At 43.1% G+C, this 71,579-nt stretch overlaps 5 protein-coding genes across 13 annotated transcripts in view; 4 read left to right on the forward strand and 1 right to left on the reverse strand.

The window, feature by feature from the left end:
• Window positions 1-9,106: 9,106 nt before the first annotated feature.
• LOC129180518 (gastrula zinc finger protein XlCGF57.1-like) lies at window positions 9,107-17,392 on the forward strand. Of its 3 annotated transcripts, none has more exons than XM_054775083.1 (2): window positions 9,107-9,357; window positions 15,249-17,392. In XM_054775083.1, the coding sequence occupies exons 1-2, from the start codon at window positions 9,204-9,206 to the stop codon at window positions 16,571-16,573; spliced, it is 1,479 nt and encodes a 492-aa protein (XP_054631058.1). In that variant the 5' UTR covers window positions 9,107-9,203; the 3' UTR covers window positions 16,574-17,392. The 3 variants fall into 3 exon arrangements, with proteins under 3 accessions (XP_054631058.1, XP_054631059.1, XP_054631057.1); XM_054775084.1 differs by lacking the exon at window positions 15,249-17,392 and adding an exon at window positions 11,324-13,568; XM_054775082.1 differs by lacking the exon at window positions 9,107-9,357 and adding an exon at window positions 13,672-14,069.
• A 489-nt stretch (window positions 17,393-17,881) lies between these two features.
• On the forward strand, window positions 17,882-29,719 carry LOC129180517 (uncharacterized). 3 transcript variants are annotated; one of them, XM_054775078.1, is made up of 6 exons: window positions 17,882-18,167; window positions 22,278-22,385; window positions 22,460-22,485; window positions 22,754-22,858; window positions 22,964-23,104; window positions 23,215-29,719. In XM_054775078.1, exon 6 carries the CDS (start codon window positions 25,135-25,137, stop codon window positions 26,938-26,940), a length of 1,806 nt encoding a protein of 601 aa, XP_054631053.1. In that variant the 5' UTR covers window positions 17,882-18,167; window positions 22,278-22,385; window positions 22,460-22,485; window positions 22,754-22,858; window positions 22,964-23,104; window positions 23,215-25,134; the 3' UTR covers window positions 26,941-29,719. The 3 variants fall into 3 exon arrangements, with proteins under 3 accessions (XP_054631053.1, XP_054631054.1, XP_054631055.1); XM_054775079.1 differs by lacking the exon at window positions 22,278-22,385; XM_054775080.1 differs by lacking the exon at window positions 17,882-18,167 and having other exon boundaries at window positions 21,809-22,389.
• A 2,573-nt stretch (window positions 29,720-32,292) lies between these two features.
• Window positions 32,293-36,467, forward strand: LOC129180522 (gastrula zinc finger protein XlCGF8.2DB-like). Of its 5 annotated transcripts, none has more exons than XM_054775100.1 (3): window positions 32,293-32,569; window positions 33,989-34,145; window positions 35,118-36,467. In XM_054775100.1, exon 3 carries the CDS (start codon window positions 35,129-35,131, stop codon window positions 36,260-36,262), a length of 1,134 nt encoding a protein of 377 aa, XP_054631075.1. In that variant the 5' UTR covers window positions 32,293-32,569; window positions 33,989-34,145; window positions 35,118-35,128; the 3' UTR covers window positions 36,263-36,467. The 5 variants fall into 5 exon arrangements, with proteins under 5 accessions (XP_054631075.1, XP_054631072.1, XP_054631076.1 ...); XM_054775098.1 differs by lacking the exon at window positions 32,293-32,569 and adding an exon at window positions 34,427-34,607 and having other exon boundaries at window positions 34,141-34,145; XM_054775097.1 differs by lacking the exon at window positions 33,989-34,145.
• A 2,493-nt stretch (window positions 36,468-38,960) lies between these two features.
• LOC129180519 (zinc finger protein OZF-like) lies at window positions 38,961-44,221 on the forward strand. The gene is made up of 2 exons (XM_054775085.1): window positions 38,961-39,237; window positions 40,041-44,221. The coding sequence occupies exons 1-2, from the start codon at window positions 39,060-39,062 to the stop codon at window positions 41,369-41,371; spliced, it is 1,509 nt and encodes a 502-aa protein (XP_054631060.1). The 5' UTR covers window positions 38,961-39,059; the 3' UTR covers window positions 41,372-44,221.
• A 27,051-nt stretch (window positions 44,222-71,272) lies between these two features.
• Window positions 71,273-71,579, reverse strand: part of LOC129180527 (C-type lectin lectoxin-Enh4-like) — an 11,391-nt gene continuing 11,084 nt past the window's right edge. Inside the window, exon 6 of the mRNA XM_054775107.1 lies at window positions 71,273-71,579. This exon is cut by the window's right edge and continues 1,692 nt beyond it. The gene's annotated coding sequence lies outside the window, so the exon portion shown is untranslated.

Below are 71,579 nucleotides of genomic sequence, written 5' to 3' on the forward strand. Positions count from 1 at the left end.
GGTAAACACAGAGGTGGCGGCGTCTATGTTTACGTAAACAAACGGTGGTGCACAGACGTACAGACGATGGAAAAGCACTGCTCGCAGGACATTGAGCTGCTGATGGTGAAATGCAGACCTTTTTATTTACCTCGTGAGTTTAGCGCTGTGTATTTAACTGCTGTTTACATCCCACCACGAGCTAACACCGCTAACGCACTAGGCCTCCTGCATGACATCATTGATAAACACGAGACCAAACACCCAGACGCTGTATTTATTATATCTGGCGATTTCAACCACTGTAACCTCAGGACTGTCCTCCCCAAATATTACCAGCATGTGAGCTTTCCCACAAGGGAAAATAACATCCTGGACCAAGTCTACAGCAACATGAAAGGTGCTTTGAAGGCTGTCCCAAGACCCCACTTTGGAAAGGCCGACCACATCTCTATATTCCTTTATCCAACATACAGACAACTTCTTAAAAAAGCTCCCCCTGTAAGTACAGCAGTTAAAGTGTGGAATGAAGAAACTGATCAAGTACTTCAGGACTGCTTTGGCTGCACAAACTGGGATGTGTTTAAAACTGCAGCGGGGAGGGAAGATTGTACTGTTGATTTGGATGAATATGCTTCTGCTGTTACTGGCTACATTAGCACATGCATAGAGACTGTTACCACCACCAAGTATTACAGAAAATACCCTAACCAAAAACAGTGGATGAACTGTGATGTAAGGGCTAAGCTACGTGCTCGTTCCACTGCATTTGTCATTGGCACCGCTGAGGACTACAAAAAGGCCAGATATGACCTGAGGAGGTCCATACGAGAGGCCAAAAGACAGTACAGACAGAAGCTGGAGGGCTACTATTCCACCTCAGACCCTTGGCGCATGTGGGCGGGGCTCCAGCACATCACAGGCTATCGACATACCGTCAGGCAGACGCTACAGGAGTTTGAAGTCCAGGACCACAAGGCTGGCAAACAGCTTTTACCCACAGGCCATCAGGCTTCTCATCGAAGCACTCACACACGCCGCATGCAACACACACTCATAGCACTTTATTTATTTATTTATTTATTTATATTATTTATTTGTATTAATGTCTCTTCTGTTGTTGTTGCTTAATTTATTGGTATTTATGTTTCTTATGTTCTTATTCTTTCTTGTGTTTTCTTTCTTTTCTTGGGAGAATGAACAGAATAAGATTTTCATTGCATAGTAGAACTGCTGTTTTACTGTGCATATGACAATAAAACTCTCTTGAATCTCTTGGATCTTGAAGTGTTTAAAAGCACTTCTTTCTCAGAACAAAAAAAATGCTTGCAATATTTTGTTGCATGAACAGATGATATTACAAGTTCAGTTTTAGTTGGAAAAAGGTTAAGTGCATGATCGACACACATTATCCCCAAGCTTCTGTGGGCCACATTAACTCATGTGGCGGGCCACATGCGGCCCTCGGTCCTTCAGTTTGACACGGGTGCGCTACGTGATAGGCGTGCTCAGAAGTGCCACTCAAAGATTCTCAACTGGTGGCTCGTGGGTCTGACTATTTCGTTGATACAGTGGTACCTCGGTTAGAGCCCGCCCCGGTTAGCACATTTTTTTGGCTTACATCCACAAATGGTTGCTAAATTTTTCCCTGGCTTGCATTCGCTCGCATCCAGCGTTTGTTTATGCCGCCATCTTAGGTTATGTTTTTTGCTGGCGTTTATCTGTTTGTTTATTTAATTGTGTTCAAAATAACTTGTTGGCTAATTTTACTAATTTACTCATTTTTGGGAATAGTCGGAAATGGCATATGGAAGAGCTGATTAAGTTTATACATATTAATGTTAGCATGTTAGAATTTTCAGCATGTTAATACGGTAGACACATATATAAACACTTAACCACCATCATGCTAGGGGTTAGCATGCTAACATAATTATACTAGCATTTTTTGCATTTTCAGAGGTAGGCACTCATACAAACACACTGTTATGCTTCATGGAAATGGATTAAGAAAGTCACCACACAGGAGTACAGTGATATGGTCTCCTTAATGGGAACACAACATTTGAATCACACCTTCATGGTTTCATGGTTGCTCTTATGAGCATTGAGTGGTTGCGTTCAAAGACATCACGTCATTTTGGTTGGTTTCACATGTTTTGAGTGCACTTTCTGGGATTTCCAAGCACACTTGAATGCTGATAAGGACATCCACTTACTCTTCTTCTTCTCTTCTTCTCTTCTGAGCCAGCAAAGAGGATCGGGTCAAACTGGAAGCATGAGTGGAGCTCCTGGAGGCGGAAGGTCACAATGTTCTAGAATGTTCTCTGCAAAGGCCACGTGCCCGCAACACCGCAGCGCCTTCCCCATCTTGACCTTCCACTTCTTTGTAATGGAAAGGTAATCTGGGCGTGCCGCACATGAGAGAAACAAGCAAGTGGTGAAAGAGGAAAGTAATGAAGTCATTCATCATGTTTGTCCCATTGTGCTCTTGTTCGCTGTTAGTTGGCTGCCTGCTGCTTTGCTGTGTGTGTGTGTGTGTGTGTGTGTGTGTGTGCGTGCGTGCGTGTGTGTGTGCATGTGTGCGTGCGTGGACAAACAAACACCACAGCAGGGTTATTCGGCTAAATTGTTCCCGGGGGGCCACATTTTCACAATGCTAGGGTCATGAATGCAGCAAAGAAGTCGTAAATTAAAAGAGAAGCACTACTGTATCTTAACTCCAGTCAAAGATCCTCTATTTGACAGTAATGCTCTGCTGGGTTTTTTTGGGGGTTTTTTTTGCAATAACATCCGCTATTAACTTAAAAAATGCCAGTCAAAGATCCTCTATGTGACCAGAGCTCTCTGTTGTTTACATACTGTACATTCCAGTCAAAGATCCTATATATAAGAGGAGCACTGTTTTTCACAAATGCTTATCAAAGATCCTGTATATGACAAGATAACAGCTGTTTTTAGGAATCTGCTTCAGATATTCCATCTACAGATCTTCCAAAAAACAGGAGCGCAACTCTGTTTTTAACGAACGTCTGCAAAAAATGCTAGTCAAAGATCCTCTATACAACAGTGATGCTCTGCTGTTTTTAAGGATCTGCTGCAAAAACGCTAGCCAAAAGACCTACAGGAGCTCTCTGCTGTTTTTAAGGATGTACTGAAAAAATCCCAAGTCAAAGGCCTTCTACGTGACAGGGGCTCTCTGCTGTTTTTAGGAATTCGCTGTATACATTCCAGTCAAAGATCCTGTATATAAGAGGAGCACTGTTTTTCAAATATGCTGGTCAAAGATCCAGTATATGAAAGGAACTCAGCTGTTTTTAGGAAACTGCTTCAGAAATATCAGTCAAAGATTAAAAATTCTTTATAACACGCGCACAACACTGTTTTTCGGAAACAAAAACGCTAGTCAAAGATCACAAGACAGAAGCGCTCTGCTGTTGTTAAAAAATGACTGCAAAAATGCTCATCAAAATCCTCTATACAAAAGCAATGCTCTGCTGTTTTTAAGGATGTAATGAAAAAAACGCTTGTCAAAAAGACCTTCTGTGTGACAGGAGCTCTTTGCTGTTTTTAGGAATCTGCTGCATAAATTCTCGTCAAAGGTCTTCTATTTAACAGGAGGGCTCTGTTGTTTTTTCAAACCTACTGCAAAAATGCTGGTCAAAGATCCTGTATTTGACAACAACACAGCTGTTTTTAGGAATCTGCTTCAGAAATTACTAAAAAAAACTCTTGTCAAAAATCTTCCACAAGACATAAGCGCTCTGCTGTTTTTATAGACCTACTGCAAAAAGGCTTGTCAAAGATCCTCTATACCACTGCAACGATCTGCTGTTTTTAATATATGATATTATATATAATATATATATATATACAGTATATATTTTTTTATATATTTGAGGATCTAATGCAATAATAGTTGAAAATCCTCTATATTTCTTGAGTGTGCTGCTGTTTTTCAGGATCTACTGCAAAAACTTAATCGTCAAAGACCTTCTATATGACAGTAGCTGTCTGCTGTTTTTAGGAATGCGCTGCAGAAATTCCAGCCAGACCTTCTATATATCAGGAGTATATATAAGAAAACAAAAACAGTCATATTCACTAAGTACATGAGTTTGAGGACCTACCGCAAAAACAGTCAAAGACTTTCACGAGCGCTCTGCTGTTTTTGAGGATCTACTGCAAAAATAGTCAAAGATCCAGTATTTTACGTGACCACTGTGCTGTTTTTGAAGATCTATTGCAAAAACAGTCAAATTCACTAATTACATGAGTGCTCTGCTGTTTTTGAGGACCTACTGCAAAAACAGTCAAAGATCCTGTATATTACATGAGCACTGTGCTGTTTTTGAGGATCTACTGCAAAAGCAGTCAAATTCACTAAATACATGAGTGCTCTGCTGTTTTTTAGGCTCCTTTATACAACTGGAATACTATGCTGTTTTTAAGGGTCCACTGCAAAAACACTAGTCAAAGACCGTCTACGTGACAGTGGCTGTCTGCTATTTTTAGGAATCCGTGACAGAAATTCCAGCCAAAGATTTTCTATATTACAGGAGCGCTACACCGTCTGGAAGAAACTTGTGCAAAAAGGGTATGGTCAAAGAGAAGGTGGGAGCTCTGCTGTTTTTAAAGCCATACCACAAAAATGTGCGCGTGCGTGTGTGCGTGTCGGTGGATCTCCCGGGTGTCCATAAAACGGCGTGAAGCGTGAAAGCGTCCAGATGATGGATGACGCGTCCTGACTGCAGGTGATGTGCTAACCTTTACGTTACGTTCCCACTAAAGCACCTGCGCTATTTACCCGCAGGGTGCAGTGCAGTGGCTACTTTCAGCCACTAGAGGGTGCAGTGAACGCTCCATCACTTCACTTTAGCCACACCCCAGGGTCCAGAACTATAAAACAACATTAATACGTTACATTTGCTATTCAATCATATTACATTCATTTATTCAATGATATTGTTGATTACATTCATATATATTACATTCAATAATACATTTTAAAAGATTATAATGTGTATATATTGCATTTTTAACACAAAGTGTATATTAATTCTTTTTATATTAAAAAAAAATGTACGTGGCTACTAATTGCTAATTATCATTTCTATTTGTATCATATTGTATTTATATGTATTACCATTTTTTGTTTTTGAAAAATAGCTACATGACTACTACAAATTGTAATTCATATTTTTATCATGTTGTCTTTATATGTATGAGATCATTTTCCAGCAGCGGCTGATGAACGGATGAATAAGGAGATATCTGCAGGCCATGAAGACAATATGAAATGCAACATCCAAAAAGTCCACAGGGGCGTCAGGGAGGAGATTGCATTCCTCCATCACGTCAGCCACCTCCCGGCACGCCGACGCCAGACGCTCCTCAAAGAAACTCTTCTTCATGTTGGTGCTTTCTTTTTTTTACTGCTAAGATGACATTTCTTACCTCGGCCTTGTCGAATGTCAGCTGACTTTTCTTTTCATCCCCAGAGATGTGACCACTGTGTCATCTAGCATGTGACTTGTACCGCACACTGCCACAACATTCTACTCTACACTAAGTCCCCAACTAACGAACACAATTGGTTCCAGACAACCATTCGCTAGTCGAATTGTTCTTAAGAAGGGGAAAAGGTAATATTAGCAATGATATAGGTACTACATGTACGTGTATACATATACAGTATATGTGTATGTATGTTATCACCAATGATATAGGTACTACATGTACGTGTATACATATACAGTATATGTGTATGTATGTAAATATGAGTTTGGATGCAGTAGTAATATTAAACCAGGATAATGAATGAAAAAAACAATAATAAAAGTGATATAATAATACGTAATGATAAATGTTATTTACCTTTGAAGAGGAGTGGTCGAGCATACGTCGTTGTGGAGGAGGAGGAGGAATTATTGAAGAAAGGACAAATCTTCGTCGTGGTTAGACTCCTCTTTGTAATGATAGTGGATGCCATTGGTACAGAAGTCTTCACATGTTGCATAATTCCAACCTTGCCTTTGTAAATTGTTCCTATGGTTGAGCGATTCACTCCATAAGCACGCGCTAAATTAGCCACTTTCTCGCCGCCGTCCAACTTCCTGATGATGGCCACCTTTGTTTCCATAGAAATTGCTTGGCGTTTCCTGCCACTACTACAAGCACTTGCACTCCATTCATCAGCCATGATAACGGATAACAAACGTCTCTGTAAAGTATCAAATGGGGTACAAACGGCGTGCTCCGAGATGTTATCAGCAGCGACCATTCATAGCGGCGGAATGGCACGCAATACAAAAATAGCGCCTTTGTATTTCAAAAAAAATTAAATGACAAAATATGGCAATTTTCGAAAAAAATAATGAAAAAAATAGACCAGTCGGCTTGTGTTTGTATCTACGAGTGTTCGCACGTCGGATGTTCGTTAGTAGGGAACTGTAGGGGTGTTACTTCATGTCTAGAGGGCTCTAATCATGTTAAAAACCTTTATTTGGAAGGTCTTCTTTGTCTTATATGTAGGGCTGTGAAAAATAACCCGTTACCGGTGGCAACTAATTGATTTCATCAATTAGGTTAAATTTGTTAGCGTAATTAAGCAGAGCTAGCACGCTCTCTTTTGACGGCAGACGGTTCCTTCGTCCTGAGCACAGCGGAGCGTCCTTGCACAGCCACACCGAGCCTGACACTCTTTTAGAACTTCACTGTGACATGCACACACACAGCAGCAGTGCAGTTCCAACACCACACCCACGCGTGGAGACAGGGATCTTTCTCTTCTTCCAATGGGAATGTTCCACACGTGGTTGCTAACGGTGATTAATTATGATGAATGGAGTAAAAAACGGTGATTAATCTGCATAAATGTTGTAATCATTTGACAGCCCTACTTACATGTCTTATTATGTCTCCTATATTGGGTAAGGCAAAGCTGCATCCTTTCATTTTTCACTCCGTGACCCTGGCTGGACCTTTGGGCCCCCTGCTGTGCATCCAGTACTTATACTGCGTCCTGTATATGCTGTAAATATAGTGTACTGAGTACACAGAGTACGGTGCTGAAAATGAAAAGTAAAGACGAGAAGGCAGACATCATCGAGCGGTCGCCTCCAGGGCCTCCGCTCAGCTTCAAATCCAATTTGGTGCAAAGTCTAAAGCTTTATGGTCCGACGGAGGCGAAGACAAGGAGACGATGAAATGAAACATCATCTCGAGGTTAGCGTGCAGGATCCATCCATCTCAAACCGCCGTGTGCTTTTTATGATAAGATGATTTATGGGCGGGGTAATGGCCGCTCCTGCCAGCTTCGGCCCTCAGTGACCAACGCCTGGCAATTATTTTTGCTTTTGCAGCATAAAGGAATGGGAGGTTACGCCTTACGTACTCCGCCGCCTGTTTTCCTGGTTTGTGTGCCACTTCCTGCTAACACTTTTTCATGCATTCTCCTGGCATTTTTACCTCCGACTGGGCATCAAAGCTGAGGATACCTTCATTTTTTCTCATTTCAGTCAAGAACGGGTGTCCAAAGTCCGGCTCGGGAGTCGTGGCTCGTTTTTTTATCAGCCCTCGGCGTGTTCTAGAGCGGGGGTGGCCAGACTATTTCCAGCGAAATAATGAAAAAGGTGAAAAAGCCCATTATTCACGTGAACTTCATGAGTGTGAAATAATATTCATGAATTGTGTTTTAGTTATATTAGGACTTTATTCCCATAGTATTTATAGCTTAATATCCCCAAAATGACAACTTTATTTCATTTTCTTTGTTTCTGGTAATCTTACCACATTTTTTCTTTCATATTTCAGCAGCTTCATTCATTGTTTTGTTACAATATTACAATTTAAAAAATAATGTATTTACATAACCATATGAAAATTAATATTTTTATTTGATTAAATATTTATCATTGAATTTATTATATTATTATTACACTTTTTCTTATTATACGACACTCTTAAATAATCATCTATTTTCTTCTCACGATATTTTGGCTTTTCCACCTCAACTTAATTTTCCAAATATTTCAAATTTCTATTTAAAAAGTCTTCGTAATTGTTTTTTGTAATATGATGACTTTCTTCCCATAATATTTTGATTTTATATCCACAATATTATTACTTTTTCCGCAAACCCAGTTTTTTAAAAATGGCAACTTTATTTTGGTTCATTTGTTTTTCATAATATTATGACAAAAAGAGATTGTTCTTTAATGTTTTAATAAAGACATTATTTGACTTCATGAGTTTAGTGGAACCCCCCCTGCTTGGCACTGCCCGCACCGGGCTCGAGCACAACTTCAATGTTGTCAAACGGAATATTTTCGTAGTTAGAGCACGTAAAACCTGTTTTGACATTATAAATAAGATTTTTTTACATTATCAGAGCCCTCTAAATACGAAATAACACCTCTTTAGTCACCATTACGCTCCTTTTGGATAGATACAATCATGCTAGTGCTGGTGTGTGTTTCAATCAAAGTCTTCCGGACGCGAAAAGGAAGTAGCGTCGGGGATTGACGTTGAGTTGGAGTACTGCCACAACAGTAGCCCGTGTTAATCGGCTGGCGATTATGACTATTATTATAATTAGTAGTAGTACAGGTATTATTATTATTATTATTATTATTATTATTATTATTATTATTATTATTATTATTATGCTAGCTATGAGATAAATGTCTATAAAATAATAAAAGCCTGTCGTTAGTGCTAGAGTCCCTCTATGGAGAGGGACGATATATGGAGGGACTCAGGTTAGTGCGTATTGCTAGTGACACCTCGTGGCCAGTGTAGTACACTTCACCAACGTCTTCATTTAGAAGATTTTTATGCTTGAAAATGCTTAATTTCGGCCAGGAATATGTAACAAACCGCGATCATGTATGAATGAATTATATTTTGAGCTGCGATGGAGCGAGGGAACACTGTGTAGAGCATTATTTTAATTAATTAATAACACTCATTTTATAGCAGTCCTCAATACCACCGTACGATGGTATAAAGCTACAAAATGATGGTGAGCCAAAAAAGGGGTAGAAAGGTTAACAAAGTGATACATTTGAGTTGCTATGTGTAAAACGGACAAAAGAGGGCAGTGACGCGTCGCAGTCGACTCAATTCAGAAGCGGAAAAAGAAGAAGAAGACGAAGAGGGAACGAAAAGATGACAAACAAAAATGTAGGATACTCGCTGAAGGGCATAAAAAAGACAGGGAAATGTTCAAAGAGCTGCTGAAGGAACGAATGGCGGCGGCCGCCGACGACATATCGGACATGTTGGACGGAAACATGGCGGCAATCGAGGCGGAACTTTGTCGCGCGAGACACGAGAAGAAACGACGACGACTGGAAGCCGACGACGTGCGACCAGGTATGCTACATATTGAGGGCACTTTTATTTTGGTTATTGTTTTTTTATTTTACATATATACACACACTTAAATCATGATAGCAATGCGTGTAGAGAAGGAAGCGAGAGGAGAGCGGTGCATCATGGGAGGTGTCCAAGCGGCTAACAGATGTACGGTGGAGGTCTGCTATCAACAAGGTGATGGAGTGAGGACTCATGAGGACACATGGCTCACGATGTTGGCGATGTTTTGGAAACGTTATTAGATAAACATTGCCACAGGTGATGTTGTAGTGCAGCAAAGTCGCATCTCCGAATGCTTTATTATTCATGTAACCTGGGGGGTGGGGGCGTGGGGGGGGGTCACAAGACGAGATTTCCACACGACTTGTAAGAAAAGTACAATTAAAAAAAGACAATATATTGCAGTCTACGTTAAACCCTTCCACACTCTGTCCACCCACCCAGACAAAGAGGCTGTTTGACTGAAAAAGGGCTCACTCCGTTCATGCCGTTGTTCTATGGAACAAACGTGACATGTTATTTTCTTTTATTGTTTGTTTTTCATATTACACATTTTTTAATCATATTTTCTTGAATATTTCAACTCTATGCTACTAAAATGAGATTGTTTTTCCTAAAATTAATCATTTTCTCCTAAAATTGCGTCTTTTTTCTCGTTACAATTAGACTTTTTTCTCTTAATATTTTGCCTTTATTCTCATAAAAGCGTTTTTTCTGATGTTTTTTGCAATTATTTCTTCTTTTTTCTTGTAAATGTTTTTCTCATAATGATGACTTTTTTCAAATAAAATTAGGACTTTAACCTCGTAACATTATAACTTCTTCCGCAAGCTAATTTTCCAAAAATGACAACATTATTATGTTTTTGTTTCGAATATTTAATATTACAACTTTTGAAAATAACATTTTTTCTTGAATATTTCAACTCCATGCTGCGAAAATGAGATTATTTTTCCTAATATGACATTTTTTCTCGTTAGAATTAGACTTTGTTTCTCTTGATATTTTGATGTATTTATTTTTTTTTATGTATTCTCGTAAAATGAAATGATTTTCTTCTTGCCTGTTTGGAGGCGGGAAACGTGGAAACTTTTCTTCTCTTCATATTTTGACTTTATTCTCTTAAAATCACAGGATCAAGGCCAGCAAAATGATCATTTTCAGTTATTAAAATTAAAATCTCTTAAAATGAAAGCTGTGTTTTTCCCCCATTCCTGCTGTTTTTTACATTTTGCAACCTTCTTCTCATAAATCCTCTCGTGATTCTGACTTTATTCCCATCATACTGTGACTCTACCCTGTAACGTTATTACTTTTTCCACAGCCTAATTTTCTAAAAATTACAACTTTATTTAGATTTTTTTGTTTGTTGCTCATTTTCCAATAAACAAATTCATATTTCAACTCACTGCTAAAAAATGGCATTAATTTTAGATCATTCTCGTAAAATTGCATCTTTTTTCTTGTTGGAGTACAACTTTTTTTTCCTTAATATTCTGACTTCATTCTCTTTAAAATTACACCCGTTTTTTCCATTTCTGCTGTTTTTTTTGTTGTTGTAATTTTCCAATTATTTCAACTTCCATCATGTAAATTTGACTCTATTCTTGTAAAAATGTCTTTTTTTCCTTTCATATTTCAACTCTTTGCCACTAAAACGATGTTGTTTTCCTCATCATCTTACGAGTTTAGTGCGGCTGTTTTCTCTGTTTTTCTTCCTGCCTGTTTGGAGGCGGCAGACGAGGAAATCACGCACATGGCAATATGGAGACCGGCAAAATGATCGCTTTCATTTATTGTCTAATTGATTAATTGATTGATTGATTATCGTCCCAGGCCTGCAGGTTTTTTTTTTCTGAACGACGTATCTCGTGACACTGCTGGTGATCGGTGTATCTGTGGTCGACACAGATACAAATCGTCAATTCAAATCCCACAATAATTCCTGCTTGCGTCCCAGCAGACCGGGGGAGTTCCGCTTTGGAGCCGGAGGATGCCCGGCCCCCCCACGTTAAAGAGGAAGAGGAGGAACTCTGGATCTCCCAGGAAGGGCCGGATGAGTCTGATTTGACTCTCGTCTCTGTGAAGACTGAAGACGAAGCGCAAACGGGCGACCTCTCAGCCCCGCCGTCGGATGGCGACGACACCTCCCCAGAAGGGGAAGTCGGGGAGGACGCCCGAGAGCCTGTGAATAAAAAGGAGACGGGGAAAGAATGTTTCACCTGCTCGGTTTGCGCCAAAGTCTTTTCCTATCAAAGCGCTTTGACCCGACACACGAGAACGCACACGGGGGAAAAACCCTTCAGTTGCTCCGTTTGCGGCGATAAATTCTCCCTGAAGGGCAACATGATCAAGCACAAGAGAACGCACACTGAAGAAAAGCCCTTCAGTTGCTCGTTCTGCGGCAAAGGATTCTTTCACAAGGCCAACATGCTGTCGCACACGAGAACGCACACCGGGGAGAAGCCGTTTATTTGCACGGCGTGCGGCGACACCTTCGCTCACAAGGCCTCGCTGACCGCGCACACCGTCACGCACACGGGGGAGAAGCCTTTCGCGTGCGCCGTCTGTGGCGAGCGCTTCTCCTACCACAGCAACCTGAAGTCGCACACACGCAAACACACGGGGGAAAGACCCTACGCTTGCTCCGCGTGCGGCAAGAGGTTCTCCCACAAGGTGAACATGGTGTCGCACATGAGGACGCACACCGGGGAGAAACCTTTCGTTTGCTCGGTTTGTGGTGAAAGCTATTCGTACAAGCGCAGTCTGAACAATCACATGCGGACGCACGTGTGAGGCGGGCACAGAGCGGGCTCCTCGTGACGACCAGCTTTTAGGATTGCTCCTACGAGACTGGACATAACGGTATCTTCTCACGATGTCAAAGATGTGCTTACAGCTGCAACAGCACGTTCTGCTGTTTTTCGGCACATTTGTATTCTACGTCTGCCGTCACATTTTAGGTTTGTGCTTCAAACGTTCGTTAATTGCAATAAAAGGTTTTGACCTCTTTTTACTTTTGCCTTTCTTGCAGGCGCCCACTTTGACATTTTTGTTTTGTAGAAAGGCTAAAAAAAGAGAGGTATCCAGGTCTGTTGCGATAGCAACTTTTGCTGGTTGATAATTGTGCTACAAATTATCCTCGATATTATCGGCAACATTTTTGGAGACCGTTTTTCCACAAATTATTGTCACGAGTGGTGTAATTCACATTTGAACCACTAGATAGTACTCAAGTATAGTGTACTTGTGGGAGACATGAGCTTGTTTTTGCAACGTAGCCAGCTACACTGCCTGTGAGCACACACCATTTTGCACTCTTTTCTTTATATTTACTTCACCAGCCAAGTTTATTCTTGTAAAGTTGTGGCTTTTTTTCTCCCATTACGATACGACTTTTTCTCATATTTTGACTTTATTCTTGTAAAATTACAGCCTGTTTTTTTTCACATTTTCTTTTTGCAATTGTGAATTTATTCCGATTAATATTTTGACTCTATTCTCATAACATTTTAACTTTTTCCACAACATAATTTTCCAAAAATTACAACTTTTTTTTTGTTTTTGTTGTTCATAACACTACAATTTTTTAAAATATTTTTTTCTTTAATATTTCATTTTTATGCTACTAAAATGACATTATTTTTCATAATAAGTATGACTTTATTCTCATAATATTATGACTTTATTCTTGTAAAATTACTGCTGATTTTTTCCATTTTTGCTGTTTTTTTTAAATGACTATTATTACTTATTAATGTTCTCGTTAAATTACATTTTTAGAATGTGCCTCGGGCCAATAAGTAAAAAAGCTGCCAGCTTTGGAAACCGCAGAAGTAGAGACGATACACATTGGTGCTGTTTTGTCTTTTACTTTTGTACATTAATAATTGTAAGTTTACAAATAATAAACACAATCGGTATTTTGTCTAATGGAGATGGGGCTTTGTTTTTTTTTTTTTATAGCTATTGGTTCCATGTTGAGCTTATAAATAAAGCCATGTAAATAACAAACATCTGATATAATTGGATTGGTGCATTATTTTTTTTAAAATAAATCAATTTGAGCAACAAAAACAGAAGAGACATTTGTGAGCGAGTTCTCTTTCAAGAGCCGAAATTCCCATCAGTACGACCGCAGCAAGCCGTCTTGCTGCGGTCGTACTGCAGAATGGCGGCAGTTATTCACATCACTACGGATGGAGAAAACCGTCTTCAATACCGCTGCAACATGGCGGCAGTTATTCACATCACTACGGGCGGAGAAAACCGTCTTCAATACCGCTGCAAGATGGCGGCAGTTATTCGCATCACGACGGATGGAGAAAACCGTCTTCAATACCGCTGCAAGATGGCGGCAGTTATTCACATCACTACGGGCGGAGAAAACCGTCTTCAATACCGCTGCAACATGGCGGCAGTTGTGACGCCTCGGCTGCCGTAAAAACCACCACCGAAAAAGAAAAAGGCGGAAGTTAGCGAGAGGACCAGAAAGAAAAGCCCCAGCGCAAAACGCAACACCAAAATGTCTTTTAGCAAAGAGTTTGTAAGGCAGCGATTGATGGCGGCTGCCGAGGAAATACTGACGCTGTTTGAAAGAACGATGGCGTCCTACGAGGAGGAACTTTGTCGAACAAGAGAGGAGAACGAGCGACTTCGACAACAACTGGAGGCTGTTAGCAACACTGAAACCGTGCAACACAGCAAAGGTGTTTATGTTTTTTTTAAATTTATGACAACATCACTACGATCGCACAGTGGCCTGCAAAATAGGGAAAAGTTAAAAAGCTCTATATCTGACTGATGTAGTAAATTATTATATAGTAAATGTAGCACACAAAATACGTTTTAAAAAAACATGGCCCAAAATGTAGAGGACGTCAGCCATTTTGGTTCGATGTTTGCGCTGTCGGGGCGCCTCTAAAAACAAACTAGCGGGTTTTCATCCAAACATAAACGTATATACAACATGAGTATTTCCCACAAGACTGCAGGATATCTGTGGCTTTTGGATGGAGGGGGCGGTTGCAAGCTGACGTCATCGTCTAATTTGCATAATTTGCATTGACGCAGAACTTAAGTGTTTGCACGTGGACAGGTAAAAGGGAGCTTTTTGGTTTGTCATACGAAATAAGTGATCGTGATCTTATGTTTTTAAACCTTATTTAACAACGGAATGGGAAGTTATTGACCAAAGATGAAAAAAACATATTTTGACTTCATTTTTGTAAAATTACAGCAGTTTTTTCCATTAAAAAAAATAAATGACATTTTCTTCTTGTAATTATGACTTTCTTCCCATAATATTATGACTTGATTCATGTAACAGTATAACTTTTTCGGCAACCTAATTTTCCAATAAATTAAATAATTTTACGAGTTTGAAAAAAATGTAAACTCTATGCTGCTAATATGACTTCATTTATATCACGAGGTTATTCTCGTAATTGCGACTTTTTTATTGTTAGAATGAAACTGTTGTCTCAATATTTTTGGTTTTATTCTTGTAAAATTACAGTTGTTTTTTTTTTCAATTTCTTCTTTTTTTATTTTCCAATTATTTCTGCTTTCTTCTTGTAAATTTTTATACTTGTAATTATGACTTTAGTCCCATAATATTTTGACTTTATTCTTGCAACATTATACATTTTTCCTATTTTTAGCCTATTTTTTTGTTTTGTTTTCTTTGTTTCTCATAATATTACCACTTTAAAAAGGGTCTTTTTGAAAAACATATTTTACATGTAATTTGGCTTTTTTGACAATAATTTGCCCGGAGAAAAAAAACAAAGCTGTGTGTTGGCCGGACACACAGCTGCAGACATCTGCTGGAGAAGAGATTTGCCACATCTAAGCTAAAGTGTGTTTGTGTTGTTTGTGTCCTGCAGACGTCCAGCAGCTGATTGGGCATCAAGAAGAACATCCACCTCAGCCGGAGAGGGGGAGTTCCACTTGGAAACAGGAGGATCCCCAGCCCCCCCACTTTAAAGAGGAAGAGGAGGAACTCTGGGTCACTCAGGAGGGAGGGTGTCTTTTACAGCCAGAGGCCTCAGCGAAGACTGAAGACCGCACGGACAGCCTCTTAGCTCCGCTACCAGATAGCGAGGCCGAAGACGCTTTGAGCAGCGATACAGACCGTGAAGGAGACACGAGGCCTCCCGCTGACAACAAAGAGTCCGAGTGCTGTAATAAGGAGACAGGTAAAAAGCGTTTCACCTGCTCAGTGTGCAGTGAAAGCTATTCTTACAAGTGCAATTTGACTCTGCACATGCGGACGCACACGGGAGAAAAACCTTTCAAGTGCTCCGTGTGCGGCGAAGGCTTCATCCAGAAGGTGGCTTTGATTGCGCACACAGCAGCGCACACGGGAGAAAAACCTTTCATCTGCTCCGTTTGTGGCAAAACTTTTTCTTACAAGAGCAATTTGAACGCGCACATGCGGACGCACAGCGAGAAACCCTTTGGCTGCTCAGTTTGTGATAAAAGATTCGCCCAAAAGGTCAACATGGAATCACACATGAGGACGCACACGGGGGAAAAACCTTTCGGTTGTTCGGTTTGTGGTAAAAAATTCTCCCACAAGGCGAACATGGTGACACACCTGAGAATACACACAGGAGAAAAACCTTTCACTTGCTCAGTGTGTGGCGAAGGTTTCGCTCAAAAGGTCGCTTTGGTGGCGCATGCAAACTCGCACACGGGGGAAACACCCTTCAGTTGCTCGGTTTGTGGTAAAACATTCTTTCAAAAAGCCAACATGGCGTCACACATGAAGACGCACACTGGAGAAAAACCTTTCACGTGCTCGGTTTGCGGCGAGAGTTTTGCGCAAAAGGTCACCTTGATTACGCACACCAGAACGCACACGGGAGAAAAACCTTTCAGTTGTTCCTTTTGCGGCAAGGAATTCTCCCAAAAGTCCAACATGGTGTCGCACACGAGAATCCACACGGGGGAGAAACCCTTTGCTTGCTTGGTCTGCGGCGAAAGCTTTGCTCAGAAGGTGTCTCTGGTCGTGCACGAAAGAACGCACACAGGAGAAAAACCCTACTGTTGTTTGCTCTGCGGTAAAAGGTTCTTTCAAAAGGCGAACATGGTCACGCACATGAGAACACACACGGGAGAAACAACCTTTAGTTGCTCCGTCTGCGGCAAAAGGTATTCTCACAAGTCCACGTTGATGACACACATGCAGACGCACAGCAGAGAATAAGTATTTTGCTGCCGTGTTTATTGCTGACATGAAACACAAGTGGACCCTGACGTCGCCGGTTCAATTCCAGTGTCGAGCTCAGCTTCCCAACTACGCTTACTTTCATTCTTGTGACTTCCTCTTGGAGATCAGTAAAGTATCTATCCATCTAGGTATTGTTCAAAGGGTATTTTAGTCTTCTGAATCACTTGTTTGGCCAATCTTCATTTTGTAACGCTCCATTCTGCGGCTGATAATCCAAAATCCTGCTTGCTGTAATCAAAGTTGAATTATGTAAAAGGAATGACAACTTTTGTAACGATACATACTCTGCAGTACATACTTTTGTTTTAAAGAGTGGGAAACAAAATCTCTGGGGGAAAAAATAGGAAGATAACTTTTGTATAGTCGTGGTGTGTTGTGACCTGTTGCGTTTTATAACGTTACTTCATTTTTCACTCAGTTATTCCCCGATTCTTGTCTTATTGTGTCGCCACAACTAACCACGCTGAGGTTAGCTTCCCGCTCGCCAGCCTTATGAAACCAACATGCAGTGCGACCGTCTGTCCTCTGATTGTCTGTCTGTTTTTTGTCACACTTCTCCGTGTGAAAAACATTTTAGCTAAGACACCCACTCTTGTTTTTTGTGTTACATTTGTGAAACTGCAATAAAGGTACATTTCGCTACCTTTTCAGCCTCTGGTCCATATTAGACCCGGTCCACCTGGAAAACCACTTGGCTTAGACTTCACAAAGGTGGATTGGATTCATCTGCAGACCCCAGAGATTCATAAAAACATGGTTTCCGATTTATGACACCTCCATTTTATTTGTAAAAATAAAGGTACATTTCTCAATGTTTTCAGGCTCTGTGATGTGTTGTGTTTTCTTTTTGTTGGAGCGTGAGCAAGTGTGTGCTTGTGCTTGTGTTTGATGACCACCCATCACAAAGGGTGCTGATCGTCGGCGGGTGAGGGAAGAAAGGGACTGAAGATGGCCAACACCGTTCTTACGGAGGCACAATAATCCCCTGGGCGGTGATCATGTGTTCTGTCGCTTTCTCATTTGTGAAACCTTTATTTTATTTGTGAAAGTGCAATGAAGGTACATGAAATGTTTTTTGTTTATGGCTCCGTGACTTCCAAGTTAGCAAATAAGACGTGCTGTGGTTGGTTGGGAACATAGCCGTCACATTTCTACTTGTACCGCGAGTCACTTTTAGTGTTGTTGGCTGTTTATTTTTTATTTTTGCGTGCACATTGTTTGTAGTAAAAAACTGTTTTCACAGTGACTCCCATCTTGAGCAGTCTGCAATACCGCCGCAACATGGCAGCAGTGTGGCCTCATTCATGGTTGCAGCCAAAGAAGAAGAAAAGGGCAGAAGTTAGCAACGTTTCAGGACACAAAGGACGACAGCGACCAAGTTGAATCCACTGAAAAGCATTAAACATGTTGAAGGAGAGACTAATGGCGGCGGCCGATGAAACATTGGCGCCGTTTGAAGGAACGATAGCGTCGAGCGAGGAGGAACTTTCTCGAACAAGAGAGGAGAAGGAGCGACATCGACAGCAGCAGGAAGCTGTTAGCAAGACTCGCATTGTGCCACACGTTCAAGGTATGTTTACCGACTAGGAAAATGTGGCCTATTATAGATTTTCTTTCAAATTCTGTCGCCGCATAGCGATGGCGGACGTTGATGACGCAATCAGACCACGTCCCGCAAAATTGGGAACGACACGCTTTTTGTCAATAACAAGAAAGAATAAATAACTTGAAATCGTTTTCATTGAGCAGATTAAAGTGTACGTTCATTTTAATAGTCAATTTGTGCAATCATGGATGTAATATTTCGCACGGGTATTAAATAAATGAAGAATCGATTTCATACTGTAATCGCTTTCTTTACCATATCCAAACAAAATGTAGTTTTTTTTTTACTGTGTTTGCTTGAAATATCCTATTGGGAAGTGATTCAATTTCAAAGCGTACAAAACGGCGAGTGTTTGCTTGAAAAAGACGGAGACAAGACAAGGTTTTAACATTGCTGTCCTCTGTCATTTATCACTGTTAATTGGTTCCAGACCCCACCGGGATAAGTGAAGTTCAAAGTATTTATATGTATTTAGAAATTGAATATTTTGGCATAGAAAACCTAATTACAACTTTCTGAATACGCTTTTTAACATTGTTAGAGCCCTCTAGACATGCAATAACACCCCTATAGTCACCTTTATACTCCTATTAGCCAATATAGTAGACATAATAGTGGTTATTATACATGTAATAACACCCCTATAGTCACCTTTATACTCCTATTAGCCAATATAGTAGACATAATAGTGGTTATTATACATGTAATAACACCCTATAGTCACCTTTATACTCCTATTAGCCAATATAGTAGACATAATAGTGGTTATTATACATGTAATAACACCCTATAGTCACCTTTATACTCCTATTAGCCAATATAGTAGACATAATAGTGGTTATTATACATGTAATAACACCCTATAGTCACCTTTATACTCCTATTAGCCAATATAGTAGACATAATAGTGGTTATTATACATGTAATAACACCCTATAGTCACCTTTATACTCCTATTAGCCAATATAGTAGACATAATAGTGGTTATTATACATGTAATAACACCCTATAGTCACCTTTATACTCCTATTAGCCAATATAGTAGACATAATAGTGGTTATTATACATGTAATAACACCCTATAGTCACCTTTACACTCCTATTAGCCAATATAGTAGACATAATAGTGGTTATTATACATGTAATAACACCCTATAGTCACCTTTACACTCCTATTAGCCAATATAGTAGACATAATAGTGGTTATTATACATGTAATAACACCCTATAGTCACCTTTACACTCCTATTAGCCAATATAGTAGACATAATAGTGGTTATTATACATGTAATAACACCCTATAGTCACCTTTACACTCCTATTAGCCAATATAGTAGACATAATAGTGGTTATTATACATGTAATAACACCCTATAGTCACCTTTACACTCCTATTAGCCAATATAGTAGACATAATAGTGGTTATTATACATGTAATAACACCCTATAGTCACCTTTATACTCCTATTAGCCAATATAGTAGACATAATAGTGGTTATTATACATGTAATAACACCCTATAGTCACCTTTACACTCCTATTAGCCAATATAGTAGACATAATAGTGGTTATTATACATGTAATAACACCCTATAGTCACCTTTACACTCCTATTAGCCAATATAGTAGACATAATAGTGGTTATTATACATGTAATAACACCCTATAGTCACCTTTACACTCCTATTAGCCAATATAGTAGACATAATAGTGGTTATTATACATGTAATAACACCCTATAGTCACCTTTATACTCCTATTAGCCAATATAGTAGACATAATAGTGGTTATTATACATGTAATAACACCCCTATAGTCACCTTTATACTCCTATTAGCCAATATAGTAGACATAATAGTGGTTATTATACATGTAATAACACCCTATAGTCACCTTTATACTCCTATTAGCCAATATAGTAGACATAATAGTGGTTATTATACATGTAATAACACCCTATAGTCACCTTTATACTCCTATTAGCCAATATAGTAGACATAATAGTGGTTATTATACATGTAATAACACCCTATAGTCACCTTTACACTCCTATTAGCCAATATAGTAGACATAATAGTGGTTATTATACATGTAATAACACCCTATAGTCACCTTTATACTCCTATTAGCCAATATAGTAGACATAATAGTGGTTATTATACATGTAATAACACCCTATAGTCACCTTTATACTCCTATTAGCCAATATAGTAGACATAATAGTGGTTATTATACATGTAATAACACCCTATAGTCACCTTTACACTCCTATTAGCCAATATAGTAGACATAATAGTGGTTATTATACATGTAATAACACCCTATAGTCACCTTTACACTCCTATTAGCCAATATAGTAGACATAATAGTGGTTATTATACATGTAATAACACCCTATAGTCACCTTTACACTCCTATTAGCCAATATAGTAGACATAATAGTGGTTATTATACATGTAATAACACCCTATAGTCACCTTTATACTCCTATTAGCCAATATAGTAGACATAATAGTGGTTATTATACATGTAATAACACCCTATAGTCACCTTTACACTCCTATTAGCCAATATAGTAGACATAATAGTGGTTATTATACATGTAATAACACCCTATAGTCACCTTTACACTCCTATTAGCCAATATAGTAGACATAATAGTGGTTATTATACATGTAATAACACCCTATAGTCACCTTTACACTCCTATTAGCCAATATAGTAGACATAATAGTGGTTATTATACATGTAATAACACCCTATAGTCACCTTTATACTCCTATTAGCCAATATAGTAGACATAATAGTGGTTATTATACATGTAATAACACCCTATAGTCACCTTTACACTCCTATTAGCCAATATAGTAGACATAATAGTGGTTATTATACTGTACATGCAATAACACCTAATATAGTAGACATAATAGTGGTTATTATACTGTACATGCAATAACACCCAATATAGTAGACATAATAGTGGTTATTATACATGTAATAACACCCTATAGTCACCTTTATACTCCTATTAGCCAATATAGTAGACATAATAGTGGTTATTATACATGTAATAACACCCTATAGTCACCTTTATACTCCTATTAGCCAATATAGTAGACATAATAGTGGTTATTATACATGTAATAACACCCTATAGTCACCTTTACACTCCTATTAGCCAATATAGTAGACATAATAGTGGTTATTATACATGTAATAACACCCTATAGTCACCTTTACACTCCTATTAGCCAATATAGTAGACATAATAGTGGTTATTATACATGTAATAACACCCTATAGTCACCTTTACACTCCTATTAGCCAATATAGTAGACATAATAGTGGTTATTATACATGTAATAACACCCTATAGTCACCTTTATACTCCTATTAGCCAATATAGTAGACATAATAGTGGTTATTATACATGTAATAACACCCTATAGTCACCTTTATACTCCTATTAGAGAAATTTAGAGAAACAAAATGTCAAAATGTGATGACGTCATATAAATTTAATCATTAAAAGAAACTAACTGTCAAAATATGATTGATGACTTGACACATCAGATGACATCATTTTTTTAAACTGTGAGTAGAGAGGTCTTAGAGGGCTGCGGAAGGGGAGGGGGTGTGGGCGAGATTCTTGGGGGCTGATGTGTGTGTGTGTGTGACTCTTGAGTGTGTGGGTGTGTGCTGTATATATTATTAATAAGGTGGGCCTCGACTTCCCACGGGAGAAGACAATGTGCTTGTGGTTTTAAAAAACATATCTGATGGGGGTGTTTTTTAGGTAACTATAATCAATAGCGGGGGCCTCTTGGCTCCCGTGTCAATAGCAGGGGCCCTGTGGTTCACATGAGATCATTTTAATACCATTTTTATAGTAGATGGGGGGTTTCTTTGGACTGATCCGTGGGGGTCTTTTTTAGCTAACTAATCAATACTAGGGGCCTCATGGTTTGTATAAAAAAAAAGACAATGTGATTGAGGCTTTAAAAAACATATCTGGCACTTAAACATTCCTCCCCTATTGTATAAAATGGAATAAAAGGCAAGTGTCGACGGTAGGTTTCCAGATCACTCGCAAAAATCAGCGAACAACGTCAAGACAGAGAGTTTGAACACAGAGCCTGGAGACGACTACAAGACATCGGACATTGACATGGGCTGTTGCATGTACGTAACTTTCATATTGTATATAATTTATCTAGGGTGTTTAGCCTGAAAGGTAATTTTTTTTCTACTTACAGGAGAGCTGCATCTTCACCAATTGAAGGTACGTTTTCAAATCATGTAGCTGAAAGAAATTTCTTTAAAGTTTATGTTTCTCTGGATGCGTGTGTGTGCGTGCGTGTGTGAGTGTGTGTGTGTGTGTGTGTGTGAGTGTGTGTGTGTGTGTGAGTGTGAGTGTGAGTGTGTGCGCATGTCTCTCTACCTCTGAGAGAGAGAGAGAGAGAGAGAGAGAGAGAGAGAGCGAGCAAGGATGTTGATTATATAATATATATTGGGGAAAATAAAATAAATTGATTATGTTTGATTTCCAGTGATCGATCTGACTTCACCGCCACCAGTGGCCCTAGTGTTACCGGTCCAAAACCCAATGCAGGGATTTAATGTGGACTTTATAACGCCTCAAAACCAGGCACAAGGTAAACAATCGTGTGTAGGTTTAGTTTAATACAGGATGATGTCAGGAATTAGCTCTTTATGTTTTGTGTAAATGCTGATGACTAACAAGATCCTCTCTGACACAGGATTTGTAGAGGGCGATCGCTCTACGATAGACGGGGCAGTTTGGGGACAGACTTCGGGATTCGTGGAAAACACTTTAACACCGCCGGTCCAAAACCCAGTGCATTTTATTGTGGGGTTTACAAGTCCAAACTCAAGTCACGGTAAGTTAAACAAATGTGTGTCGGTTTTGATGAATTCATATTTATGTCAACAATTATCTCTGTATGTACTGTGTAAATGTTGATGAATAACAGAGTCTGCTCTGTTATAGGGATTGCGCCACTGACGCCCTCAACGCTGGATGTGACAGAGGGAGAAAACGACACAGAATTCGAGGAAAACACAGCAGAGTCCGATGTGGGACAAGAAACGGGACAGGAGGAGACATCTGACGCTGGAGTCTACAACCAGGAAAGATTTCATTATTTTCCAGATAGTGAAAGTGAATATGTTGACATGCAAGCTCTCAATCAGAGGGATATAGTCTCAGACAGTGATGGAATTGAAACAGTGGATTTCAACACCTCTGTGCTAATTGTCAAACAAGTGTTCAGAAGATACATGTATGATATAGCATGTTTAAATCGCCGCATGATTGAGAATATATATAATCAACTTAGACAGAACGTTAGACGCAGGCATTCCGTCAATTCATATTCAGCTAACGCTAGACGTGCCACTCGTGAACAAAGAACACTGCCACAAAGAGTCCATCGCAGGTTGCAATTTGAAGACTAATTTTTGATCGGGTGATAAAGACAAATGGCTGAACCAGATCACAACAATTCCCCTGAAATTAGAGAGCATCTCCTCCACTTGATCTCTGAGATAAACCGAGAAAGATCTGAAGGCGGGGCTAATCAGGGTTCTCCCCGAAACATTCCAATTCTGCCTCAGCATGATTCACCTGAAAGAGGGGGAGAAGTTTTTCTTCCATCCCCTGATGAGCTAATTTCCTTACTCCAAATGTACAGATACCCCTCCCCCGTTCCTTCGCCCGTATCGCAAAGCAATGTTGAATCAGGACCTTGGTCTCCATCAGACAGTCAGTGTTGTGATGCACTCAACATTCTGGAAAGAGGTCATCAGGTGGGGGGTGGGGGCGAGGGTGAACAGACAGAGAGCGTCATCAATCAGAGTAATGAGGGTCAATCTACATCTACGGGGATAAACAACACAAATAGTGCGGCTGTTAATGTTCCAGCACCTTGCACTAGTGATGACATGCATGTCACAAACCGTGAAAGATTTAATAATGTTGAGATTCGCTCTTTCCTTCGCTTTCCACCACCATCTGCAATTCCCAATTTTCGTGAATTTTATTTGAATGTCACAAATGGTTTTCGCGATAGGATTTCAAGCATGATTCACAGAGCTGATGTCCAACCAAATGACGTTATCCAAGTTAATCTGCGTGCTGATCGTTTGCAAGACGATGTCTCAATGAGCGTGCGTTATGGAGAGGGGACAGTGTCACAATTACAGGAACTTTTAGACAGATTAGTCCAGAGTAATATGTCTGTTTTCACCGATGGATCGCTTGAGCTAATTGTCAATTTTGTGAAGGCTCCGCGGGGAGGGGGTAAGAGATGAATTGAATCATGTCTTGCGAGCGAAATTGTGAAGAAAAAAGCACGACATTTATTTGTACTCCCCAATCCTGATCAAACATGTTTTGCTGTAAAGTTAGCATTACTGACAAATCCCAAGTTGACGATTATGGAAGCCATAAAGGCAGGCTGTGACATCCACACCAGAGCAGGTCTGACTGCTGATACAATGGTCACATTCAATGATGTTGTCAAATTTGAGGAGCTGTTAGCGTGTAAAATTGTTATCTTTTACCAAACGTCTGACAGAGAAAAAAACAAAAAACAACAACCTGGTTACATTTCAAACAGGAACACCCGAACGAGACACAATACGGTATCTGCTTTTACACAATAATCATTTTTACGGGATAAATAATATTAAGGGATTTCTAGGTGTGAAGTTTTTCTGTAAACATTGTCACACAGGGTATCAGTGTCAATATAAACATTTCTGTGAAAAAAGCTGCAACATCTGTTGCACAGATTGTAAACAGGGTCCAATTCAAAAAACCTACTGTGCTGATTGCAATCGATTCTGTACAAATAGACAATGCTACGAACGACATCGCGAGAAAAAATGGCATCCGAAAATCAAAAAGATGGCCAGCAAGTGTCAGACCAATAAAACATGTCCTAGATGTAAATCATTGTACTACATATCTATCAGAGATCCTAAAGAGCATACTTGTGCTATCAAGATGTGCACAATTTGTAAACAACCTAAAACAACATTGTCGTCTCGTAACAATGAGTTAGAGCAGACATCAGCTAATAACTCTATGATTGAAAGCGGCGAAGATAAACATGTCTGTTACATGCGTACAAAACGAATCAAATCTGAAAAAGAAATACATGAAAAAAAGATTGTATTTTTTGATTTTGAGACTTCTCAAACCACTGGAACCCATCTTCCGGTGCTTGTAGTGGCTCAGTCACTTAATGGTGAGCGCCGTGTCTGGAAGGGGCATTCATGCGCTTTAAAATTTCTTCTCCATTTCCGACAGAAAAAACATAAACAGACAACTTTCATTTCCCATTTTGGCAAAGGTTTTGATCATCATATCATCTTGAATGCTTATGTAACTCAAGGTTTGTCACCGTCTGTGATAGCACAAGGGAGTAAAATAATCCTGATCCATGATAATGACTTTCAACTTAAATTTATTGACTCGTTCTCATTTATTCCTATCCCACTCAGAGACTTTTCCAAGGCGTTGGGATGTAAGACACAGCTTAAAAAAGGTTACTTCCCACACAGATTTACCGATCTTTCAAAAAATGGCTATAGAGGAAGCTATCCACCGGCCGAGATGTACTCACCCGACGAAATGAGTCCAAAACAAAGAGAGGATTTCCTTGACTGGTATCAGACTGTCAAAGATCAAGAGTTTGACTATGATGCAGAGTTAGTATCTTACTGTGAAAATGATGTTGAAATCTTAGCCGAGGGTGCAAGCAATTTCCGTAATGAATTCATAAAAACAACCGACTGTGATCCTTTTGACAGTGTGACCATTGCTTCAGCAGCTTTGAATGTCTTTCAAACTAAATTTTTAAAACCCAATACAATCGCGATTCCCTGTCCTAACAATTACAAAACAAACAGCAAGGCTTTCTCACATGCGTCTATACAGTGGCTTGAGTATGAGGCCTTCTCACGGGGGATTTCAATAAGACATGCTTTGAACGGCGGTGAAGTTAAATTTGGGCGTTATTCAGTTGATGGATATGGAGAGTTAAATGGAGGGAAAGTTGTCTTTGAATTTCTAGGCTGTTATTTTCAGTGCTTTATGGGAAGTGATGTTTCTCCACTGTCAAAGACTTGTTTTAGCAAGGTGTACTCTGACACTATGAAAAGGCTGAATCGATTACAGAAAGACTACAAGGTGCAAACTGTGGTGATCAAGTGGGAACACGAATGGTGTGTACAGAAAAAAACAGACCCGAATGTTAAATCTTTCTTAGAGAGGTTTCAAGAACCAATTCCGTTAGATCCCAGAGCAGCCTTATATGGAGGCCGTACGGCTGCTATCTGTCTCCGCCATGTTGTCAGCCCAGGTGAGCGTGTAAATTACGTTGATTTCACATCGTTGTATCCGTTTGTAAATGCACATTTTCACTACCCATTAGGGCATCCGAAAATAATTCGAAAGGATTTTGACAGCATTGAAAATTACTTTGGATTAATACATGCTAAAGTTTACCCTCCACGTCAACTGTATTTCCCTGTACTGCCTATAAGAAACAACAAAGGGAAATTAATTTTCACACTATGTCGATTATGTGCACTCATGAACAATCAAACTACTGACTGTAGACACAATGATGAAGAACGGGCCCCTCCAAGGGGTGTGGGTAACGATAGAAGTAATCGAGGCACTGCGAAAGGGGTATTTTCTGGCTGAAATTTACGAAATATGGAACTTCGAAGAGAAATCAGATGTGCTGTTTAAAGACTATATCTACACTTTCCTTAAACAGAAGCAAGAGGCGTCGGGCTACCCTAGCGGAGTTGAAACTCTTCAGACTAAACAGGGTTACATCCGTGACTATAAAGAGAAGCAAGGTATCGATCTTGATCCGGAGAATATTGTCTACAACCCCGCAAAAAGACAGATTGCCAAACTACTGCTAAATTCTCTCTGGGGAAAACTAGCACAAAGATCAAACCAGCTCTAAACCAGTCTGGTGAGCACACCGCAACGCTTTTTTGAATTTCTCTTTTCTAGCAAGTACGACATTTCACAGTTTCACTTCATAAATGACGATATTGCACTTGTTCAATGGCGCCATAATTCTAGGTGCGTCTTACCCCCAGGCGACGCAAATATTTTTCTAGCGGCGTTCACAACTTCTTATGCACGACTTGAACTTTACAAGCAATTAGATTTGCTCCAAGATCGTGTTCTGTACTGTGACACTGATTCTATCGTTTACACAAGCACCCCCTCTGATCAATATAACCCTCCACTCGGTAATTATCTCGGAGATTTGACATCGGAATTAGATCATGGAGACTACATATGCAACTGGAGCGCTGCGGGTCCCAAATCGTATGCCTATCTCACACAACAGGGTAAGGTGACTTTACGTGCTAAAGGGATTACACAAAATTATGAAAACTGTAAAAAATGAACTTTGACAGCCTCACAGATCTGGTAGAGGGATATCTCAGAGAGCCGGACAATCGGCGTGAAATCTCTACACATTACAATAAAATTACTCGCAATATGAAAGCCTTTGAACTCACTAATAAACAACGCATAATCAACTTCGCAGTTGTCTATGATAAAAGACGACTCCTTGCAGATGGAAAAACATTACCATTTGGTTATTAGTTCCAGGATGAAACGGCAGCAATTTCTGAAAAGGACTGTGTAGATTTATGACGGTATGACCTGATGACTTTTCTACCCAGACCTTTTTAGAATTATATCATTGTTTTGTAATTCTATTCTGTTTTTTATATTTTTTATCATGTACATAGCAAACATAGCAGAACTATTAGTTTAAACACTAATTATATGGTCCTTTTCAAATCGCCTCGTGATAAACTGCAGATTAGAATTCTGGCTCAGCAAATGTTCCCCGGACGAAGAGAATAATTTCTTCAGAGTTTTAATGATGCGACTAAAGACCCCTACTCATATTTAATCGTGGACTTAAGACCCTGTCTCTCTTTTGGTTTTAGACTGAGCAGGGCTTTTAAAATGGGGAGGTTTCTTTTAATCCGCTTTGACATGGTTTAAATCACTTTTTATACTGATACACTACAGGCCACTCGTGTGGAAGTATGCCGCTTCTCAGTCGGAAATATTCTGGACAGTCGGGTCTTAAGTCCACGATTAAATATGAGTAGGGGTCTTCTGCTATGTTTTCCTTGATGAAACAAGTTTTGAACTAGAAAGATTACAGATAATTTTCGATGATGTCTATACATTGTAAATGCCTTCATTAATTCATCATGATTCGCCCCAACGTCCATGCAATCATCGACAACTAAAAGACTGTGCTGATTTGATGGAAAAATATTTTCATCCGTCAAAGAGTCAGGGATTCCTTCAATAAATTTAATCTTTACATCTCTAGCCAATTCATCAAACATGGGTTGGTAGGATGAATAGCTCCAGATGATTCGATCGGGAACTCTGGAAAAAGTGTACGTGGCGGCTTTGTACTAAAATATTCACATTCAGCAAGTGACAACTCTGAAATGAAAAGGAATGTTGACTTTGGAGCAACCTCAGAGTTTTCCTCAGCTCTCTTCTTTTGGTCTGCAAAGGCGTATCACTGATGGTGAAAATGTGTTTGTGTTGTGTGGATGTGTCTGGGATAAGACGTGAAATAACAGGTGACTTTTCTTTGCCATGAAGAGCATCTTGATGCTTTATCCTGGCCTACACGTGTGGACGTACTCTACCTTCATCCACTACCCAATATCAAAATGACTTCAATCCAAACCTTTGTGCGCTTTATTCTGAAAAGCCACCTGTCACATTTACTGTTCGTGTGTCAGGATCTGGTTATTAGAAGCATATGTGTAATATGAATGTTTTACCACAATAATACATTCATTGGTATCAGAAATACATACGTTGCTTTGGTGCTGACCTCCTGTATGTTTCTCATGTATAATCAGCACATTCAAAGATACATACTGTATATAATGACATGTCCGTGTATGAGACAAAAAGTCAAATTTATGAAAAAAAATCATAATTATGAATTAAAAACTCAATATTATGACAAGAAATCGAAATTCTGATATAAAAAGTCAAATTATGTGTCATGTTCTGTGTTCTGCTCTGCTGCCCTCTGCTGGTTATGTGTTGCAGCACATCCCTGAACATGACCCAGACCTAATTACACACACCTGCAGCTCATTACCACCGGCCTACTTAAGCTCCAGCCAAACTCCAGACCAGTGCCAGATTGTACTCCTTGACTCCTAGACAACCTGCTCCCTGTACCGCTTTGTCCGGCTCCCTGCTCCTTACCCTGCTCTCTGGCTCCCTGCTTACCTGTACCTACCTGCTAGTCTTTTGTGATCTTCTCCTGTAAGGTTTGCCTGCAGTGTATTTTTGTTATTCCTAGTTTTTGTCCTAACAGCCTTTTGCTGTTAGTGTTTTTTGTTATTGACTCTTCCCTTGCTGGATTTTCCTTATTTGTACTTTGTATTTTCGTTTTGGACTCTTTTTTACATTAAATTGTTCTTTTTGTATTTTCTGCCTCCCTTGTCTGCATTTGGGATCCTAAAATACTCGCCATGTTCCACGGCTGCGCATGAGGAAAAAAACCCATGGAGCACACAAAACACCTTATCAGCCACCTGAAACGCCAGCGCCGCAGGGTTTGAAAAGTGCAAAAGGTTTGCCAGAGACCTCCATGGCCTCACGAGGCTGCTCGGAACGTGTCCCGAATACAGTGCACCTTGCTGGGCCACGGCAGGTGGCTTTTCCCCTCTGTACTCTGGTTCTCATGGTAGTAGTGATGTCATCATACTTCATTAGGACAAAGCAACAAAACCCAAATTGTTCCAGTCCTTCTTAAAGGCCGATATAAAAAATGTTGAGAAAGTTGGCGGAGGTGCGACTAATGGCGGCGGCTGGTGAAATACTGGCGCTTGCTCATAAATTTATGATTTTTTTTTTTTATTCTCGTAAATTTCAGACTTTATTCTCCTAAGTTTATGACTTTTTTTCCTCATTAAGCCTTTGTTTCTCATAACTTCCTCCTTGTAAATTTGCAATTTTATTCTCATAAATTTCCTACAGTGATTATTTCCCAGCTCCCCCACAGTGAAGCAGAAGGCGGGTAGGCGAGCTAGTTTGTCCTTTCCTGGTGGTCGTTCCCGCCTGAGTGGACTGGGCGCGTGCAGAATAGAGATGGGATTTATGGCTCTTTGGAGGGAGACGGCTCTCGGGAGCCGTTCGTCTCAAAGAGCCGTTCAAAAGACTCTTGCTTGTCCCGTTACAGGCGAGGGCTGTTGACGATTTCATCTTTAAAGTATTTCAAATTTCTGCTTGTAAATTTTCTTCTCGGAATCATGACTTTATTCCCATAATATTCTAACTTTTCCCCCAAGCTCATTTTCCAAATGTATTTATTTATATTTTGTTTCTCGTGATATTACCACTTTTTTACAAAATAAGATATTCTTTCCTTTAATATTTCAACTCTACGTTACTAAAATGCGATTATTTTTCTCATCATATTACTCATGTATTCACTTCAAATTGCACCTTTTTTCTCATTAGAATACAACTTTTTTGTCCCGAGTTGACTTCAAAAACACATCAGATCTAAACTGGGGGAAAATGATGTTGAATATGTTTCCTGATAATAAGTGGGTGATGTATTAGTAACAAAATGATGCCACATCATTTGATAGAAATGAAAATGATCACCCTATAGAGGGGGGAAATCAAAGACACCCCAAAAATGAAAGTGAAAAAATGATGCAGCACACTGGTCCATTTAGCTAAAATGTCATTGTAGCAACTCAAAATGATTCTCAGTAGTTTGTGTGGCCCCCACGTGCTTGTACGCATGCCTGACAACGTGGGGGCATGCTCCTAATGAGACTACGGATGGTGTCCTGGGGGATCCATGAGCTCCTGGACAGTCTGAGGAGCAACCTGGCGGCGCCGGATGGACCTAAACATAATGTCCCAGAGTGTTCTATTGGGTTTAGGTCAGGTGAACGTGGGGGCCAGTCAATGGTATCAATTCCTTCATCCTCCAGGAACTACCTGCATACACTAGCCACATGAGGTCGGGCATTGTCGTGGACCAGGAGAAACCCAGGTCCCACTGCACCAGCGTAGGTTCTGACAATGGGTCCAAGGATTTCATCCCGATACCTAATAGCAGTCAGGGTGCCGTTATCTAACCTGTAGAGGTCTGTGCGTCCTTCCAGGGATATGCCTCCCCAGACCATCACTGACCCACCACCAAAGCGGTCATGCTGAATGATGTTGCAGGCAGCATAACGTTCTCCACGGCATCTCCAGACCCTTTCACGTCTGTCGCATGTGCTCAGGTTGAACTTGCTCTCATCAGGGAAGAGCACAGGGCACCAGTGGTGTAGTTGCCAATTCTGGTGGTCTATGGCAAATGCCAATCGAGCTCTACGGTGCTGGGCAGTGAGCACAGGGCCCACTACAGGACGTCGGGCCCTCAGGCCACCCTCATGGAGCCTGTTTCTGATTGTTTGGTCAGAAACATTCACACCAGTGGCCTGCTGGAGGTCATTTTGTAGGGCTCTGGCAGTGCTCATCCTGTTCCTCCTTGCACAAAGGAGCAGATACCGATCCTGCTGAGGGTTGAAGGACCTTCTACGGCCCTGTCCAGCTCTCCTGGAGTAACTACCTGTCTCCTGGAATCTCCTCCATGTGTCCAGGTACCGCAGTGATGCCCTGGTCCAGATCTGGGAGGAGATCCCCCAGGACACCATCCGTAGTCTCATTAGGAGCATGCCCCCACGTTGTCAGGCATGCGTACAAGCACGTGGGGGCCACACAAACTACTGAGAATCATTTTGAGTTGCTACAATGACATTTTAGCTAAATGGACCAGTGTGCTGCATCATTTTTTCACTTTCATTTTTGGGGTGTCTTTGATTTCCCCCCTCTATAGGGTGATCATTTACATTTCTATCAAATTATTTGTAATTTGATTGGGACCTTTTTGGCAGCCCTTCTTTCTTTTCGGCAATCTTCAATACCGCCGCCAGATGGCAGCAGTGTAAAGTCAATGATGCTTTAGAAGAAGAAGAAAAAGGCGGAAGCTAGCAAGGCTCCCGAGACAAGAAGGACGAAGGTGACGACGTGCAGCCCAATTGAAGCACATTGAAAATGTTTAAGGAGTCGATAAAGGAGCGACTAATGGCGGCGGCTGATGAAATATCGGCGCTGTTTGAGAGAACGATCGCGTCGTACGAGGAGGAACTTTCCCGAACGAGAGAGGAGAACGAGCGACTTCGACGACAACTGGAAGCTGATAGCAAGACTGGAATGGAACTACAAGTTGGAGGTGTGTTCTCATGTTCGCCAAGCACTTTTAAAATACTTTATGTCGGTAATATGCGGACTGCGCCGGTGAAACAACAACAACAACGCCTTTATCTTCCAAGATGGCGGCCTCCGTACGCTAGCTAAGGACAATATTCTTAATAGAGCTACGTTACTTCGTACTTATTCATAAAATCAAACGTTTTGTTTTTTGTGTCTATCACATAATCAGCAGACCGCCAGATTATTCAAAAATACAAATAATGGTCTAGTGGTTAGCATGTTGGCCAACACAGTAACAGTCTGGAGATGGAAGACCTGGGTTGGATTCTCTCTTGGGCATTTCTGTGTGGAGTTTGCAACCTTCTTACGCACAAATCTGTTCTTAAAGCCTTCTTACGAAGATTTTTGGCATTCATGAAACGTGTTCTTAACTCACAGTTCTTAGATCTAAGAACAAATTGTACGAACGCTCAGGAGGACTCTTACGCATCCTATTGCGCACGAGCACCCCCAGATAACGACATGCGCCCCCAGCCACGTCTTGAGCCACAGCACGGGGCTGCTGTATTAATTAGGCAGCGTCTAATCAAATGTAACCACAGAAAAAATACATTGTCACACACAAACTATGTATTTTGACTTTATTTGTCCATCATGATTGTGGAAATATTTTCTAGAGTTTCTGAAATGGTTTGGTTTCTGATTGATGGCCCACCTCCCGTTTCCTCCAGATCCCTCCGGTGCAGTCCAATCTTTTTTTTTTAGTCTATTTTAAGTCAAAACACTTCTTTTTAACCTCTGCGGTGGCGCGTTTCTCCGTGGAAACGGCATTTATGTTTCCTGCAATGGCGCTCCATGCCGACTCTTTTTGGATGGCCTGATGACCGGTGGATACACGTGAAAATAAGGTGGTCTTGTGTTCGCTCACTCCTTGTAAAAGCACCTCTATTTCAGTAGAATTGAACTTTTTCTTTCGTTTGTTGTCCAGCTGCTCCTCAGTCTTGCCCTTGCGCGTTGCCATCTCCGCCTCCAGCTGCCTGTTGCGCACGGCACATTTTTGACCTTATATGGGAAATAATAGGCGGTGACCTATGCAAATTAGGGCTCACATGCACGGGCATCGCAGTTGGCATTCATCAACCTAAGAACACCGGTGCCAACGATTATCCCTACTTAAGAACATGTCGTGAATGTGGCGCAGTTTCCAACCCGCGCCTTCTTAAGTACACTTCTTAAGAAGACTTTTAAGAAGATGTTCGTGAATGAGGCCCAATGACTTTATCTCATAACTACAACTTTTTATCCCTTAATTTTTACTGTTTATCTCATCATTTCCTCTTTTTATTTCATAATTATTTTAATGGTGGAAACGGGCTTCCATTTGTTTCGGATGGGTGTTTCCCAAATATGATACAGTATACACCTGTACTGTGTTAAGTGTGCGGGACTCATCTGCCACATCCAAAATGGCGGAGACGCTGACAGGCCAACCAATGAGGCGTCGACGGCCGGAACGCGGCCCGCTGCACTTCCGCTTTGTGATGGGAAACTCTATTCGTGTTACTGCCTGGGCTTCCTGCGAGTCACTCGCTGAGGTAACGCCAGTACTCAATTCACTAATCAAAACGCGCATGCGCAACACATTTCTTCCTGCATGTAGTCTTTTTTTAGTTAGCTAGCTGTAGCATGGGTGAGTAAGTGAACGAGTTAAAGAAGACGAGCACTCGTGAGTCCCGATTGTGTGTACATAAACTTGATGTTTTTTTTTAACGACTCGTTCATTAATCGCACATCTCCGCCGCCTTCCAATCCGTTTGGTCGAAACGGTGGCGCAGCAGAACATCACCAAGTGTAACCGAGCAAAACAACAACACAGGAAATGTTGGAAGAGTTGGTGAAGGAGCGACTAATGGCGGCCGCCGATGAAATATTGGCGCTGTTTGAAAGAACAATCGCGTCGTACGAGGAGGAACTTTCTCGCACGAGAGAGGAGAAGGAGCGACATCGACAACAACTGGAAGCTGTTAGCAAGACTCGGATCGTGTTACACACTGCGGGTATGTCAATGAACACACGAAGTGAAGTAGTTTGATATTTTAGAGCCACAAGCTCCTCTGTATATGGTAGCATAGCATCCATCATGGCGGCCGTCGTCTTTTGTGTTTGGTCGTTTTCACTACGAAAGCAGTGAAATACCGCCACCCTCCGGATGGGAATGGTTACTGCATCTTAGCTACAGTCAAAATAACTGACGAGCATTTATGTACATTGCGCGTTTGTTAATAATGGTGACGCCGCGATATTTGACGAGGACAAATCTTACAGGTGGAAATCCAACTTTAATAATAATAATGATTATAATACATTTTATTTACTTTACATTTTAGCAATCTCAATGTGCTACAGAGTGACAAATATAGAATAGAAAAATATGGAATCAAATTTAAATTAAACCTATACATTAAATTTAAAATGAAATAAAATATACTCATATTGGTAATAAAATATATAAAAAGAGAAATGGAAAGAACAAAAAAAGACATCTGAGTTACTTTTTTGTCCTCCAGATGTCCAGCAGATGATTGGTGGTCAAGAAGGTCCTCCTGGGCCGCAGGGGGGCAGCTCCACTTTGAAGCGGGAGGATCCCCAGCCTTCCCACGTTAAAGAGGAAGAGGAGGAACTCCGGATCACTCAGGAGGCTGATCACACCGAGTTGCCGCCGACTGGTGTCTCTGTGAAGACTGAAGAGCACGAAGGGAAACCACCTGAGTCATCACAGCTTCATCACGGTCTGAGCGAGGAGCCTCGGCGCATGACAACCGAAGCCGATGGAGACCACCACGCAGACAACCTCCTAGCTCCACTGTCGGATAGCGAGGCTTCGAGCGGTGGTGCAGACTGTGAAGGTCGCACGAGGGCTCACACTGGCGACAGACACTCGGCTGAAAAACGTTTCAGCTGCTCGGTGTGTGACAAAAGATTTTCTCAAAAGGTTGTTTTGACTCGACACATGCGGACGCACACGGGAGAAAAACCCTTTAGGTGCTTAGTTTGCGATAAGAGGTTCACTCAAAAGGCGCACATGCTCTCGCACGTGAGGACGCACACTGGGGAAAAACCTTTCAGCTGCTCAGTTTGTGGCGAGAGCTTCTTCTACAAACACTGCTTGACTCGACACATGGGAACGCACACCACAGAAAAACCCTTCAGGTGCTCATTTTGTTGGAAAAGATTCACCCAGAAGGCATACATGGAATCACACGTGAGGATACACACAGGGGAGAAACCCTTTACATGTCCCGTGTGCGATAAAGCATTCTCGCACAATGCAGCCATGGTTTCCCACATGAGAACACACACGGGAGAAAAACCTTTCATGTGCTCAGTTTGCGGCAAAAGCTTTTCTTCAAAGAGCAATTTGGCGCGACACTTGCAGACACACACTGGCGAGCAAACCTTCAGTTGTTCAGTCTGCGGTAAAAGATTCTCTACTGAGTCCGGCATGGTCGCGCATGTGGCGACGCACGCAGGGAAAAAAGCCTTTGAGTGCTCCGTTTGCCCGAAAAGCTTTTCCCACAAGGGCGATTTGACTCGACACACGAGAACACACACGGGAGAAAAACCTTATCGGTGCTCAGTTTGCGATAAAAGATTCTTCCGTAGATCAATTATGTTGTCACATGAGCACATACACAGGAGAAAAACCCTTTAGTTGTTCAGGAATTCCAGATGGAATCACATACGAGAACACAGACTGGAGGACAAAACGAAGAAATGATGACATCTGATTGGTTGGAGTTTTCCTCACCTTCCTTCTTTTGGACTGCAGAGATACGTGTTTGTGTGAACTACCATAAGTCAGATTTTTTTGTTTGTGTTGCATACATTCTTTACAATAAAGGTCATTTTGATTGTGACCTTGGATAGCGTGACGTGAAGAAGGAAAAAAACCCATGGAGCACACAAAACACCTTATCAGCCACCTGAAACGCCAGCGCCGCAGGGTTTGAAAAGTGCAAAAGGTTTGCCAGAGACCTCCATGGCCTCACGAGGCTGCTCGGAACGTGTCCCGAATACAGTGCACCTTGCTGGGCCACGGCAGGTGGCTTTTCCCCTCTGTACTCTGGTTCTCATGGTAGTAGTGATGTCATCATACTTCATTAGGACAAAGCAACAAAACCCAAATTGTTCCAGTCCTTCTTAAAGGCCGATATAAAAAATGTTGAGAAAGTTGGCGGAGGTGCGACTAATGGCGGCGGCTGGTGAAATACTGGCGCTTGCTCATAAATTTATGATTTTTTTTTTTATTCTCGTAAATTTCAGACTTTATTCTCCTAAGTTTATGACTTTTTTTCCTCATTAAGCCTTTGTTTCTCATAACTTCCTCCTTGGAAATTTGCAATTTTATTCTCATAAATTTCCTACAGTGATTATTTCCCAGCTCCCCCACAGTGAAGCAGAAGGCGGGTAGGCGAGCTAGTTTGTCCTTTCCTGGTGGTCGTTCCCGCCTGAGTGGACTGGGCGCGTGCAGAATAGAGATGGGATTTATGGCTCTTTGGAGGGAGACGGCTCTCGGGAGCCGTTCGTCTCAAAGAGCCGTTCAAAAGACTCTTGCTTGTCCCGTTACAGGCGAGGGCTGTTGACGATTTCATCTTCAAAGTATTTCAAATTTCTGCTTGTAAATTTTCTTCTCGGAATCATGACTTTATTCCCATAATATTCTAACTTTTCCCCCAAGCTCATTTTCCAAATGTATTTATTTATATTTTGTTTCTCGTAATATTACCACTTTTTTACAAAATAAGATATTCTTTCCTTTAATATTTCAACTCTACGTTACTAAAATGCGATTATTTTTCTCATCATATTACTCATGTATTCACTTCAAATTGCACCTTTTTTCTCATTAGAATACAACTTTTTTGTCCCGAGTTGACTTCAAAAACACATCAGATCTAAACTGGGGGAAAATGATGTTGAATATGTTTCCTGATAATAAGTGGGTGATGTATTAGTAACAAAATGATGCCACATCATTTGATAGAAATGAAAATGATCACCCTATAGAGGGGGGAAATCAAAGACACCCCAAAAATGAAAGTGAAAAAATGATGCAGCACACTGGTCCATTTAGCTAAAATGTCATTGTAGCAACTCAAAATGATTCTCAGTAGTTTGTGTGGCCCCCACGTGCTTGTACGCATGCCTGACAACGTGGGGGCATGCTCCTCATGAGACTACGGATGGTGTCCTGGGGGATCCATGAGCTCCTGGACAGTCTGAGGAGCAACCTGGCGGCGCCGGATGGACCTAAACATAATGTCCCAGAGTGTTCTATTGGGTTTAGGTCAGGTGAACGTGGGGGCCAGTCAATGGTATCAATTCCTTCATCCTCCAGGAAGTACCTGCATACACTAGCCACATGAGGTCGGGCATTGTCGTGGACCAGGAGAAACCCAGGTCCCACTGCACCAGCGTAGGTTCTGACAATGGGTCCAAGGATTTCATCCCGATACCTAATAGCAGTCAGGGTGCCGTTATCTAACCTGTAGAGGTCTGTGCGTCCTTCCAGGGATATGCCTCCCCAGACCATCACTGACCCACCACCAAACCGGTCATGCTGAATGATGTTGCAGGCAGCATAACGTTCTCCACGGCATCTCCAGACCCTTTCACGTCTGTCGCATGTGCTCAGGTTGAACTTGCTCTCATCAGGGAAGAGCACAGGGCACCAGTGGTGTAGTTGCCAATTCTGGTGGTCTATGGCAAATGCCAATTGAGCTCTACGGTGCTGGGCAGTGAGCACAGGGCCCACTACAGGATGTCGGGCCCTCAGGCCACCCTCATGGAGCCTGTTTCTGATTGTTTGGTCAGAAACATTCACACCAGTGGCCTGCTGGAGGTCATTTTGTAGGGCTCTGGCAGTGCTCATCCTGTTCCTCCTTGCACAAAGGAGCAGATACCGATCCTGCTGAGGGTTGAAGGACCTTCTACGGCCCTGTCCAGCTCTCCTGGAGTAACTACCTGTCTCCTGGAATCTCCTCCATGCGTCCAGGTACCGCAGTGATGCCCTGGTCCAGATCTGGGAGGAGATCCCCCAGGACACCATCCGTAGTCTCATTAGGAGCATGCCCCCACGTTGTCAGGCATGCGTACAAGCACGTGGGGGCCACACAAACTACTGAGAATCATTTTGAGTTGCTACAATGACATTTTAGCTAAATGGACCAGTGTGCTGCATCATTTTTTCACTTTCATTTTTGGGGTGTCTTTGATTTCCCCCCTCTATAGGGTGATCATTTACATTTCTATCAAATTATTTGTAATTTGATTGGGACCTTTTTGGCAGCCCTTCTTTCTTTTCGGCAATCTTCAATACCGCCGCCAGATGGCAGCAGTGTAAAGTCAATGATGCTTTAGAAGAAGAAGAAAAAGGCGGAAGCTAGCAAGGCTCCCGAGACAAGAAGGACGAAGGTGACGACGTGCAGCCCAATTGAAGCACATTGAAAATGTTTAAGGAGTCGATAAAGGAGCGACTAATGGCGGCGGCTGATGAAATATCGGCGCTGTTTGAGAGAACGATCGCGTCGTACGAGGAGGAACTTTCCCGAACGAGAGAGGAGAACGAGCGACTTCGACGACAACTGGAAGCTGATAGCAAGACTGGAATGGAACTACAAGTTGGAGGTGTGTTTTCATGTTCGCCAAGCACTTTTAAAATACTTTATGTCGGTAATATGCGGACTGCGCCGGTGAAACAACAACAACAACGCCTTTATCTTCCAAGATGGCGGCCTCCGTACGCTAGCTAAGGACAATATTCTTAATAGAGCTACGTTACTTCGTACTTATTCATAAAATCAAACGTTTTGTTTTTTGTGTCTATCACATAATCACCAGACCGCCAGATTATTCAAAAATAAAAATAATGGTCTAGTGGTTAGCATGTTGGCCAACACAGTAACAGTCTGGAGATGGAAGACCTGGGTTGGATTCTCCGTTGGGCATTTCTGTGTGGAGTTTGCATGTTCTCCCCGTGCGTGTGTGGGTTTTCTGGGTACTCCGGTTTCCTCCCACATTCCAAAAACATGCATGTTAGCTTCATTGGAGACTCTAAATGGTATGAATGTGATTGGTTGTCTATATGTGCCCTGCTATTGGCTGGACACCAGTCCAGGGTGTACCCCGCCTGTCGCCCAAAGTCAGCTGGGATAGGCTCCAGCATGCCCCCGCGACCCTAAAGAGGAGAGGCGGTATAGAAAATGGATGGACGGAAGCTAACAACATTGCTACCCCAACATCTGCTGGCCGAAATCGTAACGACAACCCGGCCCGCACCTTTGGTAGCAGCGCAAATGTGAGCAACGTTGAACAGAAATTCAAGAAAATCTGTGTGGGGTGGCCCAAATGTAAAAATCAATGAATGTATGGGAAACGCTGATGTGGCATCACGCGAGCTCACGTGCGTTTACGTCGTTTGTGTCCTGCAGACGTCCGGCAGCTGATTGGTCATCAAGAAGAACGTCCCCCTCAGCCGCAGCGGGGGCGCTCCACTTTGAAGCAGGAGGATACCCCGCCCGTCCGTGTGAAAGAGGAAGAGGAGCACCGGACCCCCCACATGAAAGAGGAAGAGGAGGAACAACGGATCACTCAGGAGGGAGGGGGTCTTCCAGGGCCGCAGCAGGTCGATGTCACCACGTTGCCGCTGACGGTCGTCTCCGTGAAGACTGAAGACCACGAAGGCGAACCGCAAGCAGACAAGCTCTTAGCTCCGCTATCAGATAGCGACGACGTGACGTCACACTCCCCAGAGGAGGACGACGGTCAGTCTTTGAGCAGCGATATGGACGGTGAAGGTGATGTGTGGACTGACGATAAAAAGAAGGCGGGTAAAGAGCGCTTCACTTGTTCGTTTTGCGCCAAAGGCTTTTTTTATCAGAGCTATTTGACGCGTCACATGAGAACGCACACAGGAGAAAAACCTTTTAGTTGTTCAGTGTGCGATAAAAGATTCTCTCACAATGTGTCCGTGGTGTCGCACATGAGAACGCACACAGGAGAGAAACCCTTTCGATGTTCGGTCTGCCACAAAAGCTTCTCGATGAAGATACACGTGTCGACACACATGAGAACGCACACGCAGGAAAAACCCTTCAGATGCTCAGTTTGCGACAAACGATTCACTCAGAGGCCACACATGTTGTTACACATGAGGAAACACACAGGAGAAAAACCCTTCAGGTGCTCGGTCTGCGATAAGAGATTCACTCAAAACGCACACATGCTGGCGCACGTGAGGAAACACACCGGCGAAAAACCCTTTGGTTGCTCCGGTTGCGAGAAAAGTTTTTCTCGCAAGAGCGACTTCACGCGACACTTGAGGACGCACACGGGAGAAAAACCCTTCAGATGCTCGGTTTGCGACAAACGATTCGCTCAGAAAGAAACAATGGAATCCCACATAAGAACGCACACGGGAGAAAAACCCTTCAGGTGCTCCGTTTGTGACCAAAGGTTCACCAACAATGCGTCTGTGGTCTCGCACATGAGGAAACACACGGGAGAAAAACCCTTTAGTTGCTCAGTGTGTCACAAAAGCTTCTCTCACAACGGCACCATGGTGGCCCACATGAGGACGCACACGGGAGAGAAACCTTTCAGTTGCTCAGTTTGCGGCAAAGGATTTGCCCAAAAGTCAAACATGGCGTCGCACATGAGAACGCACGCGGGAGAAAAAGCCTTTCGGTGTTCACGCTGCACTAAAACGTTCACTCTGCACGACACGCTGGTGTTGCACATGCGAACACACGGCGGGGAATAAAAGTTCCTTTGGCCTCTTTCGGGTCGCAGACGTGTAACGTCACACGTGAGAAGTAAGCCAATTGTACGTAGCCTTGGCCTAAATGACACGTTCTCAAGCATAAAAATGTCTAAAGGATCTAAATAAATGAACTAAAACACAAATTCAAGCCTGAAGAAGCGTTCTATTTGTGAACGTAGTATTCCACAATGGCCACTGGGTGTCGGTGTTCAGCGAGACGGGCACCAGACTCCTCGCTGAGGTTCCCTGGGGGACACATTTACTGTGACACTCCTCCAGCAGGAGTTTTATTTACAACTTACACGGCTTATTTACTCTTATTCTCTGTACTCTATATTGGCTAGTGCCAGTGTAAAGCCAATTTAAAGTACGCTGTCCAGAAAACAACAAGCAACTGCCAACATGTGTGATCTTATTTATGTCTATGTCTTATTTTCTCTTATTATGTCTACTACATTGGGTAATAGGAGGGTAAACGTGACTATAGGGGTGTTATTTCATGTCTAGAGGGCTCCAATAAAGCTAAAAAGTGAATTAAAAAGGTAGTACACAGGTTTTCTATGTCTTATATGTCTTATTTTCTCTTGTTATTTCATGCCTTGAGGGCTCCAATAATGTTCAAAGGCGTATTTAGAAGGCAGTAAACGGTGCGCTGGCCCAAACAGAACACATAGTGAAGGAATAACAGTTTGGAGACCACAAATAGGTGGCCTACTGAGGGGCCCTGCTCTATATTCTACATGCTATGTTCTATGTTACTGTAATATATTGTAATAAAACAGTGGATGTTGTTACTTTTAGAAGTTACTTTCAAAGGACCGACCAAACACACTCACGGCCACGGCGCATGGAGACTAGAGATGGGATTTATGGCTCTTTGGAGGGAGACGGCTCTCAAAGAGCCGTTCAAAAGTCTGTTGTTGTAGGGCCGTTACAGGTGCGTCCAAAGGTTTTTCCTCCGGCCAGGGCCACATATGAAAAATGAAAGGATGCCACGTATATGCCATACATTTTTCCCAAGCTAATGTTCCAGAAAGTACAACTTTATTTAGTTTGTTTTTTTCATAGTATGACTTCAATATTTCAGCTCTATGCTACTAAAATGAGACTATTTTTCTCATAACATTCCCAGTTTGTCATAAAATCGCACTGTTTTTCTCGTTTGAATACGCCTTTCTTCTCCATGTTTTCTCTTAACATTTCAAGTCTGGGAAGGTGGCACACCGGCTCCTTCCTGTAGGTGAAAGGGGCAACAACAACAATTAAACGCCTTTGCATGGTTACCATTTCTCAGATGGATATATTGTATTGTATTCTATTATTGTATCTATATATTACACACCTTATTACTAGACTGAAACAACACAATTAGCTGATTCAAGAACATCTGCAACCTAAAATGAATGCTTTTAGACAGAAATCATAATCTGATATGTAAAAATGGACCTTTGCATACTTTAAGATGTCTGAGAAGATGGTTGGTTGCTTGACAAACTGATCTTTGCTGTTTTTTCCTGGCCTCTTGAAGTCGGAGGGAGCAGATGCAGGAGTAGAAGGATGGAGGATGTATCACTGCCCCAGCCTGAAAGAAAATAAATCATTTTGAAACAGCTAGGAAATAAATATTTGAAGTTATTTGCGTAATACAGAACTGTTTCTACTGACCACAGCTGTCATCAGGTTGAGGTTCAGTTCCTGACAGCAACTCATCGATGTTCTGCTTTTGTGGGAGAGTCTTGCAGTCTGCAATGACTTTTGCTTTGAAGACAGTTGACCACTTAGCCAGGAACCTCTGAGAAACTTCATCAGCAAACATCATTGAGAAATCCTGGTCAATCTATGATCAAGACATGAATATTTCATATCCTGCAGGCCTACAGGTTTACAAATGGTTGACGTAATGGGTAATCCAATACTGAACTAGTCCAAATACTCAAGATTTCCTTACCAATCCAGGAACATCAAGGAAGCGAGGGAACACATTGAGGACAGACGATGATACATCTTCCGCTTGGATCATATTCTGTCGATACTGGAAAGTTGCTCTCATCTTCTTTGACCACGGATTCATCGGTTGAATGTCTTATTGTGGATAACGTGTTGGAGAAATGTATATAAATGTTATCATAAATTTGTCTTAAAGAATGTATTCCTTTGTTTAAACCACTATAACATCTGTGTGTGTGTGTCTGAGCAGTAAAGTTTTATGGGGCTACGGAGAAGAAGATGAAGGAACTCCTCTTGACCGCATGAGCGCTCAGCTGATTTTGTTCCTCCCTTAGTCATGTTTACTTGTTATCTTTTCTATGCACTCATCCACAGAGACTCTTTGTAGATCAAGAAGAACAAACAGGAACTGATAAACAACATGTGCTTGGAATGTTCTGGTGTAACTGTTGGATTTATGATGTGCTTTCTTTTATCCACCGGACCTTTTGAACCTCCTGTTTCTGAGCCTGCTGCATGTTTACAGATTCACACTCTTGATTGTTTGTTTATGTGAACACACCCCCACATACACAGTTAGATACAGATTGTATTGTCACGTTGCAGCTGTTGTGCTCCCCCTCCCCTTAGAGCTCCAACGTGCTCTGTGTAACTAGGGAATCCCCAACAGAATAAAAGGGAGGAGAACGCAGAGTTTACTCAGAACGGATCGAGGTTGTAAACTGAGTACATCTCTGTCTGTTCTCCTCGCGAGTAAAAGCAATCTTGTTGTCTTCTTTCTTCTTTCTTAGTGTGTTTAGAATGTTTTAGGTTGCTTGAACCTGACATTAATTTGGTCCTTCGAGCCGGATACCAAGACACCTGAGGATTCCAGCTGAGGAAACGACAACCAGAAAGACCGTGGCCACGGCAAACAGACCCTTTCTGGGACTGGCTCTTGTTTCACTGGCTGGAGTCTGATGGTTGACGGTATACCTCGGAGAAGGAAGACAACTTGGTGAGTTATATTTCCTTAGGGGGGATTAAAAGAGAATGAGTGAAACGCGTTAGGACAGAGCGGAGTCAGTAAAAGCCTGCTTAGAGTGAAACCTTGTGAATACTAGTCAATGGCAAGTAATTGAAGGACACCGAATTCCTACAAAATCCGTGGTAAAGATGGACACCGGATTCCCATAAATTTTGTGGTAAAGAGGGATGCTGGATTCTGACAAATTCCGTGGTAATAACAGGACGGCGGAGTCCTATGCGCGCATTTACATTCCGTGTTGTGTGCTTGTGAGTGTGAGTGGAGACTAAGTTTCACTAGAAACTTATCTCATACCAAAGCGGTGAGATTGGAAGTGGTGACTTGTTGTGGAAGCAGAGGCAAGAATTCTCCGCCCCCACCGGGGTAGAAGCTTGAGAATTACCACAATAAGATCATTTTTCGCCACCTCACTGACAGAAAGAAAACCCAGTTATTAGAATTCCCTAGGAATTAACATCATAACTGGGACCAAATTGAATTAAAATGGGAAATGGAAAAAGTAAAACAAACTATAAAGATAACTTACAGAGTAAAGACTGGCGATTCGTTGAAAAACAAGATTCAACAAAGTTAAAATACCTGGATAAATGGGTGTCTAAATACGGGTATGATGGCCAATTAAATTCCCAAAAAATAGTGTCGTTACAGGACTAGATACTTTAGTGGATGAAAAATAATGATAAAAAGAAAATATAAAAAGATGAAAAAAGAAGGATATGAAGAGACAGTTTTGGCTTAATACAGCTCAAAAAAGAGAAGAAGGAGAAAAAGAAAAGAAAAAGAAAAACAAAAAAGAAACGTGTGTGTAAAAAGAAAAGAAAAAAGGAACAGGAAAGTGCAAAGGTGGAAATAGAAGTTTGAGAAGATAAAAATAGGAGAGAAGGGACTGAGGAATTGAAAACTAAAGAAGTGATGTTTCATAGAGAAGAAAATGAGACAGGGATAAATGTTAAAAGAATTGAGTAAAGTAGGGAAGAAAGACAGCAAGGCAAACCCTCACTGGATCCTCTCTTGCTGGTGTCTCCACCACGATATGAGGAGCAGTGTAGTGATATTACACAGCAGAGAACTGGAACACCGAGTGCAAGGCCTGATCAACCGAACCACTCGACGTTTCCTAAAAAGAGCAGATGACACCGCCATGGGTAGAACTAAACAACAACTAGATGAAACATTTGATGATTACGGAGCCACAATGATAACGGTATTTAAAACAAAGTGGCTAACGGGATAATGATGACCCACAGGGTCGTTATAACAACAGCTAAAAACTGCGTTACACGCTAATTCAAAAGACGCTATAAGAAATTGGTTCTTCAAATATTACATACATTTTGCAACAGGCATGCTAGAAGAATATGTTAAACATGGGGAAAGAAAATGACAAAGGAAAAATCTTAGGCTTAAAAAATGAAGATACCTTCATAAATGAGGAAGGTCAAATATACTTTCAAAGTAACGCACTAAACAGGAGGATTTGGAAGAGGACAATTTAGACTAAATGCGTCAGGCTGTTGGTGTTGTGGAAAAGAAGGGCATATTGGACGCAATTGTTAAAAAATAAATAAATAAATAAAATTAAAAGTAAATAAACACCAAGAAATCCTACACTGTGTGACTAGGCCAGCCTGCTCCCACAGCAGAAGAAAGGGACACTTCTGAGTCAATGAACAAAAACTTAGTGGAGCTCAATTTACAAGAGCTGTAAATCCTGCTGTGGTAGTACTTGTAGTACCACAAACAGTATGGAAAGGCATGTCAGTTGCCCATTTTATTGGTACCAAAATGTCCTGTCAATCTGCTGTGGAGAGATGGCTTGTCAGCCCTGGGACTGGCTTTAGTTCCAACTAGTGATGGAAACATCATTGTTAAAAGGCAACATGAAATAAAAGACTCATTTGCAGTAAAAGCGGAAGAATTCCCTTCCTACTATTATTCATTGGACATACCAAACAAACCACCTCAGAGTGTGGGAACCAATCGTCTACAGGAGGGACAAGCGTTACTGCAAAATATTGAGGACACAATGACTAGCGACAACTTACACATAACTCTGTACTACCGAGGTACTTTAGGGCCAAATCCAGAATATGAAAAACAATTGGCGAGCAACACCAGGAGTTGTACTCATTGATTACATCTATTCAGATGGATCAACTACTGCGGTAGCAGGAGTTCAATTAAAAGACCTACAAACACTGTATCGACAGTGGGGAACACCACATGTGTCACTCTACAAGGCAAAAGGTGAAAAATGGAAAGATAAAACAGTAACTATATGCACCGATAGCCAATATGCATATGCTACTGTGCACACATTTGCCCAATATTGGAGAAGCGGGGGCACGGTAACATTGACAGGCAAGCCAGATACAGATGCGCACCTGTTACAGGAGTTATTAGATGCTGTTTAATTACCATTAAAACTTGCAATTTGTAAATGTGCTGCACACACCAACGAGCACTAATAAAACCACAAAAGGAAATGCATTTGCAGATAACATGACTAAAGTTACTGCTGGAAATTAAATGACCGTATTGACACCACCGCAACAACACCTCGATAATGAGGTTCTCAAAGGCATGCAATAACAAATTCGTAGTCTGAAATAAAAATTTGGAAAAGAAAAGGGGCTACACTTAAAAATGCCATCTATGTTGACCAAAATTTGAAGCCTATTTTTCCAAAAATGTATATACAGTAGATGGGAGGCTATTTTGAGCCATGGTGTGTCACATGTCTCAACAGGAGGGATGGTTAGTCAGATACATCAATATTTTACCACCTATGGCTTTAATTCATATTCAAAAAATGTTTGTAGAGCCTGTCTAACATGCGCAAAGCACAATCCGAAAGGCAATTTACGCCCGCGACGCGGTCGGTTTCCAACACCGCAATATCCTTTCCAGGTAATACATATGGACTTCATAGAGCTAAGCAAAAGCGAAGGAAGGAAATTTTGTTTGGTCATCATAGATGCATTTTCTAAATGGATAGAACTCTTTCCAACAAAGCATCCTGATGCCTTGACGGTAGTAAAAGCACTACGTAAAGATATTATACCATGATATGGTATACCTGACACGATTTATAGTGACAATGGCTCTCATTTTGTAAACCGGATAATACAAAAAATAGGAACAATGTTCCATATTAACCTAAAAAATCATTGTGCTTACCTCCCTCAAAGCGCAGGACTAGTGGAACGAATGAATGGAACAATAAAAAATAGACTCAAAAAGTGTATGGAGGAAACAGGGAGACCATGGACACAAAGTCTTGATCTTGTTAAATTATATATTAATATAACTGCTTCAAATGGATTAACACCATTTGAAATTTTATTTGGAAGACCATATAGACTACCATACTTCAAAAGTCAATGGGAAGCTGATGATGACGCTAATCTCGCTGACTATACGCTTGTTGGAAAGGCAAAATAATAAATGTCAACCTGCTGAGAATTCTTCTGTCTCCCAGCAGGAGATTCAGTTAGTTCAACCAGGAGATTGGGTCCTCATCAAAAGCATCAAAAAGAAGCACTGGCATTCACCCAAGTGGGAAGGACCCTTTCAAGTGCTGTTGACCACACCTACTGCACTTAAAATAGCTCAGAGGTCTACCTGGATCCATTTGACACATTGTAAAAAGATCCTTTCAGCAGAAAACCCCGACGGGAAAGGTGAGCAAAGGTCTGACAATAAGGTGGGTGCAGACATTTAGAGTCTGTAAATACCTGACTGTCAGTGAAGAAATTACAAGACACCAATCCTAGTAGAGGCGGACCTCCCAAGGTTTTCTGCGAAATGATCAAAGAAGTAAGATTCTTTGTGGGAAGTTTGCTTCTGGTCATACTCCTGATGGGAGCAGGATTATTTGTCAAAGATTTGACAACAACATCAACTGATAAAGTTAAGCGTAATCAGTTACCACAACACCATAATGTAATCTCTATGTCAAGATGTTCACTAACTAGAAGCCACATTTCTATCCCTCAAGTTTGTTTATTTCCACAGTCTGTAAACGTTGTACAAATACCATATGGGAGTATTAAAATGAAAGGGAAATCGGCAGCTTCACTGGGTTATGGTTCTCAAAATTTGTGGTATGTCACAAATGACCAGAAAGACACATCATGGTCCACATTAGTAGTGGACCCAAAGGGAAAAAATTGGACGTCTTATACGACCAATGTAGCGGCTAAAAAACAACGCGCATGCATGAGTATGACCGTAACCCAGGCTGAATTAATATTGTCGGTAGATCTAACACATAACAAAACCTTGTGCGATGATTGTGAAGATGCCTGTTGGTTATTCCTATTTTGGCCTTGGACAGTAGTTGGTTCACACCATTTTCTATTACAATTGTGCTTAGACAAGTATGTTCCAAATGTAGTTCAGACACCTATTGCATCCCCGATAGCCACCACAGTGGGCATCAAGGTCACAAAGAACCCCTCGGCTGATGAATGGTTTCGGGTTACCACTGGAGTTAACCAACAAAATAACAATTGGCTGTTATTGGCTGAACAGGCAGCAAACGTATCACATTTTGGTGACTGTGTTGTGTGTATGGAACCACGACCAGTTCTACGGGTGATACCAGCAGTGATCCCTGTTCAGTGTGTTTTTGAGACAATGACAAACACAAACCCCAATTCATCATGTGTGATGTGGGACACATACTTTCCACTCATCCTTAACGAAAAAGAAAAACCGGTGTTCTCAAAAAGGGTAGCGCCCAATAATTTTACCTGTGTCACTCTACCTGGGAAGGGGAGAATATTGGGAAACCTGCCCTCTACCTGGTGTGATGAGATTTTGACACCCCCAACCGCACCATTCCTCCCTTTATCACGTAGTGATATTTGGTGGTGGTGTGGTGATGGTCGTCTTTTTGACTCCCTACCAAAGGATGCGTCGGGTTTGTGTGCTTTAGTGACATTGCTGCTGCCAGTATCAGTTTACTCTATGGCAGTAACTGATCTCACCAGATTACCCACTCTTGAATTACCACGTTATAAGCGAGAACAACCAAAATGGATGGGTGACCAGGATCCCACATCCATTGATGCCATTGGTGTTCCTAGAGGTGTGCCAGATGAGTATAAATTGATTAACCAGATTGCGGCTGGATGGGAATCCATACTTCCATGGATTACCGTCAATAAAAACGTAGACAGGATTAACTACATCCACTACAATGTTCAGAAATTGGGAAATTGGACACAAGTCGGATTTGAAGCGGTCAAAGAACAACTTAAAGCCACGTCCCTGATGGCTTACCAAAATAGGATTGCGGTGGACATGTTAACAAAGGAAGGAGGTGTGTGTGCAATGTTTGGAGAACAATGCTGTACCTTCATTCCTAACAACACTGCTGCTGATGGCAGCCTGACACAGGCCATTGAAGGCCTCCGCACCCTGAATGGTAAGATGAAGGAACACTCTGGAGTGGAAACCTCATGGTGGGACAGTTGGCTTGATATGTTTGGCAAGTGCAAATCCTTGGTGTCATCTCTATTGATGTCAAGTGCTGTTTTTGCAGCAATCGTAACCTTGTGTGGATGTTGTGTTGTTCCCTGTGTGGGGGGTCTATTTAACAAAATGATGAATGCAGCTATTTCACCCATGGAAACTAAAATGGCACAAATGTATTTGTTGTTGGATCTGGAAGGGAACGAGAGAGAGATGGAGACAGCTATAGACATGGAGGATGATCTCCATTTGCCTGATCTGTTTCCAGACCAGGTGACTATGAGTAAAAGTCACATTTGACTCTTAGTGTAAATGTGTTTGTGTTCATACAAAAAACAAATAATAATAATAATAATTCTTGACTGAAAATCCGAAAGGAAGTGGTTATAGAATGATATGAGAATTTGAGCAAATACATGATAAACAGGAGGGAAATGTTGGAGAAATGTATATAAATGTTATCATATATTTGTCTTAAAGAATGTATCTTCCTTTGTTTGAACCACTATAACCTCTGTATGTGTGTGTGTCTGAGCAGTAAAGTTTTATGGGGCTACGGAGAAGAAGATGAAGGAACTCCTCTTGACCGCATGAGCGCTCAGCTGATTTTGTTCCTTCCTTAGTCATGTTTACTTGTTATCTTTTCTATGTACTCATCCACAGAGACTCTTTGTAGATCAACAAGAACAAACAGGAACTGATAAACAACATGTGCTTGGATCGTTCTGGTGTAACTGTTGGATTTACGATGTGCTTTCTTTTATCCACCGGACCTTTTGAACCTCCTGTTTCTGAGCCTGCTGCATGTTTACGGATTCACACTCTTGATTGATTGTTTACGTGCACACACACGCACACACACACACACACACACACACACACACACACACATACACACACACACCTAGAGATTGTATTGTCACGTTGCAGCTGTTGTGCTCCCCCTCCCCTTAGAGCTGCAACGTGCTCTGTGTAACTAGGGAATCCCCAACAGAATAAAAGGGAGGAGAACGCAGAGTTTACTCAGAACGGATCGAGGTTGTAAACTGAGTACATCTCTGTCTGTTCTCCTCGCGAGTAAAAGCAATCTTGTTGTCTTCTTTCTTCTTGTGTTTAGAATGTTTTAGGTTGCTTAAACCTGACATAGTGCCTCCCTGCACTCTTCACCAAACAGCTGTTGACCAGTTAACAGATATTCTCCTCTGGTTTTTGGACCATCCTGAAGAATAGTCTTGGAACAACTTTGAGAGCCAGGAGAAATGGAGGACACAACAGTGACTGAGTGAGAAACCTTACGATTTCTGGACGACCTGCTCTACCTCCTGAGCCACTGCCACTAAGCTAAGCATCCTATGAACATATTTGAAACAATATTTTAATAAACTACACACCTAAAGGAAAAACAAAAACAGTACTTTGGGTTTTACATTGAAAACACACTTACTGTACATATCCAGGTTTGGAGAATGGATCTTTGAGGGATGGGAAACAAGTCACAATTCTCAGGGTGTAATTTGTCGTCACACATGATGGCGGAACCCTCCTTTCAAAACACATCATGGCTAATGATCACAGATAGAACCCTTCCCACAGCGCATGGTCTGACATGGAATGAAAGACCATCATATCTGCAACCAGGATGTTCACCATCCGTTTACACGTTGCATCAGTTAGTGTTTTAGTCTTGTTGCACCCCTTGAAGATTTCCTCACCTTTCGGATTGGCCCTCAAAACACCACCGACTTTCTGCCAAAATATTAAAATGATAAAGTGTGTTCATGGGAATTCAAGAGGATTTTTAAATAAAACAATGTCATGCATAAAAACACCTGAGGTAACATTGATAATATGAACTTTACATTCTTTTTCAAAGCTTACCTATCTTGCTTCATCCTGATCCATTGGTTCTGCTGGGTTCCTCTTTCTTGTGGGCTGAAGGATAAATTGTGGAACCTGATGGATGGACGTAGCAGGCAAGAGTGGAGACTCGCCACCAACTGGTGATAGCTGGGGTGAAACTGGGGATGGATGGTGGAGTCTGCTTCATCTCCAACCAAATGAATCTCTTACTCTACAAACACGAATTACTACTAAAACAAAACAAAAATCATTTGACAATTTCAACCTATGGAAAAGGGGCTAAAAATAGAATATGAAATGAAAATACAGTCTCACTTTACAATAAGGTACACAAAATTACAGTAGTTAGGATGAGGAACAAACCTACCTGATCCTAACCACTACTCATTAACTACTCAAATGTATGTCTTTTATTTCCTCAGTAACTACTCTGTTCATTAGTTCCTCAGTAACTACTCTGCTCTCTAGTTCCTCATTAGTTCCTCAGTAACTACTCTGCTCATTAGTTCCTCGTTACTTCCTAAGTAACTACTCTGCTCATTAGTTCCTCATTAGTTCCCAAGTAACTACTCTGCTCATTAGTTCCTCGTTAGTTCCTCAGTAACTACTCTGCTCATTAGTTCCTAAGTAACTACTCTACTCATTAGTTCCTCGTTAGTTCCTAAGTAACTACTCTGCTCATTAGTTAATCATTAGTTCCTCAGTAACTACTCTGCTCATTAGTTCCTCGTTAGTTCCTCAGTAACTACTCTGCTCATTAGTTCCTAAGTAACTACTCTGCTCATTAGTTCCTCAGTAACTACTGTATTTTTGTGTACCTTATTGTAAAGTGACATCGAAAATACATTCTTAGGCCTCAAAGATCATGACAACAATATCTCATTTGGACATAACCAAGGTACCTGATGGGTCCACACTGCCTGTGAGATCTAAACCACCTCATGCATGTTCAAATGTTTTCCCATCCTTACCTGTCACTGATAAAAGGACCTTGAGCTCATCAAAGACGTCTCCATCCACCTCTGAGAATAAGAATGTGAAATACTAATAACAGTAATGTCAGGGTCTGTGTGCTGCTTTGCTGCCATCTCTCCATCATCTGATCAGCACACCTTTGGGCCGTCTTGATGAGCCAATTCACCACACCTGTGCCTCATCAGAGGAGCTTGATCAGCTGGGTGCAAACATCTCACCAGTGCCAGATTGTTACCTTACGCTACACCGTGACATGCTCCTGCCAGCACGCGTGTTCTCTGGTCGTTTACCCGTCTAGCCACTGGAAGTACTTCATTCCCTGCTTGGCGTTCTCCAGCAGCGGCCCTGTAGTGTTCACTACTTCTCTGCTAGTTTTCGTTAGCAGCTCTTTCAGTTGGCACGTATGTCTTTTTCCGGCCTTGCGTCCGTGCTGTGCAGTGTTTCTTGTTGTAGTTTCCCGAGACTAGGCCTGGAGGTATTTAAGTTGTACTTTGGTTTTTGTGTTTTTGCATTTGTATTTTTGTTAACTTCTAGACATTATTGTATTAAACTTTTGTTACATGGAACTTCTGTCTCTGCATTTTGGGTTCATGACTACGGCCAATCGTAACAAGTAATATAAAAATAATCAAATATGGAAAAGCCCCAGCTGCAGGGCTCATGCCTTGCTAAAAAGATGACTTCCCACATGAATGTTAAGACTCAAGGAAAGGTTTGCTGTGAATCAAGAATTAAAATAAAGATGCATCATTTCGAACCGGTCAGGAATGTCCAGACTGTTACAAACAGACCTTGAAGGAAGTGAGGTATCTGATTGGCCCCCAGCTGAACTCTCAAGTGTTCCATCCAGATGGAACTATGGAGTTGTCTCAGTACTGGCTGGCCCCACCCTGATGGTAGCTTTGCTGAAGCAGATGAAAAGGAGTCAGATGAGGAATCGGTGTGCCGATTTTGCATCGATCTGTGCTGCTTGTAAAACATCCTGAGCTCAGAGTAAACCCGTGTTTTCTACTCCAACTGCTTTCTGACCTTCATCACAAACACGAGAAGCAAGACGCTAAGTTCACTTCCAACACATGCCTGACAATTATTTTGAAGTTAAAGTGACAATTACAGTTGCCAACCGTGATATCTTGTATCTTGTACACTGTACAGCAGTGGTCCCCAACCTTTTTTGACCCATGGACCGGCTTGTGTTCCCACAAATCTCCCACGAACCGGGGGGGGGGTTCGTACATGATAGCGATCTAATGTATCTTATTTATGATGTATTGTGTAAAACTAAGACATGAATAACATCAAACTAAAAGCACAAAATGAATGGCGACCCCCCATCCACCAGTTCAAGATGATGACATGGCTGTTTGACGTGTGTGCTAAAAGGCAGTGTGCTAGCATGAATTACCTTGAGACAAATGTGCACATTAGCACTCAATAAGTCATCAAACTTACCTTTATGCATTCCCACATAGTATCAGCATTTATACCACATATGAGGTAAAGAACAATGCTACAAATACAGTAGTAGTAGAGAGAAAGTTTGCACACACACAAAAGACATGTGTAACCGGCCCTGATTCGCACCACCCGCAACGGGGCTCAAACACCTTCGTAATGGGAGGCGAGGGCGCTGACCCCACAACTAAAAGGCCGGACTGTCCACCACGTGTTCAGCACAGCTCTTGAGGCAGAGGGAGTGAGGTTTACCAACGTACACCCGCACAGCCTCACAGGCTGGCATCTGTTACACATGCGTCAAGTGAGGCAGATGTAACAGAGAGAATCCGGCCACTTTTCAAAATAAAACAAAAAAAATGAAATAATGGAAATTATTTGTTCTTTCTGTGAATAAAAGTACCACGGCCCAGTACTGGGCTGCGGCCCGGGGTTTGGGGACCACTGCTGTACAGCATATCAAGTCCTTTGCTGTGGGCCAGCAGGCCTACATGTGCCAATTAGCCATCCATTCCATTCCATTCCATTCCATTTTCCTCCGCTTATCCGGGTCAGGGTCGCGGGGGCAGCAGTCTCAATAGGGAAGCCCAGACTTCCCGGTCCCCGACCACCTCCTCCAGCTCCATCGGGAGGACACCAAGGCGTTCCCAGGCCAGCTGTGAGACAATCTCTCCAGTGTGTCCTTGGTCTTCCCCGGGGCCTTCTCCCGGCTGGGCATGCCTGGAACACCTCACCAGGGAGGCGCCCGGGAGGCATCCGGACTAGATGCTCGAGCCACCTCAGCTGGCTCCTCTCGATGTGAAGGAGCAGCGGCTCTACTCTGAGCTCCTCCCGGATAACCGAGCTCCTCACCCTGTCTCTGCTGGTCGTCTGCGGGACACAAACACACAAACTTGTGATGTTTCTCCCGTACGTCTACACTTCTCATGTGTACTCGGTCATTCAGACACGTCCAGTAATTCATCGTCCAAGGATGGAAAACTGCTGTGATGCCTCGTGCAGGGCACCGTGATCCATCTCCTCAATTCCATTTTGATTAATCAGCTTCTAAAGCAATTCATCACAATTCCAGTCCATGTGATTTGATTGGCTCATAAATCCTGAAAAGCGGGGGTGCTCCCATCAGGGTTTTCTGCTGCCGATTCAGATGCTGATCATCCACGAGTGAAATTGGCTGATAAACAGAATGAAGGTGAGCGCATGAACACAGACGAACCGATATGCAGCATTTGTTGGAAAGCAGAGACGAGGAAGCAGGCGAACACAACCGACTTGTATGCACACCTGAAGCATCGCCATCCTTTAGAGTTTTCCCCAACTGGGGGGAAATAAAAAACTACCGCTGGAAGTGCAGCAGAGCCTTCGTCCCACCAGCCAATGCCTACTGAGGCATTTGGTCGACAAAGTACACAAACAAAACAGCACAAAATGGTGCGCGCTCACAGTGTTGCTCGCTACATCGCAAAAGAAATGCAACCATTCAATACGCATATATTATATATTAACCCTAACCATATTCAATATATGGTGCACATTTTATGCCATAAAATTCATGACAAAATATTGTCGATATTATTGCTTATCGACAATAATTTGATGTAAGAACTTAATAATAAATAAAACAATGCAAAGTATCAAGCTGGAGGGCAGGTGAAATAATGAGATGCAGGAGAGGGTTTGGAGGCCATCAGTGATGCTCCATGGTGGTACCAAGATCTTCTACCAGTCTGTGGTTGCCAGTGCCCTGTACTTTGCTGTGGTTTGTTGGAGGAGCTGCACCGGCAAAAACCGACAAACTGATCTATAAAGTCAAACAAGTTGTCGGCACTCAGTTGAAGGCGTTTGTAACAAGGAGACACAAGAGGACACTGGACAAACTGCCCTCCTTCATGGACAACCCCAACCACCCACCCTATGGGACAATGCCCAACGCAAACATGGAACACAATAATAAAATAAAATACAGTTTAAAGAAACGATTATTAAAAACGAAACAAAACATAGAAAATACGGGCCATTGTTTTATTAAAAAAATAATAGAAACCCCAGTTTTTGCATGTTTAATGTGAGCGGCAACTTGTCCTACTTTGTTGGCCTGTCCTTGAACGCACCATCTAACTTTTGCTATGTGTAACGGAGTGTAGATGTGCTGTGAAAAATGATGGCAGTAGTGTTGCAACAGCGCCTGTTGCTGGTGAATAGTGGCATGTGCACATTGCTGCAGGAAGTGTTAGGAATGAGACATGATTATCCCGTGACCAAAGTGGACGTTCACCTGTCATTCCTCTGTAAATGTGTTGTTACAGGACACACTGCCATTAAAAGAAGTCCATAATCCACCTGACTGGATGTGATTGTAACGAGTTTAAAGCATTGTTAATTTCACCAAAACACTGAGAGCATCATTGTTATATTGTATGTATAAATATGTTAGTGTACTGGTTTTGTGTGGTGCGAGTGTTGCGTCAGTATGTGCTGGAGCGTGGTGACGTCATCACGTCACGGTGCGTGTGCGCTCTTGTCCATACCTGTTTCTGGCATGGACGAGGTGAGACGTAAAATGTGCTCTTTCCCCGAGAGTTGTGAGAAGTTGGTGTACTGTGTCGTCGCAGACTGTGCTGTGTTGTGTGTAGTATCATGGATGTTGAGTGAGAGTTTTCGCTGGTTGTTTTCGTGTACTTTGGAACTTTAATTGCTGACAAGGTGGAGGCTAGCTTTGCTAGCACAGGTCGGCTAGCGGCCGTCTTTTCATGTCTGCACATGTGCAATCCATTTAGTATCTCCTTTTTGATTCCCAGGGGAACCAGGGAATGCATGGAGGAGCACACAGCTCACTCATTGTATGTTTCGCACAGGTATGTCATTGCACCCGTTGTACATTTGTATTATTTCAAAGTTGTCTTGTATTGTGTGCCATGTGCTGTGTTCCAATGAGTATTCGATACCTGTTTCTGGCATGGACGAGGGGAACCAGGGAATGCATGGAGGAGCACACAGCTCACTCATTGTATGTTTCGCACAGAAATAAAAGACCTCAAAGACCATCAAGTCTCCTTCCTTCATAACCCACCAGAACACAACGCAGAGAAAAGTAAGGCGGGTTACACTGGTGCCGTGACCCGGATACATCTTGAGATCGATGCCGTCTTGATCGCCGTGGGATGCTCACCATAGTCGGCTACTTTTCTGTTCATTTGCTGTGACATAAGAATATTTATATATTTTTTTTCTTCTTGGTTGCCCTGTCTCATAAGTGTGATAATAACCATAGACATGTCTGTGCTAAGGGGCGAGTCAATGAGAGGGAATGTAAATTGCTCTGATATGGGATTTGGAAGAGGGTGGTTTCTAAGGGGTGATATCCAGTCTCCTGAAGTGGGTGGGTTGAGTGCCCCGGGATTTAGTTCCACACCTGTTCAAAGTTGCCCTCGTGACCAGCAGAGCACCTGTAATGTTGAACTGAGTACCCTCATCACTGATTTGGCTAACCAGATTGGCCAGTCTATTGCTGCTCATCTGAAGGTTGACAGGAGGGAGGGCGAGGCCGTATTGACAGAAGTTGCACATACAGCGCCGAAGGCGGACTTGAATTTATCTGATGTGAAACTTGTGGTGCATTCAAATGTGAGGGAGCCACCTGTTTTTAGGGGTGATCTTAGTGACAAGCTCACGGTCCGTGAGTGGGTGGAAATGATGGACCTGTATTTTGTGAAAGGTAACATTCCGCTGAGCCTACGTTCCCAGGAAATATTAGCTAGGCTAATGGGGAGGGCTAAAGACATTGTTAAGGTTACTTTGCGCCATGACCCATTTCTTGACCACACTCAGACTCCAGACTTGATCTTTGACATCCTAAAGCAACACTTTGGTGGACAGACTTACTCCTCCATGCCCATGGCTGACTTTTACAACACCAAACCATTGCCACATGATGGCGTGATGGAGTATTGGATCAGACTAAACAATGCTATTGACGTGGCAGATGAGTGCTTGAAGAGGAAGGGACGCTGTGTTGAGGACCCAGGGAGTGAGGTAGCCATGATGTTCATTAAGTATTGCCCAGATCCTGTACTTGCCAACAGGCTCAGTTTTAAGTCGTCTGAAGAGTGGACATCAAGTGAGGTCCAGGATCGCATCGTTAAGTTCCAGTCCGAACGCAAAGCAGGTACTCAGCCCAGTTTTCATGTTCCACAGGGGCGGACAGTTAGCCACGCCCAGTCACTTGTGTCACAGGCTATAGATTCTTCACTAGAACAGATTTTGCCGGCGCAGGCGTCTTTGCCCGCTGATGCAGCACCCCAACTGTCTGCTACAGCAGCTCCATTCATTCCGTCCTCAACTACTGACACCTCACCACAGTCGCTGCAGCTAACTTGTGGCCCTCCACCACCAGGCCCAATTCCAACTAGCGACGTTCAAGGTGTGCATGCATTAATTGGTCTTTTGGATCGTCTGATGGCACGTCAAAATGTGCAAGCGGCTGCTCCTGCACCCGTCCCACCACCTTCGTATGCCCCAAGACCCTTTCAGAAGAAGGTTTGTCGAGTGTGTAATGGAACCGATCATTCTACCCTCATGCACTGTAGAAGGGAGCATCTGTGTCTGGCATGTTACTCCCCTGGCCATTGGAAAAAAGACTGTCGAAGATTTGGACACAATCCTGCCAGCCAACCCAATTCCAGCCAAAGCCACCAGGAAAACTAACGCGCCCACGCTTGGAGAGGGGCCGCGTGGGTTGTGACAGAAACACCCTCTGTGTTGATGAGCCAGATCTCGAACTTCTTTATGTCAACACCTGTTCAGCTGTACCTGATGACTGTGAAGTTGTTGTTCAGGGTTCACCAGGGGTGCCGGCTTTCAGCGAGCTGTTCTATACTCAGGTCCGAGTGAATGACAAGGTAGAGCTGAAGGGCATGATTGACTCTGGGTCCATGGCCTGCACTATGAGTGTGGAGGCTGAGCGGTTGCTTAGGGTAGCTGATGCTTTAGTTGGTGAACCTCAACCAGCAGATCGGATTTTGTTAGTTGGTTGTGGCGGTAAACAGACTCGACCCAAGTGTGTGCACAATGTGGCACTGTCCGTCTATGGGGTCACATGTTGTGTCCCAGTGTTGGTGATACCTGGTCAGCGTGACGAACTTATTGTTGGCTCCAATGTCTTGAAGTATTTGATGCGTGTCATGAAAAATGATGTGGGCTATTGGAAGCTCGTGTCTGCAGGTTGTGAGCAGCCTGTTGACTGTGAACACTTCTTGGATATGATGTCTTGCACCACCAGATGGAAGGGCGGTGATGTTCCAGACAGAATCGGCACTGTGAAGCTGCAGCGGGCTGTCACACTTTTGCCTCGGAGTGAACACTTGCTGTGGGGCAGGCTGCCTACGCATGCTCCGATGTCTCCCGGAAGCACTGTTATTGTGGAGCCTTGCCAGTCTAGGTCCAGGCCGAGAGACATCCTTGTTGGTCGTCTTGTCACACCCATGTGGGGTGACCGGTGGGTCCCCCTTAAGGTAACCAATCTGTCTTCTAAGTCAGTCACCTTGAAACGTTACTCTAAGTTGGCTGATGTTTCGCCGTGTATTGCAGTTGAGGATTTTAACATTCAGCAGGATTCCTGTCAGGTGCAGAACGAGGTGCCGCGTGAGCCTATTGGATCAACTATCACTGACGTTGACTTGAGTTCCAGACTTTCTGACCTTGGGTTGGGCGACCTTGACATTGACTCATGCCATGCCAGTCCACAGTGTAAGACTCAACTTGTAAGACTTGTTGAGGAGTTTGAGGACATTTTTTCTAGACGCTCGCTTGATTGTGGCGAGGCTAGGGATTTTGTGCATCGCATCCACTTGACTGACAGCCGTCCATTCCGCATGCCATACAGGAGAGTGCCCCCGGCTCACTATGACAAACTCAGACAGGTGCTCACAGAAATGGAGGAAAAGGGCATAATCCGCAAGTCCATGAGTGATTATGCGTCCCCTCTCGTCTTGGTTTGGAAGAAGGATGGCGGACTGAGAATTTGTACTGATTTCAGATGGCTGAATGCACGAACTTTGAAAGATGCCCATCCATTGCCGCACCAAGCTGACTGTCTCGCTGCACTCGGAGGCAATGCTTTCTTCAGCACAATGGACCTGACCTCTGGCTTCTATAATGTCCCCATGTGTGAAGAAGACAAAAAGTACACAGCCTTTACAACACCTGTCGGCTTGTATGAATACAACAGGATGCCACAAGGACTTTGTAATAGTCCAGCTTCATTTATGCGCATGATGTTGAGCATCTTTGGGGACCTCAACTTTACCAGTCTGCTGTGCTATCTTGATGACCTTCTTGTCTTTGCTCCAACAGAAGAAGAGGCACTTGACAAGCTCCGAGTTGTCTTCCAAAGGCTCAGAGAAAATAACCTTAAACTGAGCCCCAAGAAGTGTCATCTACTGCGGAAATTTGTAAAGTTTCTTGGCCATGTCATTAATCAAGATGGTGTCGCAGTGGACCCCGCTAAGGTGGAAGTGATTTCCAACATGCCCAAAGAAGCCCTGATGGAAGAGGATGGACGTACACCCTCGGTGAAGAAGCTCAAATCCTTTTTAGGCATGGTCTTCTTCTATCAAAGTTTCATCCCCGGTTGTTCAGCAATAGCCAAGCCCCTGTTTGCTTTGACAGCTGGCCAGAAGAGGAGAGGACGAGCCGTGCGTGGTGCAGGCACATTCAGGATGTTGACTGCTGCTGACTGGACCCCCGAGTGTGACAGAGCCTTTTGTAGACTCAAGGATGAGCTATTGAACTGTGCTGTGCTGGCCCACCCTGACTTTTCAAGACCGTTTGTTCTCTCTGTGGATGCATCTCTGGATGGCCGAGGCGCTGTTTTGTCCCAACTGCCTGTTGGAGAAGATCGGGCTCGTCCCATTGCTTTTGCTAGTAAGTCCCTTAGCAAATCTCAGCGGAGATATCCTGCCCATCGGTTGGAGTTCATGGCCCTGAAGTGGAGCGTCACAGAGAAGTTCAGTCACTGGTTGAAAGGGCACAATTTCACAGTGTGGACTGACAACAACCCACTTACTCATGTATTGACGAAGCCCAAGCTTGATGCTTATGAGCTGCGCTGGGTGGCCAAGCTGTCGTCCTACTCTTTTGATCTGAAGTACATCCCAGGCCCAAAAAATATTGTGGCTGATGCCCTGAGTCGTAGTCCCTTCACGTCCTCTGTCAGTAGACGACTCATTGAGGAGCCTTACAGTAGTCTGGTACAAGAGGCAGAAAGTGCTGAAGCGGACAAGATCCAGGATGTGCTGAGACTCGGGGCCCAACACCTTCAAGTGGTCCAGCAGCCGAGGCCGCTGCTCATGGCGTCAGGCTGTTGCGGGTCGGCTGACGTGGAAGCTGCCCTCATGTGTCACAGTGACTGGGAGAACAACACGGGACTGAGAGCTGCACACCTAGCTCACTGTGTCCAGCAGTTGCAACCTCCAGGTCAAGACTCGCTGCCTTCATTCACCTTGCACGAGTTGGAAGACCACCAACTTCAAGACCGCATGATTTCCGGAATTCTGCCATTTTTGACTCGCAAGAAACGCCCTTCCAGACGGGACAGGTCCAATATGGATGCTCGGCAGTTGACCTTGTTGAAGCATTGGGATAGACTTAGGCTTAGGGATGGGATCCTGTACAGGGAGTCGAGGGACCCTGTCAGTAAGGTGAAGACATTTCAGTTGGTCTTACCGGCCAGTTTAAGGGACAAGGCCTTGGAGGGAGTTCATGATTTGGCGGGACACCAGGGTCAGGCCAGAACTCTCCACTTGGCTAGGCAGCGTTTTTTCTGGCCCAGCATGGGTCGTGATGTACAGGAATATGTTCGGCATTGTGATAGGTGTGTGCTTGCGAAGACACCAGAACCTTCAGCACGTGCTCCTTTACAGAGTATTAAGTCGTCAGCCCCAATGGAGCTCGTGTGCATTGACTTTTGGTCAGCAGAAGACAAGAACAAGAGGTCTGTCGACGTACTGGTGGTCACGGATCATTTTACAAAGATGGCCCATGCATTCCCTTGCCGGAACCAGACTGCCAGACATGTCGCCAAGAAGTTGTGGGACTTTGTCTTTTGTGTCTACGGGTTTCCTGAGCGGATCCACTCCGATCAAGGCCCCAATTTTGAGAGTGAACTGCTGTCCGAACTGCTGCTACTCTCTGGCGTTGCTAAGTCCCACACCACGGCCTATCACCCTATGGGCAATGGTGGAACTGAACGATTCAATCACACCCTTGGCAACATGCTGCGTGCTCTCCCCCTCAGAGCCAAGCAAGAATGGGCGCAACAGATCCACACATTGACATTTGCCTACAATGCCACTGTTCACGAGACCACGGGTTATGCCCCGTTCTATCTAATGTTTGGACGTGTCCCACGATTGCCTGTGGATGTGCTTTTCAAGTCTGTCCTCCATGATCCCCTAATTTCGGATTTTAGCACCTACTCCAAGACTCTCTTATCATACCTGTCGGAGGCAGCCACAGTCGCCCGACTAAACACCGACAAAGAGCAAGAACATCAAGCTCGTCAGTACAATAAGAAGATCAAAGGTGTCGCTCTGATGGTTGGCGATCGAGTGCTCCTTGCTAATAAAGGGGAGCGTGGCAAGAGGAAGCTGGCTGACAAGTGGGAGCCTGTGGTTTACACAGTTGTTGAACGAATGCCCTCCATTCATGTTTACAAGATCAAGGACTCCTCAGGACAGCAGAAAGTTGTACACAGAAACCTGCTATTGGACATTTCCTTCCTTCCGGTTCGTGATTCGCTAGACATTCAGCCAGTGTCCCCGTCCTCTTGTGATGACCTTAGCATGGCGGATGGATTGAGCAGCTTACAGCGGGAATCCTCCCTGGTGCGAACATCTCTGTGGGTCTCGACCGAGTCCCAATGTGCTGCATCTGACTCATCTGACTTACCTGACCTTCCAGTTGACGCACAGGACTTTCCGGTTGACCTTGACGAGACTCAGACTATGTTTAGTGGGGGTGTTGACTTGCATTCAACCCTTTCGCCCGTTGTCCTTCAACCTCCTGTTGGTCCTCAGTCTACTTCTGACTTACCTGACCTTGACCGACCGTTACCGCGGAGTAGTGTGATCACTCGTGTGGGTAGGGTGATTAGACCTGTACATCGGCTTATTGAGACCATGGCTTAGTGACTTTGCTTAGGACTATTACTGTCTAGGACGGGTTATCTGGTAGTACGAGATGCTTAGTTCATTTAGGCGTACGTATGTTTTACGGATGTTTGTTGGTTTTGTGCCCTAGTATAGTGGGACCAGGGTTTTGTGGTGTAGGCCGCACCGCATTTTTTCCTTTGAGGGTCTGGAGGCCTGATCAACCTCTCTACTCTTATTGATCTGGTTGACAGATAGTTTTCTAACTGAAGTGGGGTGAGATCCTTCTGTGTCCGGTGTTATTTGAGATTATTGGTGTGTTTAGTGATTTTGGTGAAATTCAGGGGGGGTGTATGTAACGAGTTTAAAGCATTGTTAATTTCACCAAAACACTTAGAGCATCATTGTTATATTGTATGTATAAATATGTTAGTGTACTGGTTTTGTGTGGTGCGAGTGTTGCGTCAGTATGTGCTGGAGCGTGGTGACGTCATCACGTCACGGTGCGTGTGCGCTCTCGTCCATACCTGTTTCTGGCATGGACGAGGTGAGACGTAAAATGTGCTCTTTCCCCGAGAGTTGTGAGAAGTTGGTGTACTGTGTCGTCGCAGACTGTGCTGTGTTGTGTGTAGTATCATGGATGTTGAGTGAGAGTTTTCGCTGGTTGTTTTCGTGTACTTTGGAACTTTAATTGCTGACAAGGTGGAGGCTAGCTTTGCTAGCACAGGTCGGCTAGCGGCCGTCTTTTCATGTCTGCACATGTGCAATCCATTTAGTATCTCCTTTTTGATTCCCAGGGGAACCAGGGAATGCATGGAGGAGCACACAGCTCACTCATTGTATGTTTCGCACAGGTATGTCATTGCACCCGTTGTACATTTGTATTATTTCAAAGTTGTCTTGTATTGTGTGCCATGTGCTGTGTTCCAATGAGTATTCGATACCTGTTTCTGGCATGGACGAGGGGAACCAGGGAATGCATGGAGGAGCACACAGCTCACTCATTGTATGTTTCGCACAGAAATAAAAGACCTCAAAGACCATCAAGTCTCCTTCCTTCATAACCCACCAGAACACAACGCAGAGAAAAGTAAGGCGGGTTACATGATGCATTCAAGTGACAGCATTGTGGAGCTGCATTACACATCGTTGTGGACCGTCACACACGCTTGAAGGTATAACCCAGCTGTGTTTTTGTGTGATTAAAAGAATTTTATCTTTCTATGTAACGTTCAGGTATTAGTGCTACTGTCTGTTATCACTTAAGTCGTATGCTGCTAAATTTCATCCATTCGTTGTTTCGTTATGTGATTGTCTTTAAGAAATAGACATCTTTACGACAGTCGTTAATTGGTTACCATGGTGCCCAGTGAGCGCTGTAGGCTGGCACATGGTCAACGTGTACAGGAGAGCCACGTGTGTTCCAGGCCTGTCTGCTCAATGCATCACTGCATGACATTATGCTGCTGTCCTGCTAGCCAATTGGATGGGAGAGACTGTTGCTGTTCCTCGTTGGCCACAGTGGAGGAAGAGGACACCATCCACCTCCTCCTCATCGCCATCGTCACCATCCTGCCGCTGCTGGAGCATCCCAGGCACCGCAGCACATGCACCCCTTCATACCCCGCCCATCATGCACCTGTGGAGCTCACGCTTTATTTTGGTATCTTAAATTGTGCTCTGGACAGTTGAAGGGACATTCATCATTATATATATATATATATATATATACTTTTTCTTTGTGTTTTATTTAAATGTGTTGTCCATGCATGTTGTGTTCACTGCATTTCAGTCCAGCAGATCATTAAACCTGCATTGGTAGTAAACTGCTACCAGGACTCTGAACTACTCATCGCTTGCAAAGGCATCAAGGTAAGATAAGGTAAGGTAAGATCTGATCTCATTTTACACAACAAAATCACCTCCATGGCTATAACGTACACACAAGTATGTCTTGCACCTTCAGGCACGCTCACATTGACACAAGCCCCCAAATAGCTGTCCTTGGTTATGCCTGCTGCTGACTAGCAGCTCCTAATCCAAATTTTAGCTCCCAGTTCAAAGCAAAAAAACGGGCAAGTGACAGCCGAGGTTCCGCTGTATAAATGACAATAAAAAAGACCTGTCGTGCTCCAGTACCTTCTGGCAGGTGACAAGTCGGACATGTGCACCAATCGCACATCAAAAAATATAAGCATCCGCAGGTCGAATTGAGGCAACTGGACTCTAGCCCAGTGTAGCTGACAAAAGGCGAAAGGCGAGTGGAAAAAAGCGGCCTGCATCACAGGAGGCAGCAGCTACGTGATGCCTTTCAGCACAAAGATGAGCATTCCAGCGCTAAACTACATTCAGTGTTGCTTCATGACGCTCACTCATTCACCAGGAGGATTTAAATAAACTTTATTGATTCCAAAGGTAATTCCAACATCCAGTAGCACATATTGCAATAACGTGTGAAATGCTGTATCATGATAAACACATCGTAGGAGTGTCAGCACATGTCTGGCAGGAACAGGGCAGACTCAACTATGGCATCGCTACTGTCGATATCACGCACAATCTGGAAGTGGCAGTGGGCGGGGCAACACATTCCACTCACTGGAAACCTTGCAGGCGTTTCCAGCATCACTGGACTGATAAACAAGTCCTGGAAGTTTTCTAGTCATGTTCAAATATGTTCTGGTCCTGGTGAAGCCAAGATGGTGTATGGTGACACCCCTACTGAAACAAGTCAAACAGTGTAACCGAGCAGATGAAGATTTCCACTAATATTGTGGGAGTGCAGAGTGGACAAAAGCACAGGAGCCGGAGCTGCAGGATGCACGTTTATTATTCGCCCGCTCGTCTCTCTCACCACTTCCATCAAGTCACCTCAACAAACACTACAACACTTCCCGCCTTCAAAACAATAGCACATCCTGTGGGGGTGTTAAAAAATAAGGGTGTCACAAAAAATAGCTTAGATGCCTCCCCCCCAACAAAATCAAACGTCCTCGTTTATACAGTAATCTAAACTCAAATAGTGGCACATAGAACACAAACATCTGCAATTGACATATCCCACAGACATGTTTCATCTTTTTTTTTTTTTACTTGCCATATACAGCATATAAACAGTAAAGGTGCATAACGGCCCTTTAGAAAAAACAAACAAAAACAATATCACACACAATCACAAAAGAACGGCAAAAGAACATAACCACCAGGCCTCAACGGTAGGTAACAAAATCCCTGAACCGCGCTGGAGGTTTCACGGTCCTCCCTGCACGCGACACAGGCAAGGATGGCCAATACACCTGCGATCCCACCATATACTCATCCTGCGCAACAGAAGCAGGCAACTCCTCCCACCGTGGAGGTGAACCAAGAGTAGGGCAAGGGCGGGTCTCTGAGGGGGGCTCTGGAATAAGACCACTGGCATATGGTTTCAACCTATCGAAGTGAACTACCTGCGCCCATCCATCCTCAGCGAGGGGGTCACTGATGCAATATGTGAGGCCTGACACCCCCTCCGACTCCAGGACCCCTGTGATCTTAAAGGGGCCCCTTCAATGGGGAGCCAGTTTCATCCGGTTTTCCTGGGGGTTATGCAGCCACACTAGGTCCCCTATGCTGTACGGTTTATGGCGGGCCTTAGAGTCATGATACAATTTCTGTCTCTCGTGAGCAACTACTGCACTCTGCCTGGCGTTCACAAAAGCCACCTTGAGCCTCTCTACCATAGTAGACAAAGTCAGCATGAGAGACAGAAAAAACAGCATTATCTGGTTGCCTTGGCACTAACACATCCACGGGGACCCGAGCCTCCCGACCATGTACGAGGTAATGTATGTATGTATGTATGTACTTTATTTATCCCACAGCGGGGAAATTTACTTGTTACAGCAGCAAGCAAGCAAGACAAGTGAAGAGAACAGTGTAAAGAAAGCATAGTGTCTACAGCATGGTTCAGGTGGTGCAGGTGTTGTAGAGCCTGACAGCGGTCGGTATGAAGGACCTGCGGAACCTCTCCTTCTTACACTGTGGGTGTAACAGTCTAATAGTAATAGGGAGTGTATCCCGTGCTCGCGTGAACTGACGTGTTGTAAGCAAAAGCCACCTGCTTCAAATAGTCATCCCATTCACCCCTGCAAGCCAGCAACGATTTGGCTATCTGATCGATAAGGGTACAATTAAAACGCTCAACCATACCGTCGGATTTGGGATTATATGGTGTAGTGCGAGTTTTCTTAATGCTTAGCAGTTCACACAGCATTTGTACAATTTCTGCCTCAAACTGTCTGCCCTGATGGCTATGTACAGCCTCTGGGATGCCATGTGCTAGCACATAATCCTCAAACAGACACTGAGCAACCGATTGAGCAGTTTGATTGGGGAGAGCATAAAGGTTGACAAATTTTGAAAAATAATCCTCAATCACCAGCACATATCTACTTCCCCTAGATGTCACTGGAAGTTCCAAAATGTCCATTGCCACTCTTTGGAATGGCCTCACAGCCTGTAACCCCCCCATCGGAACACGGTGTTTCGGTACGGGGGTTTTGCGAGTCTGACATGGCACACATTGTTCACACCACTGCCGAATATCCTTGAGCATGGAAGGCCAGTAGCACCGTTCTGTAGCCTGCTCCCACACTCTTTCGGCTGCAAAATGTGCGGAAAGCGAGCCCCCATGCAGATGAAAGAGAATTTCAGGGACCAGTGCTGCAGGAACGATCACCTGATGTTGGGCCTCCCCCAGGGGGCAGGAGTTCACCGTTTGGCATATAAGGCCATTGACCAGCGACAGCCTTGGGAACTCCGTCCAGAGCTTCTGTAGCCGCCGGGAGCGGCCTCTCAGCTTCCCACTAGGCGGAAGGGAGCCCCCGGCCTGGATCCAGTTCACCAGAACATGAATGTTGGGATCATTCTGCTGTTGTGTTTTCAGGGCTTCCGTGTCAGCCAAAAGGACATGCAGGTGCTGCCCCCTGGTGCCAGGCTCAGCAGGCTGCACCACTGCACCCAAGGGGGACATTTCACCTGTTGTGGGGTGAGTGTCAATATTCACCTGGACAGGGGTACCTTGTGTGTCCCTGTCGGGGCGCCTTGAGAGGGCATCAGCGTTTGTGTGACAAGGCCCCCGCTTGTATTGCATGACCCAGTTAAAGGGGTCCAGCTCCAAGATCCATCTGGCCCTCTTCCTGGATGGATCTTTGTCAATGGCCATGCCCCGGAGCCCTAGAAGAGGTTTGTGGTCAGTTATTCTGAGACGCCCCAATATAATGCCTAAATTGACGGACGGCCCACACTACAGCCCATAGCTCTTTATCAAATATAGACCAACGTCGCTGGGTGTTCGTAAGTGACTGGCTGGCATAAACCACTACTCCTTCCAGCCCCTCCTTATCCTGAGCTAACACCGCCCCTACAGCTTCATTTGAGGCATCAGTGTACACTTTAAAAGGAGCAGCATAATCCGGCATGGCAACTACTGGGGTGGACGAGAGCACAGATTTCAAATGCTCAAAAGCTGTGTTACAATCATTAGTCCATTCAAAAGAAAGATCTTTGCATGTTAAATGATGCAAGAGGTCAGCCTTATGAGCAAAGTCTTTCACAAATCACCTGTAGTACGAGCACAGGCCCAAGCAGGCCCTCACTTCGGTGGGTGATGTGGTGTGGGCCAAGTCTTTACCTTGTCCGTGTTTCTCGGGTCTGGTTACAGTCCATGACGTGAAACCACATGGCCCAGGAACACCACATGGTCCCGCGCAAGGTGACATTTCCGGGGATTAAGCTTGAGCCCCGCGGCCTGTATACGCGAGAACACCTCTCGCAGGCTGGCCAGGTGCTCCTCAAACGTTGGGCTGAATATTAACACATCGTCCAAATAGACCATACACACTTGCCACGGAAGCCCCCGAAGAACCAACTCCATCATGCGCTGAAACGTGGCAGGTGAGTTGGTGAGACCCATGGGCATGGACCGCCACTGATACAGGCCCCTCCCCGTGGTGAAAGCTGTCTTCTGGTGGTCTTCCTCAGCCACCTCGATCTGCCAATAGCCATTTGAAAAATCCAAGGTACTGAACCAACAGGACCCCGCCAGTGCGTCGAGAGTGTCATCCACGCGGGGCAGGGGATGGCAGTCCCTCACTGTGATGCTGTTCAAGCGTCTATAATCTATGCAGAATCTCCAATCACCATTCTTTTTCTTTACAAGAACAACAGGGGAGGCCCATGGGCTGCAGCTCTCTTCAATTACTCCGTCGTCAAGCAATGCAGCCACTTGTCTGTCCATCTCCTCCATCTTTTCAGGAGAGGCCCGGTAGGCTCGCTGTCTCACAGGTGGGTGATCACCTGTGTTAATGCAGTGTTTGATAAGGGTGCATTTACCAGTTACTGCTTTGGAGGTGTTAAAAATGTCGCTATATTCATCTAGCAGGGCCCTCAATTGTCCCATCTGCAAAGCATTAACAGGGGATTCTGCCAAGGACACCTGCAGCATTACAGTTGCAGCCACCGGGGACACCATCGCAGGGGTGGGGACTGTAGGTATCACTAGTTTCCCCTCATTCACAGAGAAGAGCTCCCTGAGATGGGTGCCCTCTCGCAGCGTCAGGCCTTGATTGGTAGGGTTCAGCAGTCGGGCCATTGTAGCACCATTTTTGACAGAGTTAAGCGTGTGAGCCACCACACACTCACTCTTACTCTGAGGGTTAGGCTCAATGTAACCAATAAATTCAGGGAGGTGGTCAACCGGCCCGGCGGGAGAGACGCGCACTGGGACCAGCATCTCACTCAATGGGGCCAGTATTAAAATAGACATGAGGGACACATTACAACATACCGGAATCAAGTCCTTATTGTTCAGCAAGTTAACATCCATGCCCCACAGCTGCAGCCTACCATGGGAAAAATCCAACAGTGCGTGGTGTGCCGTCAGGAAGTCCAGACCGAGAATTGCAGTTTGAGTGGACTTGCGAAGTACATGGAAAGCATGCTGCCATGTCTGATTACCTAAGCGTAATGTAGTCATCACAGTCCCTAGTGTGTCCAGTAGCTGTCCATTTACGGCCCTAGCTGCAATAATATTTGTGCTAAGGGGGCGCTGGCGCAGGACCAGAACAGACTGGCGTAAATCGGCACTAATGAATGATTCAGAGGAACCAGAGTCTATCAGAATATTGAGTTCCGTACCTTCAATGCTCCCTCGCACGTATGAGGAGCGTTGCTCAGTGGGCGGAGAACATGCAGCAACGTGACTCTGAGAAGGTGGGAGAGGTTACCTCTTTGGAAAGCCCCTCCGGTGTGGTAGCTGGTGTCTGGGCCACGACACCAGCTACATCCCGTTTCCCGGCGGGTTGGCTAGGTGTGTTTCTATTTATGACTGATGATGTTGTGTTTTAGGTGTGTTTCTATTTATGACTGATGTTGTGTTTTAGGTGTGTTTCTATTTATGACTGATGATGTTGTGTTTTAGGTGTGTTTCTATTTATGACTGATGATGTTGTGTTTTAGGTGTTTCTCTATTTATGACTGATGATGTTGTGTTTTAGGTGTTTCTCTATTTATGACTGATGATGTTGTGTTTTAGGTGTGTTTCTATTTATGACTGATGATGTGTTTTAGGTGTGTTTCTATTTATGACTGATGTGTTTTAGGTGTGTTTCTATTTATGACTGATGATGTTGTGTTTTAGGTGTGTTTCTATTTATGACTGATGATGTTGTGTTTTAGGTGTTTCTCTATGACTGATGATGTTGTGTTTTAGGTGTTTATTTATGACTGATGATGTGTTTTAGGTGTGTTTCTATTTATGACTGATGTGTTTTAGGTGTGTTTCTATTTATGACTGATGATGTTGTGTTTTAGGTGTGTTTCTTTTTATGACTGATGATGTTGTGTTTTAGGTGTGTTTCTATTTATGACTGTTGTGTTTTAGGTGTGTTTCTATTTATGACTGATGATGTTGTGTTTTAGGTGTGTTTCTATTTATGACTGATGATGTTGTGTTTTAGGTGTGTTTCTATTTACGACTGATGTGTTTTAGGTGTGTTTCTATTTACGACTGATGATGTGTTTTAGGTGTGTTTCTATTTATGACTGATGATGTTGTGTTTTAGGTGTGTTTCTATTTACGACTGATGATGTTGTGTTTTAGGTGTGTTTCTATTTACGACTGATGATGTTGTGTTTTAGGTGTGTTTCTATTTACGACTGATGATGTTGTGTTTTAGGTGTGTTTCTATTTACGACTGATGATGTGTTTTAGGTGTGTTTCTATTTACGACTGATGTGTTTTAGGTGTGTTTCTATTTATGACTGATGATGTTGT

The sequence above is a fragment of the Dunckerocampus dactyliophorus genome, chromosome 4 (genome assembly GCF_027744805.1).
Source record: "Dunckerocampus dactyliophorus isolate RoL2022-P2 chromosome 4, RoL_Ddac_1.1, whole genome shotgun sequence".
Classification (NCBI taxonomy): Eukaryota; Metazoa; Chordata; class Actinopteri; order Syngnathiformes; family Syngnathidae; genus Dunckerocampus; species Dunckerocampus dactyliophorus.

Bases quoted from the DNA above. Each gene is read 5' to 3' on its own strand.
- LOC129180517 (XM_054775078.1), top strand. From the start codon at position 25,135: ATGGCCAGCAAGTGTCAGACCAATAAAACATGTCCTAGATGTAAATCA.
- LOC129180522 (XM_054775097.1), top strand. From the start codon at position 32,392: ATGTTTAAGGAGTCGATAAAGGAGCGACTAATGGCGGCGGCTGATGAA. The intron at 32,570-35,117 runs GTGTGTTCTCAT...TTTGTCCTCCAG, and splicing joins AATGGAACTACAAGTTGGAG to ATGTCCAGCAGATGATTGGT.
- LOC129180519 (XM_054775085.1), top strand. From the start codon at position 39,060: ATGTTTAAGGAGTCGATAAAGGAGCGACTAATGGCGGCGGCTGATGAA. The intron at 39,238-40,040 runs GTGTGTTTTCAT...TGTGTCCTGCAG, and splicing joins AATGGAACTACAAGTTGGAG to ACGTCCGGCAGCTGATTGGT.
- LOC129180518 (XM_054775082.1), top strand. From the start codon at position 13,886: ATGTCTTTTAGCAAAGAGTTTGTAAGGCAGCGATTGATGGCGGCTGCC. The intron at 14,070-15,248 runs GTGTTTATGTTT...TGTGTCCTGCAG, and splicing joins AACCGTGCAACACAGCAAAG to ACGTCCAGCAGCTGATTGGG.